The sequence below is a fragment of the Apteryx mantelli genome, chromosome 1 (genome assembly GCF_036417845.1).
Source record: "Apteryx mantelli isolate bAptMan1 chromosome 1, bAptMan1.hap1, whole genome shotgun sequence".
NCBI lineage: Eukaryota > Metazoa > Chordata > Aves > Apterygiformes > Apterygidae > Apteryx > Apteryx mantelli.
In genome coordinates, this window is record NC_089978.1 from 98,004,790 (window position 1) to 98,076,878 (window position 72,089).

Sequence of the window (72,089 nt, forward strand, 5' to 3'; positions counted from 1 at the left end):
TAAACCCTTAAACCTTGCAGGTATGCATGACGTGCTTCATAATTTATTCAACTTGGCCAGAAGCATGCATATGAAGTCAACCTACAATACAGGCCTCTGAAGTCCACAGATGTGCTGATCTAAATATATACTAGGCCACTCTGTCAAATGCCTTTCATGTAGAGTCCATCTGATGGACATCCATCAGATGTCCTGTACATCAAATGTTCATGTCCAAATAGCAATAGTGATTCATTAGCACCAGATGTACAAGTGAACAAGTACCCAAGAGAATCTGCATGAAACAGACTCGGTTCCACATTAACTTACTGGTACAGTAAGAAGCAGAGAAATCAGGAGACGGCAAACATCACATTTCCTTGGGTGGGAGGACTCTATTTCTAAAAGGTTCACAAGTTTGAAAGGGAGAGGAATGCATGGAACATTTTTTAGATTCCCAGCTTCTTTTGAATAATTAGTAACAAATGACTAAAATGATCCGAAAAGCCTACTTCAAATTTTCCAGCCTATCCAGAGTTATGCCTCCCATCTCCTTTAGAATCTGTTTCCTGCTTTGATCTGTCAAAAGACAGATGCAGCAAACAGAGCGGATTAAGACCCATTTGCTTTCCCAGGTTTCAGAGGAAATACGCATTCTTCCAATAAGCTAACTGAAGCCAAGCTATATCCTAGTGCTTCATAGCTGATACCCTGGATATAAGTCAAATTAAGTGACAACTGTAAAAAAACTGTTTACTTTGGGAAGAAGCAGAGCAGCAGTAGAGGTAAATATCAAAGTGAATATCATTTCCAGCTAAAATGGACTGCAAGAGCAGCCTTCAGTTCATTTAAAGTACATTGTACTCACACTACAAAGTATTAGCACTTGCAACGTACTCAAACAAAAACCTCAACACTTCATTTTACCATCTGCTGAAGTCTGAAATGTCCTCCATGGATTACTGGGTGTAAAACAATTAAGCATCACATCATTGTGAAGTCTGCATTTGCAATAGTTATCTGTTTACTACAGCTGTATCAATGAGTTTAAGCATGACTACACATTTGGGAAAAATAACACACATACATTTACTTAGCATACAAATATCACAAATATCTTGGCAAATACCTCTACCCCATGCCTGTATGTTAAAAAATGAGACTCTTATTCTCTAATGTATACAAAGGCCAGACTCAAAGTTGATTTTTGCCTTTAATGAGCTCATGATTCTTTGTTATTTAATACTCTGTAAAAAGGCATTACAGATTTATAGATTATTGCAGTGACTTCAAAGGAACAATTTCAGCCTCATGGCTGACCATACAATATCATATACATTATGTAGTCATTGATACTATATACTACAGCATGAAGAAAATACTTTTGAAATAAACAACATTCAATTGAAAAAAACATAGAAATGGAGCTTTCCTTCTTATAATATGGTTACTTATCTATATTCCAAGAATGACATTTTAAAAATGCTAGATCTTGAATGGTCATAGATAAAAAGAGTCATGATGAAGATGAAACAGTTTGCCCAGAAATGCTATAATGAGCACACTGCACAGTTTTTCAGCAAATCCTAGTTTTGCCAAGCTTCAAAAGGCAAAAGCCTAAAATGTAAAAGCTTTCAAACTGTCTAGCTAGTCCATTCGTCTTGCTCCGCAGGGCCCAGTGACCCACGCTGCTTTAAGACAGTGTGTCACTGCAACTGTTCTTTGCTGACGTCACAGCCATCAGGAAGAGACAATTCAGGTCCCTAAGATGCAAGGCCTAACAAAAAGCCTCCAACAAATCCACTGGACACCACGATGTTCTGTTTGATAAATTCTGTTGACTGAGAAGAAAAAAAAAAGCTTGTAAAAAACCCTGAGTCTACTGCATCTGACTGTAACATTCAATACTTTTATCACAATTGTCTGGAAACAGGAATACCAAAACTATGGGGGGGGGGGGGGGGGAAGGGGGGAAAAGCAATGTGTTTAAAAACATGCAAAGTTAAGAGTCTGAGGCAACTGCTGGAGCCAGTGGAGAGCAAACCAACTTTCAGCCATCTTTAACAATACAGTTAACATAGGAATTGTCACAGCAATTCCATGTCAATACCATTCTTTTTGATTAAAAAAAAAAAAAGTACTACATACTCCTTTGGCAAAAAAACCTCAAACTAAAAATGAAATCATTACCATCATTTCAATTTCAAACACATGAAAAAAACTGCAAAAAGTACTAGATTTTGGAAGACTAGGGCATTGGAAAAAAATACACTTCAGTTCTTTATGAGTCAGCTTCCTAATAACTTAGTCCAACAAAAAAATGCTTCTATATGACAACTTTTGTCTATATTTCATAAAGTAGTAACACAGGATATAACACCTGTTACATCAAACGTGCACCTCTACCATAATGTGGCAGACATTTTGTAAATCCTTTACTTCAAACACTTTAGATTACATACTAGTACAAAATTAGAAGAAAAAAGTAGGGTAACTTGAAAAAAAATTCCATCCTGTCCCACCCATTTCTGCAGGGAAATAGAAAAGAACAGGTTAAGGTATCTGGGGTACCAAAGAAGTTAGAAAACCATCTCTCCCAAGTCTCTGCTTCAAATTCATTTTAAAGTATGCTAATATTTTGAAATATAACTTAAGATAATTCTCAGCAACCTAACTGTAACTCCATACAGATTAAATCAGAGATACTGAACTATTAACTTCAGAACATTAGTTTAGTCTGCAGCATACTTCAGTTGAGGCTTCAGAGTAACAGAGAAAGAAACTTAGATAGTCTGTATGCCATGTGAAAAGTATGTAAAAACAGGCCAAACATTTGGCCATCCTTACATTTTTTTAATGATGAAAAGAATGTCCTCAAATGACAGAATGAAATGGCCTCAGTGACCCTTGGATCAGTATCACAGAGTCGCCCTTTTCAACCTAGTATGTAACTGACAGATTCTGAAGAGAGACATTCTTCTAACTGTATAAAAATGAGGTAAAAAAAAATTATAAGTATACAATTCTAGTTACAAAGGGATTATAGCTTCTTTCAAAAAGAGAGGTCAATCTTCTCTAGTCAAGTAGTTTTGTGATTAGCAAACTAAGAAGATCTGGTTTTTAATCTTTGTAGCAAATATATTTTAACCACAACACTCTTAACCTTTTACCCCATCATGAGCTTACTGGCTTTCTCACTAGTCAAGAGTCTGTAAAAACTAACTGGCAAAGCCAACTGTGGTCTCTAAACCGTATACTGTACAGATCAGTTGTGACAGTGCAGTAACTTTGAAATTTGCATGTGATCCAGTAGAAGTCAACAAAATACAAAGTTAAATGAACAAAAGTGAGTACAAACTGATAAACAGTCAATATTATGGAAATTTCCATGCAGCTTTAAAGCCACATAGTATCATGGCAAATGCACCCAACTTTAGATCCTTTTTCTGAAAGGAAGAGCAGGAAGGGCAGGAATATAATCAACCAGAGGCAGAATAAGAAAAAAAATGCCACAGATGGAAGTTAATTTGGGAACTTCAGTACAGCAAATAGGCAGTGGGCTGTTCTTGAGAAAAATCTAGCTTTTAATAAAATATACAGTCAGCAGACTATTTCTGATGCTCTCCCATTGTAATCAGAATTATGGTTCCTAAGTTTTGCACGGCATGTTGCAGCTAATCATCACCTGCAGTGGAAGGTTAGAAACCTTAGCTGGTAGAAAACAGTTTATCAGCTCAGACTTACCTCTTCAATTAGAGTATTGATTTCAGGGGCTGCCTTATTTGCACGCTTTTTAAGCTGTTTTTTTGCTTTGTTTACATCTTTTTCAACTCTCTTCCAGTCAACTTGTACATATCCACTATGACTAGCAATCTAGAAAAATAAAGAGTGTTTAACACAATTGTAGTTAACATTTTAAGAGTCAAAATACAGTATCTTAGCGCCTACCAAATTTCTTAAAATGTTTATTTTTTGTATTAGATGTACATGAAAAGACAGAGTGCTCCAATTACAACTACAATGGGCACTATGCTTCAAGCACTAAAGTCTTCCACAGTAACAGCAATTATAATTAGAACAAGCAATGATTAAGTTCAGTAGACTTATTAATTTCATCACTTCTCTACTTTGTATTTTATAGAAGGAATAAATATTTTTATTTAAAGCTTAAGTATTTACTGTTACTTTACTTATAGAAAGTGGAAAGAGAAAAGCACATTAATAGGACAGCTATGAAAAAAATTTGTTTCATTTTATCTTCTTTCAGGATCATGGAATTCTAAGTTGCGACAGGACATTCCAGGCTTATCAGAACCTTCCACAGAAATACTGAAAACTATTATTTTGTCTTTTATCATTTAAACTGTCCAACAAATAAAGTAGTTGATACAACACAGTTCTCATATTTTCTACAAAACAAAGCTGGTAAGTAGAAAAATAACATGACCTATTTAGAGTGCAACTCCTGTAATATTAGCAAAATGGATATGTTTTGGAGATTGTTCATACCCATTTAAACTCAAACTCCCAAATGCTTCAACAACATCCATGAGACTTTTGGTACGTTTAATCCATCATCCCAACACTTTGCCTTATTTGTTTCCAGGATCAAATCTTAGTAAGACAAGTAAGATATCATGTTACTTGACCCATGTGGTCAGTCTCACCAGTTGCCTTAAGACAACTCACAAAAGAAACACATGCTTAAGTGTTTCTAAGATCTGGGCTTACAAAAAATATTCAAGGCAATTTATTGCAACTTCAGAGAATGGGTGAAAACAAACAATTCATTACATGGAAAAGACTGCAGAAATTTAACAGAGGAACATAAAAACTGTAAGTATAACTGGTAATTTTAATTGCTAGCACAAATAAATATAGATCATTAACTTTACAGGTACGTAATTTTTATACAAAAAAAATCAGAGTTTATGAAGAGTGAGCTTTCTCAGATCATTCTTAAGGTTTGGCAAATTCATGTAATTTATGTAAGAACATTCTATGTAAGTGGTACAACTCGTAAATAAAATTCACAGCTAATCAAGTTTTGTGGAACAGATCTTTAAGTATACAATTTAATAGGTTTGGCATAAAAGGAAATGTTTCACATCACTTAAAGGCACTGAATGTGAATTTTCATATAGTTCCTTTTATTAAAAAACTAAAGTTAGACTAGCTAATTTATTTGGTATCAGTCACAATAATTAAGCAACATATTTCACCATAAACTAGAATTCCATAATCCTTAAAGAAACTAAAATGAAACAAGTGTCAGACAAATTTTGTCTGAATTTGAAACACAGTTCCTGAAAGACCAGATGTGTGAGAAGTTACAGGTCAGTTTCTATCTTTGCACAAGATTTAAAAACAAAATTTGATGGAAAATAAAAACTGCATTAGATAAATGCAAAATGAACTTATTAAATATTATAAGCTCCTTTGCTTCCTACCTCAAGATGCAATAAATTCATTGACCTTTCCTGTCTAATGCAAACCCATTAGTGTATGCAGGCACTGGTGGTAGGTGGAGATAGACAAGTAAGGAGTTTTTGTGCAGAATGACAACATGAAGCAAGTTTTAAAGCTGTACTGGTTACATATCCAGTCACTGAATGACATACTAGGAGAAAAATGTTACATGTTGGAGTAATATTTATTTTATGAATTTAACGAGACTAACACACAAGTTTCAGAAAGGCCTGAGTGTTGAATTGGTGTCTTCTAACTCACAAGACTGAAATCTAAATATGGACATTTATACCAAGTTCAATACAATGTAAAAAATGCTAATATATTTGATTGCTTGAAAATTGTAATAATAATAAAATATAACCAAATAAACTTGAAAAGAAACATTTCACTAAGACTAGTCTAATTTACCTGGAAATGTTTCAGTTATCCATATAGTGCAAGGATGAGGCAGAAGTTAATTAAGCTCTGTTTAGCCCTCCAACAGTTACAACTTATAGTTGTAGCAAAACTCCAGTTTACAAAACAAAAGCTACGCTACATTTCTCCATGAACTTAGTAGCCAAAATTTTAAGTCCTGCTTTTGAGTTGTTGTATACGTGTACAAAATAAGCAATAAAGGACAATGTTTTGAATATGCAATATATAATGGAGAAAAAAAAACCCTGTACTTCACTGCAGTGATAGTCAGAACCAATGACACATCAACTTTGGCCACAGTCCTACTAAATACACAACTTCGTATATAAGCACAGAAACAGTTCCACCAAAGTCAAATGTCAGTGAGACAAAACCTGCAATTTTTACTCTCCAATAAAACATAAAAAAACCTCTTACCTTACATTTAAGGTTGCTTACAACAGTAAATTCACATAAATAAAAATCCTTAAAATTCATTAATATTTTTAAACCTAGCTCCTACAATAACAAAGAAACTGGAATAATAATATTCCATTATCCTTTCCACACTTATATATTCTTGAAGAGTCATATAGGTCACATTATATATCACATATCCCATTAATAAACTATTTTGGCTCAAGAGGTCTATGAACTGTTGAAAATGTATTTTTTTAATTGCAGGGTTTTTTAAAAAAAATTATCAATGCAGGATTACTAAAAATATTTGTATCTTTCTCTACAGTAATCAAAGAAAACAGAGAACCTAAAGGGAAGACATCAGTCTGGGACTGATACTAGAAAGGCATACAAATACATTACTATTATTAAACATCGTTAAGAGAATGCAAAAAGTGTATACAGTTAGAAGGGACAAAAGAGTTTTAATTTCCTCAAAAGCAAAATCTCTCCCACACTAAAACAGCCCAGAAAAGCACTGAAGCTACATGAGCACTCACTGTGTTCAGCTGCTTAAACATCATACAGAAGCAAGGTATACTTCTAAGTATCTTCTGGTATTTAAATAAGCAGCAATCTCCACCTCACTAGACCAGTTGGCAAAACAAGATCTCACAAACCTCTAACTTCAATGTACAAAGAAGGGACTAAGAAATGATATTATTTGCTAATTTATTTATTTTTAAGAGTTAAACTCTGGAGGCTCTATCCTCAGCCATCATACAGCTCCACTGTAATCTGTGAAACTACTCCAGTTTACAAAAGCAGAGAACCAATGCCCCTCCATGTCAAGTAAAAGCCTGCCAGAAGTAGGGCATTTCTTTAAAAGGCAAGCTTCCAACTATCATTTGTTTCGGCTATTCCACTGAATGCTCCCTCAAAGTCTGCACACATCTGTCAAGTGGGATATTCAACACAAAAATGAATATGACCCTCTTTTTTCTTATTAACCTCCCCACCAAAGCTTGTTGCTCTCTCCCCGCTTCACTGAGATGCCACACCATCATCATGACATGGTATCAGTTACCAACAAACCCCTGTACAATATATAGCCAAGGATATCTTAGTGTTTATTTTGTTTCCTGTATTGTTTTCAAAGTTTTTTAAGTTAGAAAATAATTTAATGAAGAGTTGAACTGAATGTAACTATTGTACATTAAATGGAATGAGGCAAAATATACTAGCGAAAGCACAAATAGCTAAACAAAAAATAATTTTATGATTAAATAATAGTTAACAAAATGGAAAAAGCTGCAATTTGTCTGCTGACTGAGGAACAAAAAGCAATGAAACCATCATCAAGGAGACAGGAGTTTAAAAACACAGAGAGAACAGGCACTGACTAAACGATTGTTTTAAAGTAATTCATTATAGCAGAACCACATTGAGTCCATACCTCACTAGTCTTAGGATCTCACTAGACTGTGTGCTATAAACCAAAAGTTATACAAGGATTTAGGTTAATATTTACTTTGAGAAATGAATTATATTTTCTTTAATATATTATGGGTATTGGCCTTATACCAGCATGTTAGAAAAATTATGTCTCTTTCAATAAAAAAGGATACTTGGTTAATCAAATTAAGCTATTGAAAACATTCAGCACATAAGATGGGATAACAAAATCTTGATTTAGAAAAACAATGCAAATCCCTTAATACAATTTTTATTCTCTTCATACTGAGACTATTTTTACTTAATCTGTACTAAGATTGAAATTTTCTAGATCGTTTACGAGAATCTGAGAAATCTTTTTGCTCTTTGTACAAACTGACACTCCAAAATACATTGCTTCTAATTTCCTACTAGATTTCTTGAAACAAAGTCATTGCACGCTGAAGAAAAATGTACTTTTTAAATTTCAGGTCTGCAACCTTTTATTGACTGGGTTTTACCCAAGAATCTTGCCTTCTGTAGTCCTATTTCTTGTTTTAGCAAGTAACTACAATATCAATATAGCAAAAAAGAATACAAATGAAATCTTCAACTTCAGAGAAATCTACAGATAAAAAGGAGGTTCTAGTCACACTGAAATGGTCCTCTGCCCACTCGGGGGAGCGTCAGATGTATTCATAAGGAAACTAAAATCACAACATGTGATCTTCAAATGAAAAAATTAAAGACTACAGAAATGCAATTACACTGTACAATTTATGACTCAGCTTTAAAATGCAAAACATTTTGAATTAAAATGAAAGACCAAGGCATCTACTTCATTCCCTTTCAACAGAATCTGATCTTACTCAATCACAGATATAGACAACTCAATCAAAATATGCAACTCCTTTTTCCTCTTAGATAATACTCCTTTTCAGATATACTGTAAATGAGACCAACTAAGAAAACAGATACTCATAAACACATGGCAAATTATTTTATGTAAAGGAAAGCTCCACAAACTTCACAGCTCAGCAAACAGATACTGCATAAATAATGTGTTTTAAGCAATTCCTGTTCTCCACTGTCTATAGGTCTTAGTTTTAAACTTTTCAGCTTCCTGTGGTCAAAGGCACTGCTGAAAGATCTTGCAGGCAATATTCTGCCTACTGCCAATAGATTGCAGGCCACTGTTCTGCACGGTCTTCAGTGATTTACTAGGTCATATTTAGATGAGAATTTTCATTAAAAGAATTTTTAAGGCCATTAGCATGTTATACAGGAAGACAGATTCTGATCTTAAAGCCTCCTAGATGAAAAGCATTTAAATACTAAAGCATGATGAGTTCTTTCAAGACCCACTGGCTAGATATATAAAGATTTAAATCTTCATGATCCAGAAATATACATGTGCTTAAGAACTCCAGGGTACTCAGTCAAATTGATTCATATGCTGGCATAGTGCATTTTGCCAAAATTTACATTCGCATGATTCTAAACCACTGCAAATTCAAAACCCTTGTAATATTATCCCTATGTTTAGATACAAGCCCAATAATTAGTGATTTCCAAGAGATTTAAAGAGGTCATCAATGCACAAAAGGGTAGTGGAAAGAAAACTACTACTCCAAAGCCTCATATCAAAACGATTCCTCTTTGACTCTTTACATTCGTGCTGCTTTGAATAATTCAGAGTAAAATAGGCTTAATACCTGTTGAAAACAACTCAAACCAAACAGTTCCAAGAACATACATTCTCACAAATAACTGCTGCAGTTCAGTTATGTTTAACAAGGGTTCTGGAGGTCTTAAGAAATTTCTGCAGAGAAGATAATCATGAAGGAAGTAAGAGTACACACAACTGTGATATTGTGATTCATTACACAGCAGCACAAAGAGGTACTATACAAACCGTCCTGATCAATGGTTGGCTGTAATAGCCATTACCATCAAGGGAACAAGTAAAAGTGGGACAGGTTTTTCAGAAACATCCAGGGTCATGTTGACAAGGATTAAAAAAAAAAAACTAAAAACTTTAATGCCATCTCAAAAAAACTGGTATATTTTTTGAATGAACCTAAGTAGGCACCGCTACTTCCTCCAGAATGATTTGAGGAAAAACGACAAGCCCACAGATACTAAGACATGGAAAATGCCAGTAAAGGAATTACAAATTACTTGGCGACCTACAGAAAGATATGTAAAATTCTCCTGCACTTAAAGCCTCTTAATCTAATCTAGTTTGAGAGCTTTTTGGAAATGCACACTCCCCTAACCACAATATTTGATGAAAAATGTAAATGGTCACATTAGATGACACCATTGCAAAATTTTAAGACTTGAAATTCAGTTGAACAGAGGAATGCAACAAAGGTATCAGAAGTCAGCAAAGGTTCAGAGGCTCAATGGATAAAGCTAGTAAAGACAGCACAGGGAGAAAGGGGAAGAGCATGGTTTCATAATGGGACCAAAGCAAGTCTTCCAAGTAACTGCCAAAGCAGCCTACTTCTCTTAAGGCACTGATAAAATTCTCAAACTATTTCAGATAAAAACAGACTAAATTCCTTGATCTTGCTAACCATAGATTTACAGGCAGTTCCTCTGTTCTGTCAATATCAAATCACATACAGTATCTCAGTTTCTGCACAAAGGTTTCTTTTGGCTTATTAGAAACTACTTAATAGACTTGAGTAGATTCTGATTTAGCACTGATTTTTGGAAGTGTTTCTTTTGCACACAGTATTCCAGCTGAAATGGTAAGGTTTCAACTGATAAGACTACAAAGATCAAATAGATAGGAAGCCTTCCTACTTTAGTTTTACTCAGCAGCTGAGTTTTTCCTATTGTTTAAATAAGTAACATTTTCCAACTTAAAAAGTGTGAAATTCTACATACTTGAAGCAGAAGAAAGCCACCACCTACTGCAGTTGCTGCAAGTTTTCCGACTTTCTGGAACAAAAATCCCGCACACCTTAGGAGAACAAAACAAACAAAAAACCCAGTCCAGTGATGTTGTCTGCTGAACAATGCCACACACCAGAATTCCCAATGATAACTATTACTACTAAGTTTTTGGTTTAATAAAGCAAGTGTTTCATTTCACATTAAAATTTTTAGATCATTAATACAAACAACGTTTAATAAATAACCTCTAACGCGAGATGACATGAATAACAGTTAGTAGTTCATGGCTGTCTGATGGCCCCTTTAAAGTAAGCTTGGGGGTTCCAGGCTCTGTCTATACATAAAAGCCATATGCTGTTATTAAATATACCAGAACCTTAATAAAGCACAATATAATAATATAAAAGTGCCAAAGTAATTGTAACTATTCCCAAGTGGAAGGGGAATGTCTTATACCACCATTTATAGTAACGACACAACCCACAATTTAACTATTTCAGGTAAAAAGAAGTTACATCCCTAACGAAAGAAGGGGGGGGGGGAAACCCTGTGTATGGACGTGGCCCTGGTCTATTTTTAACAGAAGAAGGCAATTATCAATTTAATTTCTTAGTAGTAGTCTCCCAACACTCCCACATCAAATAGAGGACAGCACAGATATTGATATCATAGAATAATCTGGGCAAGAAGGGACTTCGGGAGGTCATCTGGTCCAGTCTCCTGCCCAAAACAGGGCCAACTTCAAAGTCAGATCCAACCTCTAAGCTAAATCAGGTTGCTCAGGGTCCTACTCAGGCAAGTGTTGAGTATTTCCAAGGTTCACAGTTCAGTAATTTCTCTGGGCACCTGTTTTGGTGTCTGATCCCCACCCCCCCCACACACACATGCTCTGTGAATTTTTTTCTTCCTGTATATGAACATTGATATAAATAAATAAAATATACACACACACAGATACAGAAATATACAGTTTCCAGATCTTTCAATAAGCCACTTTTAGGGATGGCAGATTCCCATTATTTATTCCCTAGAAGTTTCTGAGTTTATGTATATGCATCTAACTTTCTAAAAATAATTTTAAGGCTACAAAAACAAGTAAAAAAAAAAAAATCAGACTGTAAGCTAAATATGCAGTCCTCAACGTTGTACTGAGCCTGTACATGAGTTTCACTTTTAGTCTGTTTCACTTTCTAGTTCTTGCATAATGCTATTTTAAAAGGTGTACTGCCATAATGTTTTGTGTTTTTCACTGAACTCAAAATTTTTGAAACAGTGGAATAGACAAATACCAGTCAAATACTTTTGACCTGATATAACTGACAAGACTGTGGCCATACTTAGCAATTTAGGTTTTCATTTTTACTCTCTACCTATCACCATGAACTATTTTAGGGTAACTCCATTGTGGATACATTGGGGTATCTCTCTTCAGCTAACAGGAGAGCAGAGCGTTAAGTTGTTTAAAATTGCTTCAGTTTAATCAAGAGAAACAAAGTGTCTCTATAAAATGGGTCTCTTAATTAAAAGTGTATTCTGCCACATATTTTTTTTTAATTTCTTTAAAAATTATAGAATTTCTATAAAATACATCCTGGCCACAGTATCATAACTATGTCTTTAAATCTATACTAGTAAAGAAATATGCTTTTCCATACAAACAAATGGAAAATTACTGCATGTAGTTTTTATTCCTTGAATTTTTATTGTTCCGACATTTATCACAATAACTGGTAGGAATTCTCTTTGATAATAGGTGTGTTTTACCAATACTACAAAAGACTTTAGAATGATGAGTCAGAGTAATGAGCTAAGAAATTGTTCACGTACAAATAGTCTTGATCAATAAAAAAGGAAATACTATTAGAGAAGAAAAAATACATCTGTGTTTCAAAAAGTCTTGGAAAGAGACCTTTTAAGAACAGTGAAACATCTGGCACAGCTATGAAAAGTGATGTTCTCTCACCAGCCAGTCACTCCGCCCATTACAATCTGCGTAGCTACAGAATATTTTTCTACAATTGGTCCCGAATTCCGGCCAAACACACGATTCCACCAGTGGTGACGCCTGGCGTATTCTGTTAAATCCAATACTTCATATGAATCATCATCACTTTCGTGCTCTTAAAAAACAAACAAACAAAAAAACAAAACAAAAAAACCCACTCAGTTATGCAGTAAACCAACAGCCTATATAAAAAACAAGCAGATTAACAAAACCATATTTGGTATTAGCTGTCCAATACAATGGCTTAAATTGCATCATATGGGCTACCTATGGTCCAGCAGTTAATCAAACAAAGCATTTTAGATTTTATGCCATGAGGCATTATAATCTTAACGCTGAGAAAGAGGAGACTGCAGGGAAGGTATAATCTATAAAATCCCTGAGTGGCACGAAAAAGGTGAATACGAACGTCCTATGTCTTCAGGTACAGCAGTTAAGAGGTATCAAATGAAACTTGTAGGTAGCCAGCTCAAAACAAAACAGTGTCTTTTTTTTCCCCCACCCAGAGAAATCCTGGTTAACCTATGGAACTGCTTGCTGCAGGATGCTGTAGATACCAATAACTGATGTGGACTCCAAATAAAAAAAGGACAAATTAAAGGAAAAAATAAAATCCACCAAAAGCTATTAGACACAAAGGCAACAAGGCAACAACTGTGGCTAGTGAGATCCTGAGCTGAAAAATCATTAGAAATATTCTAAGGAAGTATCACTACATGCTTACCCTGTAATCTTTCTTAGCTCATTCTGCAGCTGATGGCTGTCAGAGACAGGATGTTGGGCTTTGATCTGACACAGTACAGTTGCTCTTGTGGTCTTAAGCAACGTGAAACAAGTCTAACTTAAGAGAAAGCACATGTATCTTTTCTCCACAGACCAAAGTTTTGAAGTATTATAAAGACTGGAGCTATAAACATTTCATTATCAATTTTCAAACTTCCTAAAAGTAAGGGTAAAAGGACAGAGATTGCAAGACATACACACATAGGTATGAATACTGCCATTTTATTACCACCTAAGTGTTCTTTGGTACTAAAACATAAGTTCCCCAAAAAGCAATACCCATAATGCTATGAAGCTGTTTTTGTTCTTTCTTTTCAACTTTGAGGTATCAGGTGCAAATAGCTCACCTTCTGTAAATGGAGAAGAATATAAAACTGTGATTATTTTGTAGACCTTTAATCATGTTAATTCTGTCCCTAAACTATTATTATTCAACCCAAAACTTGCACAAGTATAATACGTTGTGTGGCCAATAGCAACACTTGAGTATTTTCTACTGATGTATAATAGCGTATATAATAATATCCAATAAATAGCTTCCTTGCATGACACTATTACGCTTGCCCACCATGCCAATATAATTGTACCTACGCAGAAAAAGTGTTTAACTGGACATACTATGCCTATGTATTATTGTACATAAATATTTAGGCCTCTATATGTTAAAGACGAGGGAGACTAGGGAAATCATTCCCAGTTTCCACAGTGAACCTCGAAAATTCAGTTCCGCGGCCTTCTGGACCTCAGGCTGAGCCCCCCGACGCCAGAGCCGGGCACCCACGAATTCCTGCCTCCTTACTGCTCTGAGGCTTCTCTCGGCACCGGGCTTTTAAGGCGCGAGGGGCTGAAGGTACGCCCTAGGCCCTCGCCCGGTGCTAGCGCCGCCGCCGAGAGGCGACTTCGGCAGCTCCACCCCGGGCCGCGACGCGCGGGAGAGGGGGTGCCGCGCACGCCGGGCTGCCGGCCGCGAGGCAGCCCCCGCCTAGGCACCGCGCATCGGCGAGGGGAGGCCGGGCGGCGCGGGCCAGCCACGGCGCCAGAGGCAGGGCCACCGCGCCCCCCCGCCCCTCCCCCGCCCCGGGCCGCGCGGCGGGGGGGGGGGGGGGCGGCGCCCGGGCTGGCCCCCCCTTCTTTCCCTCCCTCCCTCCCCCCACGGACCGCGGCGCGGGACCGGGATGCGGGCGAGAATGCCCCCGCGCCCCGAGGAGGTGAGGGGCAGTCGCCGTGCCTCCTCCGCTTCCCCCTACGGGGAAAGGAGGGGGCGCGTCGCCTCAGACGCGCCCGAGCCCACACAGAGCTCACTGACCTGAGGCGATGCGGGGCCGCCGCGCCGCCATGTTTGCTGGTGTTGACAGCGGAGCCGGGCCTGGAGCCGCGCCGCTCCGCCCCCAGACGGCCGCTCTGCGCAGCCAACGGCAGCTCCGCTCTATGCTCTCCCCCAGCCGCGGTGCCGCCCCCTCTGCGGCCGCGAAGTGACAGGGCGCATGCGCCCGCCATCCTTCCCCCTCCCCTGCCGGGAGCGCGAGGAGAGGCTGGGGGACTCTCCCCGAGCCGGCAGCGAGGCGGGTGGGGTGTGGGTGACGTCATGGGGTAGCGTGAGTTCCCCTCCCAGCGCCCCGGAGGATTGTGGGCGTTGTAGTTCTGCGGGGGCGGCGGGCGAGGGGGAGGCGCGGGGGAGGGCGGCCATTTGGGCATGGAGCCTGCCGGCGGTGGTGCGTCCCGGGGGACAGCCCTCACTGGGGGCCGGTGCCTTGGAGCTTGGTTTCCCTGCTTCCTCATCTTGCCAGTGCGCAGTTGCGTTGTACCCCTTCCTCCCTTTCCCCGTTTTTTAAAAATGGTGAGGTGGGTTTGACTCCATGGGGGAGGGGGGTAGTGATAATCCCGGCCTGGGGCTGTTGCGTTCAATTGTTCTTGTGGCCCTAGACAGCGAGCCAACCCAGTGCGGTAGGGTCTTGGCACCTCTGCAGTCCTTTATTTGTTGCTTTGACTAATAAATGAACCTAATATGGCAAATCGAAACCCAACCTTAGTGTCGTTTTTTTGGTGTTACTAGGTTTGCAGGCATTATCCCAAGGGCAGCATGACCCAGGAAGAAATAAGGCTAAAAGCAAGAGGCCTGCTGCAATAGTTAATTTTCTGTGATGCTGGCCCAGTTAATTAATGGCTCGGTTTTCTTGCTTATATAATGGAAATAAATCAGACACATTCACCTTGGTGATATGTTTAAGGCTGCAGATAACCAGTCTACGTAGTCTTAGAGCAATTTTTACAGTGGATTAGAAATAAAGTAACAGCAATAACCATTACTTTACAACTGGCCACGTACAGCTTTAGAGTTCTGTATGCAACATAGGCTTTTCAAAATATTTAGAGACAGTGACTGTATTGTGCTGTCATTGGCGCTGAGTAGCCCATAAAAAACAGTAACCAGAAAAGAAAACAAAATGCAGGTCCTCTTAAAGAGCAAAGCTTAAAATAAATGTGAGACATGAAACATTTTAAAAAATGAAATTCAGTATCCCTTGACCTCAGTTTATTCCACCCTTCAGTGCAAAGGTGGAGGCTATTGGTGTTGCTCTTTTGAGCTAAAAGACACACAATATTATTTTACTGCTTTCATTTTGTTTTTATTGTATGCAGTTCTGTGCAGTCTTTATACTCATAGTGCAGAGGTAGATGACATAGTGAGTATACCTTCAGGAGCTTTGTGACAGTATGAACATCAAGAAAGCAAGAGAGTTCAAGTATTACAAATAATAAAATAAAATTGGAAAATGATTATTTTAAAATGTTTATAGTCTCTCATTTGGACTGTCATGCTGCCAATACACAAGGCATTTTTTTCAGAAGGGGCAATTATAATGAAAAAAAAACACACTTTCCCATGTCACAGAGCTCTTCTTGTAGAGTGAGGCATATCTCTCAAAATGAGAACAAAGCATTTAAAATTCTAATTAACCCATTGATTACACCAGCCTTAGCAGACATGCAGCATTCTCTACATGCAGCTACTTCTTAAATCAGCCGTGAGATTGAAGTTAGCATAGGAGATAGTGGCTTGCTTAGTAACTGATTTTTATTACCAATATTGGACATATTGATAATCAGGTGATAGCATGCCAGACACAGCTAGATGGTATAGTTTTACTTGAATTCATAAGAACCCACAACCAGAAGTAAAAAAAAAAAAATCAAAGCTCCCCTGACTAAAAAGTGTGACTCAGTCGCTCAGTTCTCAAATCAAAAAGCCACAAAATGCCATTTGGTAGATGGGGGAACCATACATTCCAATTAAGATTTTCAATAAATCTGTCTCTGTATAGAACACAAATATCTCTAACAACTTACTCTGACAATCATCTAATATCTTTGGACTTTTCATGTTTAAGCCTACAAATCTTTTTTAGCATTCATTTACCCATCAGTCATGAAAAGCTTGTTGACTTTTATTCCTACGTGAATTAAAACCTTTTTTCTAACATTAGCAGGTTGTTGAAAGAAAAGAGTGTGGAGTATGTTATGTGGTCCTTATAATTAGCAATAGAAAGAGGCATGCCAACATCTAACAAAGCTGCCTTCCTGTGTCTTACCAAGAAGCCCAGACTAGACACAAGGCAACCCAGTTAAGTCTTCCACAGTATCCCTTAGAAAATGTTCATGTTGTCTAGATATTTCAGATCTTCCTGATTCTTGTCAGTCTGGATTTATGCCTAAGTGTATGCATGCAAGATGTGGTTCCTATAGCAGATATTCTCCAGGTAATGAAAAGGGAGAAGGTGCTTAGACTAATACAGTTAGATCTGTTGGCTAGCCATTTTCGGTTTCACAACTGTTGGTGCAGTTGCAAACCCTATAGCAGTTCGTAGGGCCAGCTTTCAGTGGCTCCATTTCTCTCTCTCAGAGAGATCCCAGAGGATAATTTTTTACTAGCATTTGCTCGTTTGCCTGAGTATGTCCCTGTGGAGTTCCTGCAACCTTTGCTTCTCTTCTTGTTCAGTGTGTAGGTGAGGCTGTTAGAAGAGATAACAAAGAGAAAGGATTTTCAGTATGGTCATTATAGCCAGCTTTAAACCTTGGTTTATAACTCAGTCAGTGCTTTGAAATTTGTTATCCATTACTTGACAGAGACAATCTTAAGTCTGTGCCAGAATTCCAAATCAGATGTCAGTAAGGTACAGGAGGCAACCAGAAGATTGTACTTGGATCAGATTTGCCTACTAATTGAGATGCATTTCTACTTTCTCTTGCTCAAATTCTTAATACAAGGTTTTCCTGTTTTTAAATGATCACGTAGCAGCAGTTCTCAGATGACTTTCCTGATGTCTATACGATTACATTCATTTCCCTTCAGAATGGAGGATTTATATGATCAATACTTTTTTAAGATCACTATTAGAAACTGCAATATGTTCCACACACAACTTCTGTTTGCATCCACTTGGAGACTGAAACTAGTCTAGAAGGCAGTGGCTTGTTTGGTCAATGGAATTTGTCCTAAGTATTGACATAACTTCTGATATGTGTATTGACAAACTGAGGCATACTGAATTTGGTCTGAGGAATAGGTGTTGTGTTGTTAGATTGATTCTCTCTGCATCTCATACACAATTAGCTCATACTGCTACTCTAAACCTAATGCCACTGTCATGAGGTTCATATGATTTTGGGGCTCACTCTCCTCATTGGTACAAACAGCTACATCTTCACTGTTCTCTCAGGGTATTGCTGAGATGATGCAAAAATAAAAAACAAGTGATCCCCCAAACCTTCAAACACCCATCTGACTCCAATCCTAACAGCTCCTTTGTGTTGCTGACCAGACCTCCAAGTTGGCACCTTGGGACATATATGCTTGAGATTTTAACCACCTTGTGTGGTTAATTATAAAAAACTATAGGCGACACACACTGCAGTCTGGGAGCCATCTTCACCAGGCCATATTTGTAAATGAAAAACTCACTCTCAGTAGATGTAACCTAGTAAATACAGTTTGAATAACCTGACAGTAAACATTGGAAGGAGTGGTTTGTTCCTTTCCAAAAACTTGACTGGATTTGCTGCTATTCAAAGCTTGATAGACCAGCAAATGGCAGATAAATGTCTTCTCAGTTATGGGAGTGAATTCAAGTCCTAAGTTCTGTGAGTTCCTGGCTGAGGGCTGTTGGGAGGACAGCAGCAGACTTTGACTCAAGAAGCTTGTTGCTCTTCTGCAACATCCTCCAAATTGTTTTTGGAGCAGGAGTGAAAGCTCCCATCAGGAGTTATACCAGCTCCTTCTTGTTTGGAAGAGAGGTACTAAAAACCAAAAACCAACCTGTGATACACTAGGAAGATGTTAAATGGAAGATCTGCCTCCCTGTACCAACTATGCTGGATATCTTTCTCTCTTGTGCCAACCCCACTGCCACTTTTCATGGCTTATTTGTAATGATAGTCTTCAACCTTCCTTTGTTGCTTTTCTTAACTTTGTAAAATATTATTTAACAATGAGAAATTTTTTGTTTTGTGATCATCGTGTAAATTCTGATGTTCCATTTTGTGGTTCCCCTGATTCTGTAACAATTTATTTCATTTTAATTTAAATATGTTTATTCAAATGAAATTTCTACTAGATCCTGCAATCTAGATTCTACAATTCATGTAGAAGGAGAGGAGGAAGGGGAGGAGAAAGGGATGTTTATTGTCTAGATTAACCAGCAATAGTTTAAATACTGTCCTGCTGAAGGATGACACAAATATGTACAAAAAGTGAAACCTTAATTTAGTGTGCTGTGAGAGGTTTTTAAACTGATAAGAACCAAATGTATCTCCAAAGCAACATGCACAAGATCTGCATTTTAATTATTAAACAAAAGCAATGATTAGTGGCAGGTAAGGCTGTAGCAGGGTACATTCCCACGACCCTAGCCCTGAAAAGTAAGGAAATTAAAAAAAAAGTTAAGGGGAAAGATCGATCTTTCCACTTTCATGTTATTTACAGCATTGTTAATAAAGCAAGCTGATTATCCTTTAAGCTTTTGATCTCATCTCCGATCTGTTATTAGATTTGTACTCTAACACAAAGCCATAACCATGACTTCATGCTATTCTATAACTTCTGTCAATGCATTTGGACTGTCTGTATCTCATACATGTAGGAAATGCTGAGATCATGACTAGAGGGAATCTAAATTTTACCATAGAGCATGACTGGTGAAGTTGAGCTAGTTACTGCTTTAGGGTATCTCTGGGAGGTAACTAATACTTAAATGGTAGGAGTGGACTGTAGAGGCAGATGACTGCTGTGACTCGTGAAGGTTAATCTTGCAGAGTCAAAATCCTTAATAAAGATTGGAGTGTTGAGCTAAATTTGAGGCTTCCTGTGATAACCTGGGCAAATAAGGGAGCAGGGGGAAACTGAACCGTCTCCAGAAAGTCAAAAGGCACAGAAAGGATACCTCTACTGCGACCTGGGTCTCAACAAGGCACACTTGTCACATTCTTGTTTAAATATGTGTGTGTTTAATAAAATATTTTTCTCTTATATATAGATGCAAAGTGTTTTTTTCTTGCTATTTTAATAAAGGGTTCTGTTAAGCTTGTGCTCTTAATTTGTAGTTTTATATTGAGTAAAATTAAAAGGTTTTTTAACTTTCTGGAGGTAAACTTTGGTCTGCTGTTTATTGATATTATGAAATTTAAGAAAAGGGCACTGACTGTAGTATTATATTATTTTAGAGAAATTATTCAAGCAGCTATTAGCTCTGATCATGCATATAGTTATTTATTTTATCTTTTTTTTTTTGTCCTTCAACGACAAATATTGATTCCCTCATTAGGTCTTTTAAGTATTCAGTAGCTACCTAGCGTTGTCACTTGAGTACTCAGATAAACCCAATGAGCAGTGTAGGAACATGGATTAATAGAGGACCTTTCTGGCAATCTGTTTTGCAAAGAAAATTTAAGGGGTTACATTTTTAGAGAAGCTATGATGATAAATCAAACCACACATATCACTTACATAGTTAACAGATGTTCCTATTATGTTTCTGTAGTGTAAGTGCACATAAACAATTCAGAGAAAAATAAAACTGTTTTGTATAGCTTGTTAAACAGCTAACAGTAATAGCATAATAGCTGGGCAGGGCAGATATAGAAACCGTACACAATGGATAATTTGAAGACCCTCCAGAAACACCATCTGAGAGGCAAAGAACCCAAAGAATTTCAGAATTTTCTGTTCTTGAAGCACTGGGCCAGCAAAAGGTTAAAAATCCTAAACTGAAGGGAAATGTGGTAATAATATTCCTTTTTTTTGTAAAAATGAAAAACAATACAGAACTCTAATGAGTAAACACTAGACAATATACAAAGAGAAAAGATAATTCATATGAGTCATTGCTGCCAAGAAAAAACCTTTAATCAGATACAACTCTGCTAGTCACAGTGAATATTCACTGAAACACCTGGCTGCTCACACCTCACCTCAAGCTTATGCAGACCTTTTCTAAAGCTTCTTATGTGGCTCCTATTTTTGGCTGAAATAAAACTAAATAAACTTCCTCCAGATAACTGAAAACATGTACATGCCAACACAGTCAAACTTGAGACTCCCAGAGTACAGGACTGCTGCCAACTGCCCCATTCCCTGTAGCTGTGTCTCCTTCCTATATGCAGATTTCAAAATAACATTTTTCTGGCCAGAAGACTAGTGTACTTTTACAGTCCTGAGATTAGGAGAACTGGATTTGTTTTTTAAGGGTAATTTTCTTGCAGAGATTGAGGCCCCTGGCAACTGGGGAGCCAGACTGACAAATCAGAGATGCATTCCCTATTATACTCATATACAGTAACGGTACTTTAACAACAAGACTTTTCTTAACATCACAAAAGAAATGTCAAATACATAAAATTAAAACAATTTCTTTATAACACATTACTTCTTGAGAAATTCCCCAAAGGATCAGACTGCCACTTAGTTACCTTTCAAAGCTCAATAATAATTAAGTATATTATATCACAGTATTGTTTCCAGTAACAGTGTTAATTTTTTCAGGTTTTAAATACTCAAATCTTGATTTCTGATCTAAAAAGTAACACATACCAACAAAAAAAAGCGCTATTGCTTCTGATAAAACTGTTTAAAGCTGGATACTGTTTATCTTTTTCCCTTGCTTTTCATTAATGTGTGTTTCAGTGGAAATATTCCACCCACCATGACTCATCAACACCGTTCATCTTCAGGACTTATGGTCTCTTCAAGGACTTGACATGGGATTTTGCAGAAACAAGGAGAGTGAGAGTTGTGCCCTGTAAATGAGACCAAGCACAGCTACTCTGTGCTTTCAGTAAATGGTGGGACAGAGGCAGTGCTGCCTGCTGAAGCTACTTGGGACGTATTTGGGAGTTAAACTTCTGTAGCAACAGCAATGTTGAGTTTGATTAAACCTGAAAATGGCATGGCTGGTGATTAGAGAAGGAAACCTAGTTTCTTGTCCTGTCATTAACTCATGGCATGACAACAAACAAGGCACTCAGGCTCTATCTACACAGGTTTTTTTGCCATACATTTCCCGGCACTTCTGCCATCTGCCCAGTTCTACAGACTACAACAATGGTGAGAACATTATTTAGCAAGAGCTCCAGGCAAGCCATCAGTGTTTTGATGATGTTTTCAATCAGTCTAGTCTATAGTTAACCAGAGGAAGATGACAAGCTTGAGAGATTTGCTTGGTCCATTTTCAAAGTGGAATCAAAATTACTATGTGGAGTTTTCTAGTTTATTTTTCTATTCACACAACATATATGTACTTGGAAGAGAGCAAACAAAAACAGTAGACCTACACACAGGCAGAAACCTTCTTTGGTAGAAACTGCAAGTTTATCCTCTGATACTGGGGATACACACAAACTCTGTGTATTTGCCAGGCTGAAAACCTCATTTTGAATGAGGAGCTTGTTTACTCTCTCTTCTTCTCACACACTTCAGGTTTGGCTGAAGTTTCTATGGGGAGCTGTATGGAAGCCATGCTGGCCACTGCTGGCAGCCAAACATCTTATTAGCGCTCAGCCCCAGGGAGAAGTACCTGTGCTGTGAGGACATAGATCATGCAGTAGGACAGATCTGTTTGTCATCTGACAGAGCAAATGGTTTTGCACAAGCAGCTGTTGGCCGTGGTCGCCAGGCTATGCATAAAAGAGGCAGTAAGCAGAGAGACAGACTTCACCATCCAAAGGAGAAGGGGAGTCTTTCCAAGCTCTGTAAAGTGCCCAGCAGATGCTCAAAATGGTGAGAATATTGAAGCTATGAAAATGTATAGGCATTTTGTGCATATGTGTGTGTGTGTTTGTCTATATTACCTGTGTGAGGTAAGATCAAGAGTGACTTATGGTTGGAAACCTTCCTGTGTCCATTTACCTCAACTGTCATATCCCTAAAGAAGAGGTCATTTTTAGGACTGCCTCCAACATGGGGCTCCCAGACAGTATGGGTGCTTATGTTGCCAGGGTATTTTTGGTGTCAGTGTTAAGCTCCAGAGGCCTAGATAGGCATGCTTTGGGGCTCCACTTCTTTGAAAATGACACTAACTAGATAATGTGCACCACAGAGCTATGCCAAGCTGGCTAGAGCCAGAGAAAAGTGACAGGGGCCCATGAATCTCAAAATAATTAAAACCTATGTGCAGCAGTGTCTAGCAGAGGGAACTACACCAGGGATGCACATCACCCACTTAAGACACTATCATGATCAGCCTTGCTGTCGGAATACATTTTTTAAACCTTTGTCTCCTATTTGCTCCATGCAGTCACCTTGTCTACATTGGGGAGCCACTCTGGGGCTCCTGCTGCAGCTGTCAGGGATGGTGCTGAGCACAAATAATTAAGTACAAATAATGGAAGCTCCTGTTCAGCTGGGATCTCACCCTGGAGTTACCTCCAAGGAAGCGAAACCAGGAAGGATGTTCTGATAGTGATCACTAGTGTAGACATGCTTTATCTTTTCTTGTTTACTCCTGATGTATCACTGAAGTTAAAGAGTAAACTAGTGAGAATCCAACAGTGGATCAATAAGATGGGCATCTGTAGTACAATATTATTGAAATACAACTTTGCAGCATAATAGCTGTAAAATTTGCTCTACAATGTTCAGTGGTATTCATGTTTTTTGGTACAAACCAATTATTTGTATTTTGCATATTTTATGTGTATTCTATAACCCATAGGCAGTTTCTGAATTTAATTTGCGATTTTTTTTTTGATTGATCAGGACCAGTAAGTAATCTTTAGAAAATCTGTTTGTTCTGTTTGTTCCTGTCTTCTTCCTAAATGTGTTTGATGAGTGGGTGATTTGTTTGTGCTGTCATTACGAAAACCATATGTTAATGTGGTCTTACGGAGGAGTGTTTTTATTATTTTAAGAGTTCAACTAAGGATGTTTCCAAAGGAGTCTTAATTGCTCTTCTAAGTACAAAGGCTGAACAATGACTGGGTTACAAATAATGCCAAAAATCTGTTCAGTTCAGTCTAATTATTTCAAAGACTAAAATCTGTTTTTCAAAAATGTCTTCTTTCCACAGTCTGAATTTCTTAACACACTAAGAAAATTATGTTTACTCAAGTTCTCTCTGGAATTATATTTCAAGTGCCTAGAACTAGGGAAAGTATCCACATTTTCATGTAAATGTCAGCTTACCCCAAAATCTTAAGGCTCTTTGCTATTCATGTCAAATGCATTGCACCACAGCGTAACGTATCAGTTAGAACTGATCCTGTACACACTTTTGAACATGAGTAATTTACCTCAGTGAAAAGGCTTTCTGAGAAAAGTGTCTCTGGTCACATTCTTGCAGTCACCTAGGTGTGTGTGTATTAATCAAACCAGTGCTGCGTTTTGTGGTGGATATTTGTGATGTCCACGAATATTGAAGCCAGCAAAGTTTGAAGTGGACTAAGATTTTTCACTTGTGCTCCATTTGGCTCCTCTCCATTAAGGGCCTAGGACCAGTCTCTTAGCTGCCAATGTAGTGAAACATATGCTTTACAGCATTTGGTTAAAAGGGTTGGTTTTAAGTCAAATTCCAGTGCTTTTTCTCTCTTGCGATGAGCTCAGTGTAAGACCCCATGCAGAATAACTGTGGAGTACACGGGGGGCTTTCGTGATCCTTTCCATGGCTGTGGTCAGAACTGGAGGGGATTTTCTGCTCGGGGATGAGCAGCTGCACTGATGCCAGCTGGGGAGTGTTTGTGGAGCTTAGGTTTGGCATTGTAGGTGCGCAGGACACAACTGCTTTAGGTTAGGTTTTGACACAGATGGCATCAATTTACTCCAGAAATACGAGAGACCCATTGACATCTGTGGGACTACATGCAATGTAAGGAATGCACAATGAGTGTAATGGTGACAGAGTTGGTCCCTAAACTGGCTGGTCTCTAAAGGACTGAATATTATGCTGGCAGAAGGAAAATCACTGAAAGTGCTTCGCTGCTCAATAAACCTGCTAAAGAGGGAGTACGTGGTAGAGATTCAGCAATATATTTTATATAAAAAATATTAGATAGACACTATTCTTCTGTGCTGCAGAGGTAAAGAAAATGAAGACGAAAAGAGGAAAATAGCTGTGCACCTGGCCAATGCCTTGAAAAGGACAGACTTTTCAGAATAATTTTCAGAAAAAAAGAATTTCAAACATCCCTGTTGCAAAGCCTCCTACAGAGTCTTTGCAAAGAACCTTTTAGAGGAGAACTTTAAACAAAGCAGTGCAATAGTGTGGCAACATTTTGTGAACAGCAATATTGCAAATAAATGCTACACATTTATATCTGCATGTTAGCCAAAATAAGGTACTAATGAAGCTGCTGTCATATTGGTTGTGATTAGAAATGGACAGGGTAAAAAATAAAGTAGAAAATAATAATTCTGCAGTGAGAGACAACATAGTGTCATACTAGTGTCATACTAATGCACTTTGAAAGCAGTTATATATAAAATAACTTGTTTATATTTTATATAAAACATATTTTATATAAAATGTCATATTATAAATAATTCATAAAATAAATATGTGTGTTTATATATTGTGTGTATATATATATAATCTCTATATATGTAAAACCTACATAATTAGATTATAGGTGAAATGAACAATTAATTTTTCTCCATAATCCAGCAAGAGTATAGAGGAAGTTGGTCTAATAGTCAAAGCCTGGGATTTGGGTTCAGGTCCTATTTTGTCTCAGACCTCCTATACGATGTTAGGTGAGAGTCTCTATGCCCTATCTGCAAGGTATCTCACAAAGAAGTTAAGAGGATAAATAATTTAAAGAATGAAAAATTCAGGTCCGTAGTGATCAGGACTAGCTAGATATGTTAGATGGGCCAAATAATACTAATGTGTAATTTTTTTCTGAAAGATTCTTATAAAAGGTGATTTCATGCTCCCTGTTCCCTGGCCTTCACAAATATCCATTGCTGATTTTTGACCTTTGGGATTTCATATAATCTTAGAACAAGCTTTTAAAAGTGATGTGAGTCAATAATCCATTGATGTTGACTGAGGAAATGGGTAGTTGTAACCCCAGTTTTGCATTCGTATTGACAAAAGTTCTTTACAGTCATGAGCAATAGACTTAAAAATGAGTTAGGCCGTGTTAGGATATCCTCACACTATCACCACAGGGCACTGTGGACATCTAACTAGAAACATGTCTTCAGAGGACCAAAGTCCAATGTCTAAATTCTCTGTATCATCACTGAAGATAAGAGGTGCTCCCAGGGAGATGAGTCAGGGTACCCTGGACATAGCTCCACAAGGCTGCGCTTTCAGCAGGGAAGCCAGCCTACGTGGTCTCTGCCCCTCTGGAGCAGCAGCTTGCTCCAGACCCTTCACTGGGGTTTCCTGCCCCCTCCCTCATAAACCAACACTTTCACAGCCTGGACTCTTCCAATGTACTCTCCCTGGTTTGCAAGTCAAAACCAACCCAAATTACTCTTCTTCATAAACTATGCTGAAGAATACTCCTTTTTTTTTTTTTTTTTTTAAGAGTACAATGAATAATAGAGTCCCTTGAGTTTATCCTGAACCTAATAACAAATAAATGTCCTATGGAGACTGTATGTTACAAACACAAGGACAGGCAGAGATGGAGTCTGAAGTGGGGGCTGAAAAGCTATGACAAGTTCAGAGGACAGAGGAGAACATTTGTGATACTCTGTGGTGCTAATAAGGGGCAACAGTCCCTTTCTTTACCAAACCTGCACCTGGGGTGAATCAGAGCCCTGGCTTTGGTTAGCTCCATGCATTCAAATAAACAGTCCCCCTTACCTGGCTAATATGCAGGACTTAGGTATTGATTCGCAAATGAGGCCATTTTCTAATGAGGCTGAAGAGTAGTTTAGTGACATTTTCCTGGAAGCTACAGCTATATGATTCTAGTGATTGTGGTCCTACTGAAATCAAGGGGAATTCTGCCATGAACCAAAAAGAGACCAGATTTTTATTCTTACCACTTTCTATGCAAGCTCCCTAATACTACTCAGGTAGAGATCTCCTCCTGCAAGTAAGGGGCAAGTTCTCTCTTTTTTTTCACCAGGCCAATTTTACATCCCTTCCTTATTTGGCTTGGTATGATATACTTTCAGTGCTGGCTCCAGATGCACAAAATATTGAAGTGATTACAATGTTGTTTTTTATATTTGTTAATCAAATCAAATCACAGAAAAGTCTCCCTTAGTTGGCTGTGTCATAGCAAAAAGACAAGCAACCAAAAAACCTCCCAATGTTAAGTTTGTTGCAGGATATTTTCCTGTTGAATATTCTGAATGTTTTCTTTCTGTGTTGTACTAGCAAGCACAGCCAATTGGAGACATTGCTGAGCATTGTTAGTCTAAAGCACTGGATCACTCCCTTGTCAAAACTAAGTTGCATTTCCTGCAGACTATGCTTCCAGTCTGAAAAGCAGGGATTGTAACAATTTTGGTATAAAGCTATCCCTAAGTCTGCTGCATGACACTCTGTGTCCATTTTTGATGGAAGCCAGGATGATGGACAGGATGGTGGCCTCTCCAAAGCTGAATTGCAACTAAACCCTAGGGCAAACCTTTATTTAAGCTTCTATATGGAAATTTACCCACTAGTTTTCTTTGGGGGGGGGGGGGGAAATCTAAATATTGGTCTGGCCTGAAAATTGCTGTGCCTACTCTAAAAGCAAAGGGAAAGTAATTCTGCAAAGCTACAAGAAAAAAAAAAATTTAATTCACAAATCATTTTCCTAATTTAAATTGTTAATTTTTATCTAACATTTTCCTTACTCCAAAAACACATTGGATCCAGTTACATTTCCTTTGAAAATCATAAAGTGACCATAACTGAAAGTCAATAAAAAGAACTAAATATATATATATAATTAATATATATATACATATATATATATTCTTTTCCTCTTTGTGCCTGTCCATGCCTCCTCAAATGTCCAAGGAGCAGGATTGGATGCTACTGTTGCAAGAATTTGGGGACAGGAGCAAATGGTGCAAGGCTCCATCAGGCAGTCTATTTTGGCATAGAAAGGATATTTCAGAAGGAAGAACTTCTTAGCTAGGGCTGTATGCAGATGGGTTGTGACTCTGGTGAAATACTTGGCACGAGCTTGAGCTAACTGAACAAGCAGCAGATAAAGCCCTCCAACTGTGCTTGCTCTATGCAATTACATACCTGCACCAAATGGATTAAAAAGCCCTGAAATGCACAAGATAATAAAGGGAAAAGAAAATATGCACCTACAGTCAGTGTTACAGAGAAGGTAGCAGTTGCTAAGGATTCTTTGGGCTAAGGCAAGATTGGAACATATCAGGAGACTGAAGAACATAACCTATTTATCAAGGAGAATAATTTTAAGACACATCTGAGATTTTGGTTTCTTGTCACTGGCAAGAAGATAATATCCAACTGTCCCTGTAGTGTCTGTTTTGAAGGAAAGGAGAGAAAAGCAAGTTTCTCCTTAGCTCAGAAACAGAGGAAATGCCATTATAGTCCACAGAGGCACAAGTATACATAAAACTGATAAAATCTGTTAATATTCTGACACTAAATGGTCTTACACCTTGCTCTGTCACTTATAAATGTGCAAAGCAGATAGGAAATGCTTCCAAATCATCATGGTAGTGTTTATCCATTCTTTGCAAAGTTGCATGTGGCTACAGATTATGCAGGACAGAGGAGATAGGGCCTGCTATTAGCAGGATCCATTCATTGCCCTGTAATGAATTTTTATTAGTTTATAATGAAATGTGAGTTATTAGTCACAGCTCAATTACATTTATAAACGCATTGCTGTACTTTAATGGGTGTGTGTAAGTTTGTCTGTTTTTAATTAGCCAGCAAATGCCAAGTTAGGATACTGAGATCAAAGAGTTCAAATTTGCCCGTCAATGAAGTACTGTATTGCTGCCCCACCATACAAAGGCAGACTGGGAATGAGCATACAGCAGTGAAGCAGCAAATAGCAGAGTTCCTTGGTTGGCGAGCAGTAAGTCTGGCGATTTGAGAGGCCAGAAAATCTGACAACAAATGGAGCCCCATTCTCCCTCATTTTTTACTCTTTCTCAACTTGAAATTCACCATGCTTGTTTCCCGTGATTCCCAACCTTGACCATTCTGTCAAATTTTTGTGGCGGGATAAGTGAAACTGTGTTTCATCCTTGCCAACTGGGGGGTGCTACTTCGGATTCAGACATCTTTCTTGTCTTCTCAGCTGACTCAGATTTATTTCAGGGATCTCTTTCTTTTTCATCTGTAATACAGGATAGCCCAGTTTAGTTTTAGCTTTGCCTACTGGGAATGTCAAATGAGGATAAAATTAAACTGTGGGTAGACAAAACATAATGATGTTTCTACAGTGAAATGTAAAACATATTAAAATCAACTCATTCATTAGCGCTCATATTGTGAACTTATTAGATGCTCTTAGTTAACATAAATCTTTTAAGAGTTCCTAGTTTAATGTTTAGTGCTGCAAACAGCTGTTTTCTGTTTACAAAATAAATGCCATCTTTCACAGAAAAAAAAAGGATATGAATTTTTATTTCTTTTCAACAAAGTCCGTAAACAGTCCTTTGGTATATTACACATACAACAGTGACACATTCTGTTCTGATTAACTGTGTTCTCTAAAAGGCAGTCTTGTAAAAACACTGTTCTAACATATAGTATCATGCCTTTTTGCCCCTGTATATTAATTTATGCTGACATGAAAATAATTTCAATAGTATTTTGTAAAATCTCTTCAAATTCTTATCCTAACTCATACTGAGGTTTCTGTGCTGCGCCGGGGTCTGTATCTAGCTCTGGACTATGCAACAAAAGTTCCTCAAAAAATAACAATATTGAAATAAGGAATGAAAGCATATCATTGACTTTGGAGAGAGGCAGAGGGGCAGCATTTCACATGGTATTATGCAGACATGGGTAAAACATACGAGCAATTTCCATTCAGGGGATTGCTCAATACAGTTAATAGATTTAATCACAGTTTGAATAGATTGCGGATTGTCTAACACAGTTATGTAAAAAAGGTCTGTCATGCAGAAATTGAAGAGTGTGAACTTTTGCTCTCAGAAGGCTCCTCCAGTGGCCCTGCAGTCCTCTGTTCTCTCTTTGACCATTTCAGATGTACAGAGCACTTAGAATAAGACACCCTCAAACACAACCCTCCTTCCCCTCCATTTCTGTGGGGTCTTGTCTAGTTCTTTTCTAAAACACAAATTACTCTAGCTACTCAGATCTCTGTTACCCAGAAGTCTTTACCCTTTTCTTTATGCAGAATTCCTAAGGCCCGTCCTTTGGGGCAGGGGTGAGGGGTTCCCTCCTTCCTGGGTCAAGCAGCCTGGCACACCTCTTCCCCCTTCCATGAGCTGCACTGAATCCTATTCCCCCTTTTTGGTTCCAGATTTGCACAGCCCCCACGCACCAGGCAGAGGCCTGAACATGCACCTACTTGCTGTAAAGGCTCTCTTGTTTGGCCTGTGCTTTTTCTGACCAGCCGCAATTGTTATTCAATAGTCCCTCTGTTCCTATTACTGGTTTTAAATACTGACATAAGCACCAGTAAAGGGAGATTTTAAAAACAAATAGATTGTAATTCACACAAAGTGATCTCTATTCAAGGAAACTTTCCATGTGTCCCCATAGAAGGTCACCTGATTAAGGACTGTACGATCAGGCATGAGGCTGCGTCACAGTGGTTGCCTGTGAGCACCGTGATGGAGAGCTGGTTGGGAAATAAAGAACAAGACCCTACAGCCTGCAGCTCCAATGAGGCCAAAAGACCTCCTGGCCAGATTGACATTTAGAACTACTCAGCCATAAACAGAAACATGACAATTTCTTTTAAAAAGTAGTAAAATTAAAAACCTAAATTGTGTCTGCTCTTCGGGAGGAAAAATTAAAATAGGCAGCAAAGTACAGTAGAAGAGCAAAAAAAAGGAATATGAGGGGGAACATGATATAATCCAAGGAGGCAAGCGCTTTCAAACACTTCAGCTGGGCACTCAGGAAAGGCGCATGTTGAAAGGTGACTGTTCCATTATGCATGCTGGCACAAAATAAATCAGAAGAAAGGCAAAAAGCTGTAAACAACTGCACTGAGCTGGAAGATTTTTGCAGTTTCTTATTCATTATTGTAAAAGATACATACCTGTTTCTCTAAATATAGAGGAACATACTGTAGAAATCACTACAAAGCACTCTCGATTACCCGGGTATAAAAGAAGGCAAATTACGTTCCACTTTTTATTGCAATTGCCATTTATTATATCATACCCTGCACTAATTTTTGTAATGTATTACACAATACGTTACTGTTACATCAAGTCAATAGTACTGTGGAAGTATAAATGAGGGAAGATCTCATCCGTGGTGACAAGTCAACTGCCATGAACTATTATTGTGAAATCAGAAAAAGTATACCACACATAAAATTGAGGTAGTCTATCTTTTATGATGACAGGCAAAGAAAATAACTGTAGATAGATCCTATAGAAGGCTAGGGTAATAATTACATATTACACTGCAGTTAGGCTGTTTATGTCTGAAATCCTAAGTACAATTCTATCTGGCTTTAAGTCATGTTTTATAGCAGCTTTTGATAGAACGTGCTATTGTAAAAAACATTGTGGTTTTTAAATGATTAAATTTTAAGTTATCATATATTTTCTATGTTAAGTTCGATATATTTTTATTTGGAAGAGAAGCATTCTTTTCAGCACTGTGAGCAGTATATCATTTTATGTCATAGTCATCCTAGGGTAACCTCTACACTAATAGGATTTGAATTAACAACAGGGCAAAATATTTTTCACTCATAACCTCCTGGCAGACAAACAGATCAACAACATTGGATTATTTGGCTCTATCATAATTCCTCATGTAAAATAACTACTTCATATTTGATGCAAGAATAACAAGACTAATCCTGACTTTTCTAGAAGGCATCCATTTGCTAAACCCACCTTCAACTTATTGCAAATGAAAATGCCATCTGTAAAGGTCTGTGATTTTTTAGGACATTTCATTACAGTGGTTAGGCACCTCCTGAAGCAACAAGTTATTGGCTCCTGATTTGGAGGAGTTGATTCAATGTGCTGCAAACTGACATGAAATGGAGGAATTGAAGAGAAAGGAAGGCAGCTTACAACTGGTTTTAGCTTTGGTATGAAAAATGAGCAGAATAAAACTGAGAGAGACATCAAAAGGGAGCTTTTTATAGAAAACACACTATAGAGCTGAAATTTTGCTCCAGCCTCCCTATTCACTCTCAGAATTCTTGTCAGCAGCAATACTCACTGACATCAAATTTTGTGTGCTTCTTGGTCCCTTCTTGAGGACTGGGTGACCTCAAACTAAGGTACCCACTTCCACACCCTGAAAACAACCTAAAACATTACTATTGCCCCTTGTTGTTTGCTTTCCCTATACAAAGGTGTAGACATACCCCATAGACCCTGAAGTAATAAATAGAATATGATTATGAATGGGACAATGTCTAATTAATAGTGTTATCATTTCTTGCTGTAGGTAAAGGAGCAAGCCTGACCTCCAGAAAGTTCCTGCCTCCAGCTCTGGATTTCCAGAGATTCAAAATCTTGTAGCAAGTATCTCTGTATGTCTGTATGTTAAAAACCTATTATTTATTATTTTTAATTATTATTATTTATTAGTTATCCTACTACATCCAACCAATGCAGAATTAATCATTATTTTTTCCATGTCTTTTCTTGCCTAGTTTCAAATGTTCCAAGCAACAACTTACACTACCTGATAAATCTTGGTAACTAAGTGTTTATGAATACTTAACCTGGATTTTATATTTTTAAATTTCATCTAATTTTTTAGTCTTGTTTAACAAGTTGCACTCTGGTCCTCTTCTCGATGTTGTAGGGCTTCTTCAGCTTGTATACTTCAGTTGTATATCAATCCTGAATATTCAAATCTGCTTTAAAAGAACACAGAAGCATCTGGCAAATTTTAGGAATGGGATAACCAAGGAGGACAATAAACATGCTCAATATTCCCTTTTTTTGGTGACAGTTATAAGCTCCGAAACTGTAAACACATAAATTCAAACCTTGGGATCCAAACCTTAAGGAACTTACTAACTTCACAAGAGACTGTTAATTAGGATAATCAGTAACAGTTTCATCTGTTTGTTTTTTCATATTTTGCTGTTTAAATCAGAACTTCTAATCTCCAAGTTTTCTATTCTTTTGTAAATCTCCTTAATATTTTTCTGATAGTGAGGTGGAACTGAAATCAGTTTTTCAAATGTGATCACAAAAGTCTTGTGAAAAGAAGGCAATACATACTGCTCTCTTAAGTAGTATCTCTGCTCTTCAAAATTTCTTTGGTCTTTTGCTGTATATACCTGCCTACTGCTATTGCTAGGTTTTATTCCGCATTTCTGTCTTTTAAGGTTGTCTCTCCTCTGCAGCAGCTGTGTTCTTGGTCATATTGCCTTAGCAGCACTCGGTTGCACTTGGCCGAGAGAACTGTTATTTGTTATTCACAATTCTGCATTTGTAAACTCAAATGCAGATTTTGCATTATTACATTCCTCTCTGGTGTCTGTATGTTAGTATTCATGCTAACTAATAATAATCAGCTTTCTTCCTTCTAAATGAGTAAGATACCAAATAAGATAGAACTGTGCTCCATGTCCCCCAGCGGTCCTTCCAACCTAAGACATTTCTCATGATCTTTTCTTTAGGGCAGTGTCTGCATTCCAGGTAATCTTAACTTCATCAATATAAAACTGAATGACACTGTGTCAAATGTCCCACTGAAGTCCCAGTTATATTTTATCTGCCATGTTTGTTTCATTGACAATCCTGCAATTCCCTATTCAGAAATCATGTAACTGGCAAGGTCTACTGAGAGTTTTTCAATGTTTTTTTTTTTATTCTTTTGAAATAATTACAAAACTAGCTATGCAAAGGATAGATAACTGGGAATACAAAATTGTATGCAAAACTATTTATCAATTAAAGAAATAAGCCATGAAAATTCCATAGAAAGACACCATGGAGACAGTTGGATTAAAAAAAGGAACAAACATTTCAACTACAAAATGATCTTTGAGAGAAATACAGTTTGGGATTCCTGGCATTTACTGTAAAGAGAAAACACCAAAGAGTCTATTTATACAAAAGGAAGGAAACAATAGAAAAGTTATTAGAATTCTTGAATTAAAAATTTTCAGGAACATTGGAAGCTGGATTCTGGCCTTCACCCTACAATGTCTGTTTTTTATCACTTAGTTGAGATAACAGAAAGGACTTACTCTGTTTTAGCTACATAAGATATATGCAGTTGGAACCATTATTAGTTTATGTTTGGCTGAAAGTAACAGAGATTTTGAAACCTAAGAAAGCAAATTAAGGAGATAAATTTCAAATATATACATGACTATTGTGAATTATCATGGGAATATTTGAGGAGAAAAACAAGCTTTTTTGTCCCTAGTCACTACAGTAGGAAGCTACTTACCTTTTGCAAAGTTCATTAATTGTTTTTCCTTATTTGGTTTTCTTGATTTTAGAAAAATAGACATGGCATAAAAAAATTAAAAAGGCACATGAACAAAAACGTGAGACTATCTATTCTACTAGATGTTGTAGCAAAAGAACAAGAAATAATTTTAAAGAGGATACTATAAATTTTTAATATATTAGCAAGCCTGACAACAAACAAAAATTGGATAAAACATTAAAAGAGTGTACATCATTGACTAAATAATAATAAAAATGCTTGTGGATTTTAAATTATTTTCATACACTGTACTTTATGATGTACAAATATGTTAGGCCTGTTAATGATCCTCAACCTTGCTTGAAAGCCTCTGCACTGCAATGCTGCTTTAAATAGCCATCCAGCCTGATAACAACTACTTTTAGCTCATCCTAGTATTCTCCCTACATCCTGCTCAGTCTTTTGTGCTTTAAACATGATTTTCTTCAGCATCTTCCAGCTGTATTTAAATTGGAAAAAAGTAATAATCTGCCTTTACATCTTATCCACAAGACTCAACCTGTTTGTATTGTTTTCTTGAAATAAAATACTTTAGCAGCACTGCATTTTGTGTTCTTGCTTCTTATCATACTGAATTTAAGTATCTTGTGGATGCTGATTCACAGCTTGGAGTCCATACTATGTTAACAACAGCTGATACCACTCGCCTTAGGAATTATCACAAGATGAATAATTTTTTCTTTCCTGCAGTATTCTTCAGGCGGATCAGCAAGCTGATCTTGCTTCCTGCACAGCCATGTGATTGCTAGGCCAGCATCAAGGATGCAGTCAGAAATGTGGCCAAAAGTAGAAGCAAGAGCATGACTTCTGCTTCTGGCAATAGCACAGTTTTACATCAGCTTCAGCTGGCAGCAACATTGTTCCCCTGTTCTCTGAGAGCTGACTTCTGATCCCACTGAAGTGAATGGAAAATGTTTCACTGATTTCAGTACAGTAGAATTGGTCTCTAATCTAGAGATAATTAATATGGAAAAAAAAATTCAAAGGGCATAAAGATAAATGCAAAAAATATCCAGGTCAGTTTTGATGTACCACTCTGATGCAAAGATAGATCTCTAATAAAATATTTAACCTCTTGGTATATCTGTTTGGAAAAATCTACAGTACCACCTGAATTTGTAAAATTCAAAGTCTGTGCAGATGCTACCACTATCCGAACTGTGATATAGCAATGTAAACATTATTTATCATTTTATTTGCAATGTATGGTTACAGGATACTTCCAAATAACTGTTTTCTATACATTGCATTGCACGTTATCTAATGTCACAAGTGTGTGGCCCCCAAATATTTTTTTTACAAGTTGCCACATGGAGAAGGTAACTCATGCTGTTTAGATACTAATGGCTGATGTGTGCTTTGTATGCGAGAAAATCTGATTTATGAAATTTGAGATAGAAAAGGGTTTACTGCAAATAAATCTTGACCACATCCATAATAAATTTCAAAAAGTTCAAACTGCTTACTTTTAAATTGGCTATGATTTTGTGAAAAATTTTTTAGTTAAAAAAACTAATTATTTTATTATTATTATTTGCATAGAATATTTTAATATGCTGGATACTTGATTGCCAAAAAAGGCTGATAATCTAAGTCTGATGCAAAAGATTGTGAATGAAATGCACTAGTAAGGAGAAAAAGAGAGGAAGGCTAAAGACTGCAGCTCTTCAGTCTGGTAACTCAAATACCATATGCACATCTTGTCAACTCAGATGAAGTATTTTAAAACATATTAATTATGAGCTAGAGAAACAATTGCTAAAGTTTGTGTAAGTTGTCCTCAATTGACTTCAGTGAAGCCATGCTGATTTACATTAGAAATGATATTTAAAAAAAAACCTACTATTTTAAAAATTACTGTTATTCCACAGGTTTAAGTAGGAACTTTTTTGATTTAAAAGTTTCCATGAAAAAGATATCAGAATAAAATAAACACAAATAAAATATCCTTTTTATTTTCTCCCTGCTTTTGCTCTTCTTGTACCTTTTCCTTTCCTCCTTTCACCCTCAGTCGTCTCCTTCCCCCTTTTCTGTTTTGCCTTACAAAAATGAAGAGGAAGAAATAGAGAAGAACAAATAAGGAGGATAAATAAAGATGAATATGGAAACAGTTTTTCATTTTGTAGTTTTGCTGAAGATAAATGAAAATGATAAAGCAAGAAAGTTTCATAATAATTTCTGATAGTTTTTTTTTAACTAAAAATGATAATGGAATAAAAGGTTGACATAGATGTGGTAAGCTGCAACAACCTAAGATCATGTCTTATACATTTTATTTTGTAATTTCCAGTGGGTGACTCAGAACACATGAAGCTCAGGGTGAATTTGATCAACTGAAGCTAATGGCTCAGCATATCTGAAAAGGAAAAACATCTCATACATCAGGAGTAGCACTGAAGAAAAGATTCTGGGAGAAGCAGATTAATGGAGCAGTGCTACTGGCATTAACCACCCAGGGAAAGATATGTTCCAGTGAGACTCAGTTGACTATATGAGACAGGAGCAGAGTTAAGAACTTCATAGCTGAGATTGCCAATGTCCTAAACATTTTTCTTGAAGTGCTGAATAATCTTTGAAGTTGTCAGTTTTCCTATGTGACCAGGCTTTGCTTATTCTTGCAAAATCATGGCTTCTGTTGTCATCATTGCCAGCAACGGCAATAACAATTAGTAAATTTGCTACCCTAGTTAATTTTATGATACCATGCATGAAAAAATACCTTATTTTCTTTACAACAAGCCAAAATTATTGCTTAACTTTTATGTGTAAATCAATATGGGGCACAAACTAGGTCAGATTAAAGTCATGTAGTGGCCTCAGACTGATACCATCTAACAGCAACATGCAAGCTGACAAAACCTGGGCTTTCGTCCTCTGAGCACTTTGAAAATGATTACTACCATCATTACACATAACACTCAGACATCTCTTCACAGAAACAGACTACTTTTTAATACACAAAGAAAAATGAAAAATGTCAGTGAAGCAAAATTGGAAGATGTAAAACCAACAGCTGTGAAAGCTCTACAGAGCTTTGCATCCTGCCAGGAAACACCTCTGCCCAAAGACGGTGCAGTTCTTCCAGACATAGAAGAACAGTGCAAAGAGCTTCTCTAGCTTTTCTAAAATTAAACCAAGAAAAAAAAAACAAACAAACCAAAAAGCATTATGTGTAGGACCCTTTATGCCCCACTAGCATCTTCTGTAGGGAATATGATTTTAAGCATTCCTTTCCTTTTCTCTGTGTATTACATCCTTCAGTGGGACATTCCTAATGCTTCCTAAATATATTTCAAACATACCATTGCTTTCAGGTTCACATTCTTCTCTGATGATTTCTGGGCCAGTCTTTCCTTTCCTATGGTTTTGTTGCCAGAGAATGAGCCATGTTCAAAAGCTAAGTACTTCCCCTGCAAAAATGCCAAGTAACTTTTCTAGCATCCAGAAGGGTATTTCACTGCATAAGTGTATTATTTTCCCAATAAATTACTCTGGAAGTTATCATTTCTCTCCCTGAATGATATAACTGTTACTGACAGATTATCTGACAGCCTAGATGTCAAAATATTTTTCTTTAGTGTGTACTTGCAAATGTTAGAGCTGACAGTCAGGATTTTGAGCTTGTATTAAGTTTGCTTGATTTCAGAAAAATAACTGATTTTCAAATATTACATTCAGTTGCTTCCTGAATGAAGATTAACTTGAAATAAACCGGGGGGGGGGGAGGGGATGGGGACACAGGAAGATTTATGGATGTTCTCCACCTCTTTCTAGACCCAAACCCTTTTCATTAAAAAGTAAGACTCCCTATGGATAGGAGCAAAGAACAGTGGACTGTAGACAGGTCAAGTGGCAATGAAGCATCTGTCCTGGAAAGATTATATAATTTCTCCTTCTGCTTAGAAAAAGGGCAGGACATGCTTTGCATCGATTTTAATGTGACAAAGAGGAAACCCTGAGGAACACACCTGTAGAACATGCATATTTTCCCCTAAAAGAAAGATAGATTTGGGATAGAAAGCCAAAGGCAGAGAGAAGAACCAGAACTATGCAGTGATTTCCATCCGAAGACTGTGGAAAAAAGCCAAGAAAGGACATAAGAAAAAGTGCCAATGGTGAGCATAAGAATAGGTTCAGTTGAAAAGTCTTTTAGAATACTCATAACTGTATGTGCAAAATAAACAATGAAATCTTTAAGGTGCCAGTCTGGGATACAGGTAGCTTATTATCTGGATCCGCCCTTTTCTTGCATCTAAGGGAAAGAGAGACTCACCCAAGAAACAGTTGGAAGACTATTCTATCTTGGCTTTCTTTTACTGTAAAAAGAGTTGCTGTTGGTTTGTATAAGAATTGGGCCCTAAACTATCAGGCCACTAGGGCATGCACAAATTCATATAAAAACCTAAAGATAGCGTTGACAAAAAGACTTTCAGAAATTCCTCATATGGTGCCAGGCCTTCCTTTCTACATTAACTGTTACAGTTATTTCCTATCTATTCTCAGGAACTTGAAAATATGCTGTACCAGTGGTACCCAAACTTGTTGCTATGGCAAAACTCATAGCTGAACTTCATGCTGTGGTGGGTTTTCTGAAGTATGTACTTCACAGTTATCTGCATGTGTGAATAAACCCAATGTGACTCCAATTTTTGAACCTATGTTGTGTAGCAAGATGAGGAAAATGAGGAAAGACAACAATCAGAACAGTCTATTGCAAGAACTATTCATCCAGCCTATTATTATTCCCTGGCTGTATCTCAGAAAACAGGGTGGCTGAGAGTAGGCCAAATAAATTGTTCCGGTAGGTCTCATTCTCCTCCTGGGGAGAGGGTCATAGATTTTTCTGAAAAGAAGTCATGAAGAAATATAACAGGAAGCCTTTAATGATCTACTTAAGAAATAAGACAAAACATTGTTGAATATCTCTTTACAACTAAATATCTTTTGTAATTGTTGGACTCTATCCTAATTAGCTTTGATATATCAGAGAACTGCTTTGTGAGCTGTTTGGTTAAAACGTGTTGTTCTGTTCTATTTACTTTCAGATGTTCTATGGATAACATTATTAGGGTTACCTTTTTGCTCATTCAATATACTATTTGTGTGTGTGTGTGCGTGCGTGTGTGTGCATGTGTGTCTGTCTGTCTGTCTGTCTAGTGGAACTTGGTGCAATCTCTTAATAAACTGTTTGACTTTTAAGATGAGATTTATCTCATTCTACTTCAGCACTCATGCATCCACTGATTTCCCAGAAGTTGTATTTGGTTCATTAGAGCATGAATGTATTTGAATCCACATCTCTCTTTTCTAAAACCTTTTAAGTCTTGAGTATCTTACTATGAATTCTCCAACTGTGAGTATATTCTAAGCTTTTCAGATTCCATGTCTTCACTAAAAAGTCCAAAATGTTGACCTTTTCAGCTTGAATCTCTCAGTTCTTTGCAATTAATGTCAAGATCCAAAATGCTAAACCTCATTCACAGCAAGAAGTTATTTATAGCATTGTACAGTTTAGATTAAACAAAACTTTGCTGAAATTGGAGGATGTAGCAATGCTATGTATTCAGGATAAAAGCGAGAAACAGTTGTACTTTTTGGAGTAACTGAAATGAAAGATATATCATATAAGGCATAGACCACATGGCAAACCAGAAGCTGATAAATGCAGACAAGAGTTGTCTTGCTAGGTCCTAAACGACAACATAATGAGTTGGGTATTTTCTGGAGTAGGTATGTGTATCTCTGAGCATAAGTCATTACAAAGTTGAAATCACCCAGAAAAGCAATGGGAGTACGTTTCTGGAAAATACTTGGAACAGAAACTGCTTCAGTTTCCTTCTATATTCCAAAACTATTCAGTTCTTTCTGCAGTCAAAAAAATATGCCTCTAGATTCCTGGTAAAGAAACAAATATGTGTTTGTGAAGAAACAGCAAGTTTGACAAATTTAATCTACTGAAGAAAACTATCTGCAAGACTATGGATACAACTGTTTACATCAGAAGAGGTAACAATGTTGTGGAAAAAATAATCAGAAATTTCCATAAGCAGAACTTTGTTTCTCTCTCAAAAAGTTAACCAATTTCTACACATTCTAACAAATATCCCTGTACACTTTTGTTTCCTCAATATATGTTTGGTTTCATTAAATCTTACTGAGCTAAATCATATATATTTCTCATCAATATAAATTTGGCCAATCTGCAAAATCTGAAATATTCTCTCTCATGCAATTTTACTAGTTATGCAGAAGTCATTAGCTGGTATTATTCTTCCATTTTAAATACCCACAGGCATAACTCTAATTTCACATACAACAGTTAAGCTTCTAATATGAACAATTATATGTTCATGGTGAAAAACGATTTCTGAACAGTAATGCAGAGCAGAAATCACAGCCCACTTACTAAGGCCGCAAAGAAAGCAGACAGCAGTTATGAGTTTAATTTTTAAACTTATGATGTTTATTGTATATATAATGTTAGTTTATGCACCTTCTCCGATTGACACCTTAGGATGATTCCTACAGCTTTGAATAAGCATCATGGAAACATTTCAAAGCTGGGCTTAAGAAGAAGTGATTAATTTAATAAGATAATCTTTACATTTCTGAACTTAAAAATTAAAATATATTAGGAGACCCAAGTCCTTTCCTGAAAGTTTCTGTAAATAATGACACAATTTGTAAAAGATAGTGCATGGAAAAAAGAGGTGTATGAACAGTAATTTAACGAGAAGATCCTTGTAACAGAGTATTCTTTAGAATGGAAGACTAGTGTGGGTTATTTTCCTATATAATGTACAACTGGATCATTTGGTAGATGCTGTTTCCTGTTTAGCCTGCCTAACTATGCAGAGCTGTGTTCCATTTTGACTACGCTCCATTAGAAAAGAGCTGCATGCACAGGTAACAGCATTCAAAAGTGTTATCTTGAAAGAAGAGTGGTTCCTGCTTGTGTGTGGCTCAGGGCTTTGGATTCATAGCAACAGCTGCTCCATCAGTACGGGAACAGTACAAAAATAGAGCTCATGATAAAGAGCAATAGCAATTTGTCCAACTCTCCTGATTTACACATGCAATCTAACTGGCAACCACATTAACAATTATTTAAAGGTAGCAAGGAGTTAGTAGTAGGTCATTTCAATGGCTCCTATGCTTTTAGAGGTTCCAGGTGTATGTAATTTTTAATTTTTATTCCTGTGATAGGAATCTCCAGTCAACCTGTTAACCTCATAAGATGTGATCATCTTACTGTTCTATGCATCAGTGAACCAGCTCCTGAGGTACCACTTATGAACAGGTTGGACCTCCTTACAAAAGAATCTCAGAATTCTTCTATGGCAGCAGTCAGCAACAATGTAAGGTTTATTAACAGGAAAAATTTTGACGGAATTCAATATGCTACCCAATAATGCAATCCCTATATCTGTTGTAGCATTTAATTTCATATTGAAATTGTATTAGTCCTAAATATTTTTCAATGTGCTACAGAACAATCTATTATATGTGAATAACTACCATAAAAGTTATCTGAAAGTGGCTTTCACATACTCCTGAATTTTTTTTTAACTCAGGTTGCTTCAATGACTTAGCCTCAGTTTCCAGCATGGTACCATATACAGTTAGAGTAAGTTGTCACTGAAGGATGGCAAGAGCAAACTACAGCACAGGGTTGGTAACAATTGAGAAGGGAACTTCTGAAGACTAGGTTGCTCTTAAAGAACAAATGCCATGTGACTGTACCTTCTGAAACATCATCTTGTTGGTTCCACAGCTGTAAAACGTTTGACAAAGTGCTGTCATAGTCATAGGTTTGACTAATATTGTAACAAAAGCTGTTGATAACATCTGATAATTTCTGCTTTTAGCCAGATACTTTGTGATTTTAAGAGAACATGCATGTTTTACAGAAGTAGTGAAAAACTGGCAGCAATGGAAAAAAGAAAAAAAGAGTGGGAATGACTGACTAATCAAGATGATTAGGCAATGAGTGACAATCAGCCACAGAAAAGGACTCTATTCAACCAGTGGTCAAATCCACCTCATGCAATTGGTTCCCTCCCCTCCCGCTTGCACCCAGTTCTCTAGCTGCTTCCACGATTTCCATTTCCTGTATGCTGACAAACCAACTGTGTGCATGGCTGTATTCTGAGGCAAAAACCTCCAACAGGGAGATAAAAATTGCAATCATTTTGCTTGTTTCTTCCCCTCCAGATCACTGACAGTTAGCATTTACATTGCAAAATTAATAAACCTGAAGAGAAACACATTTGAAAATCACAAGTTCGTTCATAAAAGACACTTAACAGCAGGCACGTAAGAATTTTTCATTAATGATGCATGTTGCATGCAACTATGCTTTGGGGGGGGATGGGACTGTAAAGAGTGCAGGATGGCTACTTTCATCATGGGCTGATGTAACAAATCACTCAGCAACACTGAATCTGCAAGAAAACCCAATTTGGGCCCAATTTCCTGAATAAGGAAGTTCTGATAATCATTCAAATTTTACAAGCTTATCTGAATCGATCCATTAAAAATGGGACTTGATCCTGCCAGTGCTGAGCAAAAAATCTCTTCAGATGGTATTCTATAATTTGCAGGATCAAGTCCTGAGTGTGGTAAGATTATTCATTAGAAATAATCTAAAATAATAAATTACTCTTCATTAGTTCTAAAAATGGGATTATTCAATGATGGCGACTGCATCCGCATTGAAGAGATATGTAATAAAAGCATAGACAATCTCATATGCAATCACTTATTAAAAAAAAAATAGTGACATGATTGGTGACAATGGTATTTAAATTTTGTAACAAAATATTTGTCCACCTTTTCCTATGGGAAACAAGTACAACATGAGCAGCACTAATACAAACTTCTCCAGATTAACTGTCCCTGTCACCTTTGTATAGACTACCCATGAGAAGAAAAGGACAGCTCAGTTTCCATGTACGTTCAAAGATTCTGTATTTATTGACAATAGTGCCAATTATATTGATGCTTTTGTGATGTAGATGCTTACCTGTTGAGACACTAGCCTAGTAAAGTCCTAAACTTAGATGCTTACATGCACTCAAATTTAATGGGGCCTGCAGATTTTTTTTTTTTTTAATTAGGGGAGAAATATTAAAGAGGGACTTTCTTCCCATTTCAATACACTAAGAAGCCAGTGACCAAACAAATGTTAATTGTGTTGTACAAAGATTTAAATCCACAGCTTAAGGTAAAGATTTGTGTATTTACAATTGGTAGAAAAAGTACTGATTTAAACATTTAAGTTTAACAAGGCTTTGGAAATACTGCCCATTTCTAGGGAAGCAGTCCTTCACTGTCTCCCTTCCCCCAAAGAAGCTATCCTCGTACTGGTGCACAATGGTAATTTTCTTCCCATCACTTATCTTTCAATTTGGGAATATATATCTACAGAAAAAACACTGTTTTAATTTCCCTTACAAAAATAGATAATCATCAGCCTGACTTACAAACAACAACAACCACCACCACCAGAGAAGATCTGCTCACAAACTGACTTTTTGTATTACTGATTTATGTACTAGCAAGTACACAACTGCAAACATTCAAACAGAAGATAAACCATATCTGGAGAAAGTTTAAATGGGAAATTCTCCAGACTCTTCCTAAACTAGCAATTTTCTATTTTTTTTGTTTGTTTGTTTTCTTTTACACAAGTATCTCTGCTCAAGGGAAATGCAGCTAGCGGGAGAGGTAGAATACCAGAAGGCAGTGAGAGACTTTGGTTTTATGACTTAATGTATGTCAAGCTCATGTTAGAAGCAACTTATTTTCCTCGTTTCCTCTGAAAATTTCAGTTCTTTCAGGGGCCTGATCCAATTCTTACTGATACGTTGAAGAGAGAGTAGAGTGCAAACCACTAGAGAGCTTCTCAGTAGAATCCATCTCTCTATAGTAGCAATTTTATGAAAAAAGACTCAAATTTCAGTTTGACATTTTATTATAAGATTTCTCTTACTTCATATTTCAGTCACCTATGATGACTAAATTTACATGCTTCAGGAATGACACTGCTCATTATTTAGAGTCCTATGCATCAAATTGATGGGATACCACCCTATTTTGATAAAATTCTGAAATAAGAGGAGACATTTAAACTGCTTTTAATTAAAGAAAAAAGTTGCATGGCCTGCAGCAAGTCTTCGAATTTAAGCATTGTGTTTTATTCTACTCGAAATACCCTCTGACTTACTGCTTGCTCTAAGGGAATCCTGAATTGTGTTTAGACAAGGGTGGAGAACAGTCATTGTCTCTGTTGAATTTGTGTACAATGGAGCTGCTTGAGCCTTAACTCCCCACAAGACATACCCAATATGTCACAGGGCTCTTGCTTCTATCTGCACCTTTATAACCTTTGTCTGTACATGACTACATGATTTAATATGTACAATTACATGTCTAAATTAACAGATTTTTAAAAGTAGCCGCATAGGCAGATGTAGTTAGAAATGGATAGGATACATTCAGACAATAAAACCAACCAAAATAGCTTTTAAATTTGGTTATTAAAGATTTTACTGGTTTAGATGTCCATAAGAATGTTAACAAAAAACACCACGAACAACAGTTGAGGCTTTAGAAAACAATGTATTTCTTAGATACTTTCAAGAAAGATTTGCCAATTAAAGCACTAAATTCAATCTCAGTAAAAGCATCTGACATATTCTCTGCTTTAGAAGGAAAACAAAAAAATATCAGGTAATAATATATCTTGGATAATATTGCATTCTGTTCCAGGATTTACAAAAGTAAACACAATATCCAGTCATCTAGTTTACTGAGTATCATGAACAGCTCCTTTCAAGTGTTTAGACAGAGATGCTTAACTCTGCTTCAGAGTTGATTTTTAAAATGATATTATTTACTTGTTTTTACTTACAAGCTGAAAAACCGGCAAGCTACAAAGCTTTAGCCCAGCATCTTATATTAATACATGCATAAATATCTAGCCATTGAAACAAGTTTTTTCCTTCAAAGCATTTGCCAAATTCTATAAAATTAAAGAGAACACACTGCAATTGTCAATCTGAAGATGAAAACAATATTATTAATATAAACGCAGTATTTCTATTACCAGCTTTTGGAAAGTTATATAAAATTCCCGAGTAGTCTTGAAGGCAAGCATCCCACTTTCTTTGTGCTGTTTTTGAAGAGCAGAGTTACTTGCTCATCATCATCTTTTGTCAAAAAGGTGACTTTTTTGGAAGATGGTACGCCACACCCAGATCCAGTCCCTAGATGGGGTGTGGATACCTACCTTCTGAAATCATTTGCATAAATGAAAGCCTGCTCATGTTTGGAACACATACTAATGGTCATGGCCAAAACTTCCTGGAAAAAAAACAATTGACAGAAGCACCAAAAAGGAATCACTTCCAGAAAAAGTTTAATTTTTCATATTTCTCCAACTCTTTGCAGAAGTTGTCAAGTACTATAAACTTAAGAGATCTATAGAGTGCAAAAAGTATGATACAGTGGTAGCTGACCTAACAAGCACTACTTCTACTGGTATTACTAAAGCAAATAGCTAAGACTTTTTATGCTAGCATGCAAGAAATCAGTCCCTCTTACACAGAAAATCAAGAAAACACCTAACAAAATTGATTTCTGAATTTTATGAAACAGCTCAAAATACAGTTAAGTATGTTATGTATATGAATTCATGGTTTTCCATGGTTACATAGAACTGTTAGCCTATCATTTATTCTTTTAAATAAGAAACAATTACTTTGAAGTTTCTACTGCTCAATGGAGACTTGTATAATTTCTACTGACACATAGCACAGTGATGGAATTACAGCTTAATTGATAACTACACTTCTCAGGAGTATGAATTACCACCTAAATTTCAGAAGAATTCAATTAAGTCTTTCAGATACTGCCCAGGTTTTAAAAAACAAGCTGACCAAGCAGAGGAGGGGGCAAAAGACAAAAATGACTATATGATTCAAGCAGTAAGACAGCAGTACTAAGTAAGGTTTATAACCAAAGCATTTAGTAATTACTAGTCTTTAAACACCTCCATAAAGAAACAATACTTTTATGGTAACACTGCATTTCCTAGATTAGCTCACTTACTCCCATAAAATGCTTAGTGAGAGTCTAATAGAGACTAACTACCCGAAGGTAGTAAAATATTTCCAAAAGTCTTTCCAATAGTCTTTATTTCTATGTTGATGAACAACTCACTTTTCAAACAAACATTTTCTAGTTTCAGTCATTACTTCTACAGATGTATGTCTTCTTATAAATAAGTATTTGACTTTGTGTGTTTTGGAAGAAAACAAACAAACTGGTTTTAGATCAGTTTCTCCAAATTTCTGGACCACAAGCTGCTATCAAATGTCAAAATATACCATGGATCATCACACACCACTCTCATCAGACCTTCAATGAAGGCACTACAGGAAATGGACAAAGTTGTAGATCATTTCATTGCGGACTCCTGGACAAAGCGGAAGCCACTGCTGAATTACAAAAATGAAGTGCTGCTGGTTCTTTTGTTCCCATTTAAGAAGAAACTTGGTCGCTTACTCCTAGCGGTTTAGTCTGCCTTACTTTATCTTGGAATAGAGTCAACAGCAGCTAAGGAAGAGGATGCCAAAACAACTACTAATGAATATGGTAGAGTAAATAAAGGGACTTTTTTCCCCCTGCTGACCTATCATCAAGTTGTATTAGTTTATGCTGCTTTCTCTCATATGCCCAGTAGTCACATATTTCAGGCAGTTTGATTAAAACCTGGCAAGGTGGCAATAATATAAGGGTTGAATGTATATTTTACTTTCAGCTTTGTAAGACACAAAATGGCATCTTGTGGTTTTTTGGGGTTAGGGATTTTTTTCCTCCTTTTTTTTTCCAGTATGTATACCTTGTCCTATAAATTCAAGATTGTATGATTGTTATCTTTTGTCACACAGTTCTCATGGGTGACAGCAAAAGGAACTGACCTATTAGAGATCTTTTAAGCTGTTACAAACATAGTGGGGACTCCTTACCTGCATATGCAAGTTTTTTTTTTTTTTTTTAATAGCTATGTCAGTAGAGACATGGGCATCCTGTGCTACTTCATACTCCTGTGACAGTAAAAGGAGTGAGGCAGCTGCTACCCCCATTTCCCTAGCAGCTCAGAGCCTACAGCTGTGAAGAACTTCAAAAAGCAGGAATGGAAGAACTGTTTGAACTAATATGCCTAAAATAACTTGAAGAACCATAGTTTTTCCAGGGGCTGAAAGCATGAATCTTGCTGTAAGTGACTAGCAAGTATCATCAGCTATAAGAGCATAAAGTTTCAACTGTATCTAGCAGAAACTGAAATATTGCCCATTCAAACTTGGTACCTGATTTGAAAGTTGCATCAAATATGTTAATAATCATCAGTATGATGTTGTTAGTCACTATTCTTAGAAGCAAGCATGAATCTGAAGTTACCAGAGAATGTACCCTGATGATGAGGTCAGATGACAGGAGAGAAGAAGTTCATAGAAACATTCTGTGACTCAGAAAATCTTCATGGAAGAAGTCTGGCTTTTCAGCACACTTGATATGACTATAAAAGTGTTGCAGAGAACCTCTACCCTTCTGGGAGGCAAGAGCTCTGGGGACACAGAAAATAAAGTCAGATTTGTCCAGCAAAGAATGAGTCTGAGAAAATGCCTCAGTGGTAGCTGATTTATCCAAGAACCACCCTATGACTATGTCAAGAGAAAACAGGGAGAGTGATTCCTCCACCAGTTCAGCTCCACCTACTAAAGTACCTGCCAATGGAAAAAAATTTTTTAGTGTGATGGTATATAGACCATTCAGTTCAAGAAGAGGTTCTCTTCATTTTAGAAGTTCAAAGGCAAGTATAAAGGCGGCCTTTTGGCAACTCCATGCCCTGAGTTGTCAGAAAATAAGGTATGACTAAATTTAACCACAGTGTATTGCTGTCAGGTAACCCTCCTGAGTTTAAATCCAGAGCTGCCTTTTTTAAGAAGATGTATACATCAGAATCTTTTAATATTCAAGAGTCTATTTGGTTCTCCTAATTCTCTATATGAGCAATCCAAAACCTTTTACATTTTGAGGACTAAGTCTTTTTTTGAAGGAATAAATCTCTGCAGAATAAATATTCTGAATTTGCAGGGTGCCAGTCTTCATCAGTCACATCTGCTGCTCGGTCTTGTCCTTGATCATGTCATAAGAAGAAGAGATTGGGCCTCATGCCTTCAACCTTCAGGAAACTTACAGCAGGGAGCTTCATGCTTTGCTAGAAACAGAAGTCCACCCCTAGACAGTGTTTACTGTAGAAAACAAGCCTCTGATCAGAGCTTCTATCAAGAGATTTACAATGAACTTCTGCAGTGAACATTCCCAATAGACTACCACACTCTGGCTCATAAAAAACCTGGTAAGATCACCACCATCTCTGAAAACGTCCTCACCAAATGCAAGCTAAGCATTTGGCTGCTGAAGTTGAGGACTGTGAAAAGCAATTTTGATGACAAGTCTTATACAAACAGAAGAAAGTGTTTTAAAAAAAAAAAAAAAGCAGCTCTAGGACAGGTAACCCTCCCCTATTCCAAGCAGCACAGAATTATTTTCCTGAGTTTGAGTTTCCATCTATGAGCTCAAGATAGTTCCATTTGCTAATGAACCTGGATGCTTGATATACCACAACTAGCTTTGTTATCAAAGGAGAGGACAGCTTCAGTCCCAGTGTTGATGCTAATTCTTTTGTCCATGTCAAGTTCTTTGCAGTGATCTTAAGAGTTACTTTCCAGCTCAACAAGACATCAGGTGATGCAAATTTATTTATAAGGAGAATTGTGAAATTCACTTCTACTGTTTCTAACCTTACCTTTTAAGAAGTGGAGCATTAACCTTGCATCTTAGTTTCAAGCTGCAGAGAATGACAAGCATGCCAAATACCTTTTTGGAATACAGTGTTCTCTCTGGCAAACTAGTCTAACTGTACACATTAACCATGTTAGGTCTCTGAACAGATTGGTGAAATATTGCAGCATGACAGAGCAACATTTGACACAGCATATAGAAATACTCAAAAAAACCCCCCTCTGAATAGAAGTTGAATGGGGGTGAAAATATTGGGAAAGGGGGGGATCCAAAGAGCTCTGTTCAGTGTAAGAATTTTACCAGTCCACAGCTTTGGAACTGAAGGTAACAAAGTGGTTCTGAAGATTCTCAGATGACTCTGGAATTTAAACCAAACTAAAACCTAATAAGCTAGCTAACACTTGATAAATATAAGGACAACAGAGCAGAGTTTCTTTCTTTCTTCTTAAGAATTTAAGGACACGCTCCTTCTGAGTTCAGCTTTCAGGGCTTATCTAAGAGAGATGGAGGTCAACCTCACACTTGTTTGAAAATCTCTCTTTTGGCACAGGTGAGAATCAGTGCATGCATCTCCCCCAAATACGATTTGACTATCTGCAAGCTCTGGCAAGCAGCGTTAGTTTCAGTATACATTTTCAAGCTTTTCTTGCTATTATTAAAGAAGTTGAGCTTTGGATACATTTTGCAGAATTGAACATAGGCCTTTATGGCATCTCCTAAATCATCCAAATAGTTCAAATATGAGGGGGGGAGGGAAGGGGGAGCAGAGTATAGGAATATAATTTGGGTGTTGTGATGTCAAGTGAATGAATGTTAAACTGAAAGCCTAAGTTACTACCAACACTGAGATACTACTAATCCTGAGATACTGAGACTCAGAATGCTCCTCTGAACTCTACTGAACAGCTTTGCTTTGTCATTTAGGAATTCTCTCTCCTTGTACTGAGAAAAAGTTTCATCTACTAACCTTTCTGCCGATTTACACTTAAATGAAGGTACTAAAAAGTGGGAACATAAGGCCTCACGGTCCAGATCCTCAGAAATAAGCTGTGCTGAAATACCTAACTTCTGGCACATTACCAATCGGTAAAATCCTTAGCACTGAGTTAGGCACCTACGAAAGTGCTGCTGAGAAACTACCTGAGCAAAGAGGTGTGAATACAGATGAATTTAGATGTTAACTCTATAAATATTTGCACTAACACACTATGGCCCATCTTCATCAGTAACGTTGTGTTTGCCTGGACTCTGAATTCAAGTAAAATAATGCTTTCAACACAATCATGTCTCTTGTATTAATACTCTAACCAATTGGCTAACAGCTATTTCACAAATACACACTACCTTGGTAAACTTTTTTTTTGTGCTATCTGTATTTGCATCAGAAAGCACAACTATATGACAAGATTTTACTCTTAAGAGGAGTGAGGACATAGATGATGAAGTCTTCAATAATGCAAAAGCCAAGACTCAAGTTTTGACCAGAACTCCAATCAGTAAGGTAGAAGGCAGCATGAGCTTTGTGCACTTCTGGTGCTGATGGTGTCTACAGCACTGCGCAGAGACACAGAAAACATTTGTGGAGCCATTTGGAAAACATCATTGGCAAATAAATTTTGGATGTAACACCTATAGAAACAGACACATGCTTCAATCTCATGAGTACATTTCATGGTAGTAATTAAAAAAAGAGAAGAACCAGCAAGAAGCATGCTTGTGACTAAACATCTCTTGCATAGTTTGGCCTTTAACTTCTTTAACCTCATTCCCAAAGGCAGTTAATAACTTCACTGATGCTTTACAGTGCCTAGCAGTCATAAACTAGGCTTCTCTCTGAGGGGAGGTAAACCGATGGGCAGAGAAGTCTGCTGAGTCATCAGGGTTTCAACTAGACATTGGAGAAACGTGCATTGCAGCAATATTAAAGATTGCTGCTGATCCATTTTCAGCAAAACGTGTATCAGCAGTGAGCTGTACCACAACACACCTGCAGGAAATTGCCCTCCTTGTAAGTAGCACAGCAGAAAAGAGATCTAATGATTTGCAGAAATCTTTCCTGGCTGTGCCTAACAATAAGTACAGGTGAGTTAATTGGGCTGGAAAAAGGAAACAAACTATTAAGTTCCTGGGTAAGCTGGGAAGGGACAAGGAACCAAAGACCCCCGAAGGTAAATTTAAACAACAAAGAAGTCTGTGGTAGGCTTGGCCTTATAAAGGACAGGAAGTAAGCAGCGCGCATAAAGCCCCTTTCCTCCCAATCAACTTTCAAAGAAATTTTTAAATTTACTTACGCATGAAACGTTCCGGAAAGCCCGACTCAGGTCCCTCGTGCTTTTCTAAGAGCCAGCCCCCCCCACCCCTGCCTACCGCTCCACGTCCCCGGGCTGCCACGGAGCCTTCTGAAACAAGGCGCGGCCGGGAGCAAAGGACCGCGGGGCCCCCTTCGCCGAGGGCTCCCCCTCCCTCACGCCCGCGGGCCGAGCCGGCGTCGCCAGAGCGCTCCCGCGCGGCGCCCCGAACCCTTCCCGCCGCGGCGCCCGCCCTGCCCCCACGCCACGTGACCGCCGCGGGGCGCGCGCCGGCGGGCGCCGCTCCACCTGTCACCGGCTCCCCGGGAGGGGGGGAAGAGGGACGCCCGCCCCTCCCCCTTCCCCGCGAGACTTCGGCGCCGCACCCCTCGAGGCCCGCCACGCGCTCGGCCGTTGGCGGGACGGCAGCTGCCCGCGCGGGCAGGCCACCGGCCGCTGCCCCGCGGCTGACGCGCGCGCCCGCGGGAAGCGGCGGCAGGAGAGTCCCTGCCCCGCTGCGAGCGGAGGGCAGAAGCCGCAGAGTGGACACTGGCGCCTCTGCGTCCCCCGCGCCTCCCCCTCCTCCGCGGCCGGAAGAGCTCAACCGCCGGGCCACAGGGGCTACCCTAGGTTCGGGCAAGGTGGCCGTTCCTCTCCTGCCGCCGCCCTTCCACGCGGGCGTCACCCGCCACCCAACCGCCCTCTCAAGCGGCTGCTTCTCCTCCTCCATCTCCCACCCCCAGCGCGCGGAGTCCAAGCCAGCATCGCCCCCACTCCCCGCGCGGGGGAAGCCATTATTAGCCGGTTGTGCCAAGAGAGCCACGCCCCACGCCAAAAGCTAGTGCAGGCGAGAGCAGCCTCTTCACCAACTACTGCTGCACGGCCCCCACCCCGGAGGCGTTAGCAAGGCCCAGGCCCAACTTCCTCAGCGAGCTCCACTCCCCCAGCGCAGAGCCCCCGTTACGCAACTCCACCGACAGTGCAACCTCGCTTCCCCCCCCCCCCCCCCAAAAAAAAAAACACCCGACGCTCCCGAAAATTTCCCCCCCACCCTTTCGTCCTCCGGTTTTTAAAGGCGCATGCCAAACCTGCTGGTTATGGGTAATCACAAAGCTCATCTGACTGACGGGCCACCTGACCTCTCAGAAGCCGCGGATCCCTGAAGACTCGCCCCCTCCCCCGACCCTCGGCCAATGGGATGAGGCCGCTGAGGGAGGCGGGCACGAAGTGCCAACCAAGCTGAAGCGCAGCGGTGGAAGAGCGCTATGACTGACGTAAGTCAACAAAGGTCACGTGCAGCGGCCTGGAGGCGGCGATTGGCTGCATGGGCCCGGGCGGGCGAGTGGGGAGGGGGGGGTCACGGTGGCGGCGTGGGGTTCGCTGTGTGACACAATTACAACAACTTTGGGCAGCTGCTGGGGAAGTTTGTACAGGCAGCAAACACACCCCGCGCGGGAGGGCGGGCGTGGCCCCTGTCACCCCGGCTCCGCGCACCCCCTCGTCGCCGGGGCGAGCGGCGCCGCAGCGATGTAAACACGGCTCCGCCGCCGCTACCGCCATCCGCCGCCGCAGCAGCCGCCTCCTCCTCCCCCCCCTCCCCCGAGTCTCCAGCGCTGGGGCTCCCTCCCCCCTCCCTCCTCCTCCTCCGAGCAGCGGGGCTTCCCCCCGCCTCCCTCCCTCTCCCCTCCCTCCCTCCCTCCCTCCCCCTCCCTGCCGGCTGTTGTTGTTGTAATAAAAGTTGTGGGGTGTGTGTGTGTGTGTCGGGCACCCCGCCCCGCCCGGCGCTGGGGGGTGTTGGGGGCGCGCGGGGGGGGGTTGCGATCGTGAGTTAATTACGCTGCGTTTCCATGAAATCGTGCGGAGTGTCGCTCGCCGCTGCCGCCGCCTCTGCTGCTCCTTTCGGTGATGAGGAAAAGAAAATGGCGGCGGGGAAAGCGAGCGGCCAGAGCGAGGAGGACTTCGCCAGCTTGACAGCCGAGGAGAGAGAAGCCCTATCCGGCCTCGACAGGTACCCGCTCCCCACTCCGCCCCGGCCGCCTCCGTGTCCCGGCTCGGCCTGCGCTCCCTCCTTGTCCCCCCCTCCCCTGCCCGCGGCTCCCCGCTCGGGAGTGCGTGTGTGCCCGTGTGCGGGCTGCCGGCCCCGCCGCCGCGCTCTGCCCTTGCCCGCCGGGAGCGAGCGAGCCTGCCTGCCCGTGCGGGGGACTGACTCTCGCTAACGCTGTGCCTTGTGCCTCTCTCCCCTCCCTCCCGCCCGCTCCCCTTCTGCAGCCGACTCTTCGGATTTCTGAGGCTTCATGAAGATGGCGCCAGAACGAAGGCCTTGCTGTTAAAGGTAAGAGAGAGGATGGATGTGGAGAGCGGCTTGGGGGGGGGAGAGGTTGAGGGTGGAAGGGGGGGAGGGGAGGGAGCCGGCCCAGCCCAGCCACCCCCCTCCCTCCGTTCCCCCGAGTCCACACGGTGAGTGTGTGCGAGTGTGTGTGTGTGTATCTGGGTGCGAGTGTGTGTGCGCGCGCGCGCGGGGCACCGCCACATCCACACGCACACATCCCCGCCGCACACGCCAGGGCGCTGCGCCTCGCCCCTTGCCGAGCTCTCCCCCATGCGTCTCTTCCTCCCTTGCCCCTTTCCCCCCCCTCCCCCGGCTCGGCGCAGTTAGAGCGGTCCCCCGCACGGCGCGGAGAGAGGGAGGGAGCCGAGCGGGGCCGGGTGTGGGACAAGAGGAGCGCGGCCTGGCGGGCTCCTCTCCGGACACTTTCTGGGGCTCGTCCAGCCCCGGGACGGGAAAGTGCCTGCGCATCAGGGCCGGAGTCTCGGGCCGGGAGCAAACGCCAAGCGGCGCGGCGCGGGGGGGGAGGGGGCGCGGGGGAGAGAGGGAGGGAGCGGGCGCGGGAGAGAGGGAGGCAGAGAGGGAGGGAGGCGGGGGGGAGGGGGCGCGCGAGGCGCTGCTGACGTTGGCCTCTCCCCGGACCCTCCCTCGTGATTTTCGCCCCGCGCGGCGGGGGCCGGCGGCGGCGCGCGCCCTGCCCGGCGGCCGTTGCGCCTCCCGCCTCGCCTCGCCGCGGCGCAGCGCGGCCCGGCGCGGCGGGGCGGGGCGGGGGAGAAGTTGCCCCGAAGTTGGGAGCGGGGGGCGGCGGGGCGAGGCCCGGGCCGGGCCGGCCGTGGCGGCAGGGGTGCTGCGTGGCTCGCGGAGTCAGTCGCCAAGTGATTTGTTTACTCCGCCGGTGCGGCCGCCGCCAACGTGCGAGTCGCTGGCCGAGTGCGTGTGCTGCTCGCGGGGCCCCCCGCCATCCCCGCTGCCGGGCCGCTTGACAGGGAGCGGGACAGCCCGCAGGCTGCTGGAGCCTGCCTGTCCTTTTTGGAGAGATGTTTGTTTCTGCGAAAAGTTGTTGGCCCTGTCATTTAGTTAAGTAATGGCTGCTCCTGTCGGCCCAAGATGGCCGGACAGGGAGGAGAAAGGGGGCGGGGGGGGGGAGGTAAACACGAAACAAATACGGGGAACGAATGTGCACGTCGCCTGGAGCGTGAAGCCCCCGGTGAATGTTGAGGGAAAACTCTCCTGCGCGTTGCAAGTTCTTCCTGGGTGCTTTCCGACTGCAGGCAGGGCGTTTGCAGAGCTGGTGTCATTCTTATCAACCTGTAGCACGTTCGGCTGCCCATCTATAAGCTGTTGACAAAGGCTCTGCAGGCTGAGTATCTGCCGGTCGTATCTAAAGACTAAACGTGAAGAAAACATGCGTGTAACAGAATAATTCAAGCTATTAAAATATCACACGGTTGAAGCAGCGGACTGTGTTCTTCGGTTTCCTGCTTTCTGACTCGTTCCTGTCAGTAGCTTTGCATTTGACACTTTGCTCATCCTATTGTTGTGACCATGCCGTATGTTAGTATTTTCATATGAAGATTTTTTTTCTGTTGCTGTTCTTGGCTGGTCTGAAGACCTAACTCTAAAGTGTGTTGAAATCAGTAGACTAGGCCTTTACTTGTGTTTGGATGTTTATTTCAGGCATGATTGAAAAAGCTGAATGTCAGGACGTGGGGGGTGGGGAGAGGGATGGAAGGAAAAGCATGTACACTTTTCTTTGTGCTTATATTTGACAAAATCTTGTCATTTCATCTTGATTTTCAGTTATTTATAAAAATATTGCTTCGGATAAATCAAAAAGGTGTAGGAGTGACACGTCAGACCAGTAAAATAATATACGTAAACTGTTAGTGGACTAGAATTAATGTCTACTCTGTGGATGCTGTTGATGCTACTAAAAATACTATAGAGAGTGGTATTCAGCTTTGGGATGGGGCTTAGGGATGCCAGTTGGAAAATAAAAACATCATATATAATTAGATTGTCTGTCACAGAACATCGCTAGATTAAGTTTTATTTTGCATACTCTAAGTAATGCAGGCAATTCAGCATGTCGGTTGAGTTTTGAGTCCTTTCATGCATTTTCTTTTTTATGCTGGTTGATTAAAGTTTTAGAATTTACAGACAGTGTGTGTACCATGACAGAAGTTGTGGGGCATTTTGATATTTCTGAAGTATATTTCTAGAAATAATGTTTTGTGTGTTCTTATTACATCAATATATAAATTCACACAGCAAATATAAAAAAGGCAAGTATTTTGATATTTCACCTCATTTTTCTGACTGTTTTGGACATTTGAAAATGCATGCTAACTTGTGAAGCATGTTCTTGGTAAAACTTGTCACTGAGAAAAGTAGATTATTAAGGAAGTGGAGAGATTAAAATGTTACTGTTCAGTACAGAGATATTTCAAAGGAATTTCTTTGCTTGAAACAGGTTCAGTTTTGTTTGTGCTTTTTACCTTTGGGGAATGTGCACATGTTTCAATTACTGTTATCAGTAAGTAGGATTTTTTTTTTAAGATGTTTGTTTCTTAAACAGAATTTCTTTATTTTGTGTGTGAAGCCTCATAGGTTCTGTAAAATCTACATTGCAGGGGAAGGTTTAGAGTAGTTAATCTACTAGAACATTTTAATCCCATGTAACAGTCATTTTTATTGTAGAAAGTGTGGCCATATATATGTGCATTTACTGCACAGGTGTTGGAGTGATAGTAATGAAATCTTTCCTTTTGTGCATGGAGCAACAACAGCTAACAAAGACCCTAGGCTCCATAATTATGAAATCCTAATTGAGTGATTTAAAAACCTACACGCCATTATAAAATTATGTGAGATTTATGTGCAAGTATAGCATGTAAGGAAAGCCATTGAGTCATGTTTCTGCAGGAATCCTTCACAAAGGCAAAAATGTGTTGGTGCTCCCCTTAATGCCAAGAATAGTACCTTCTCTGTTGAACCCTTTAAAAGGAGAGTGCAGCATCTCTTCTGTGTGCGCCTGACAGTGTTCCCTAGTTACCTGCGCTTAAGGTGGTAGGAGCAGTTTACACATCTTTGGAGACTGAGCATGGGGGAGGTGAAATTCTGGGTTGCAAGTGTTGAGGGAACTGCTCCTTTATGCTTCCAAGTACTTGTGCAGCAACAGGATTGTATTGTGGGCATTTGACGTTATGAGGGACTGCTTAGCTTTTCCTGGGCTTCACTCAGCAGGAGGCAGTGCGTTGGCTCCAGCTCTATCAGGCCGACCAGGAGATTTCACGTAGCCTTAGCAGTGGGAACTCTGGGTCAGTGAAGCCACACCCTGACAGAGTCAAATAATAAGAAATCTGGGTTCTCTTTCAGGGATAGATGAACTGTCGTGTCTGGAACTTTAATATAGTTGTGGCTTTTATTCATGCTCCAGATCTGGACTGGAGTCCACCTTTCTGGTACTTTTGCTTTGTAGGATGTGTGACTGTAGTACTGTGAGCTAAATTGGAGCTGGGTGTAACAAATCAAAAGAGCAGATATGACATCAGATCTATACAATATTTATGAAGTGGAGCTATAGACTAAAGGTCAGGAATATTGTATTGTTGATCCATGCATTGGATGCATGATAAGCCAGACAAAATCAAAACTTTCTCTAATGATGTACATGTGTGATAAAGGAATAGAATTTTCTGTTGTCCAAAATGTGTGTGTGTGTGTGTTTTTTGTTTTTTTTTTTTCCCCCCACAAATGAAGCCTGAAAATCATAGTTTGCAATGTATGTTTGTTTTTAAAATATTTGCAGCTAGTGTGGTTTTGTGGGGGGAGGAGAGGGAAATTAGGAGAGATCCCTTTCAAGCTGGTTGAAACGCTGAAAATATAATGCAGCTAACTAACCTCGTGCAGTTGAGAGTGCTCGCTGTAGTGCTCTTGTAGTTGACAAAAACATTAATGTGAGGGAGCAACCCCCCCCCCCCCCCAACCCCCTGGTATCTTGATGTCTCTTTCTCCCAGGAAGATGTTTGTTCTCCCAGGAAATGAAGCTTAAAGATTGCACAGGGAGGGGAAGCATATTTCATGTTGGAAGTGAATTGCAAAGAAAGTTTTTCTCTTTCTCTTTTTTTTTCTTCTTTTTTTCCTTATGATACTTCCAGTGTTTAGCCAAAGTTGATTTTTTTTTTTCTTCCAGTGACAAACCTTCATTTAATAAGCTATAGTGTATATATAGTAGATTTGGATTTTCTACGTATGCACATTGATATAGCTTATATAATTTATTGGATTTAAGATGTATGGTAATTTCTGTTCATTGAGTTTAATCAGTTTGTAATATCCTACAGACAAAAAATGAAACATGTTTGTATTTAAAAGTATTGATGGTTGAAGTCTATTGATCCAAAGAAATTGATTGAGTAGAAAGAGATTGATGAAGTAGTTCCATGTACTATACAGTTTTTTTTGGTGTCTGTATTACCTTTTGTGGTTCTGCAGCCCTTTAGTTTTTCAGCTGTGTTTTTAAAAATGATACCTTTTGTGCAAAGGCCACGCATGTTGACAAAAATGACAAATTGATCATTTGTGCTTTTATTAAGCATAAAAAATAAGTGCATAGTGACAATATTCTCTCATCTTTCTTGTAGTTGTAGGTGTTACTTGTTTAAAAATAGCTCTGGACAAGTGAATTAGTATATATTGACTTTGTCCGTTTAGTGTTGACATTAATGTTAATTTTCTATTAATCTATAATTAAACATCCTTAGTTTTAATTATAACAGACTGTTTGAAAAATAATTATGAAGGAAAACATTTTAGTAGATTAGTCTAGATGTAGTAAAGGTATTTTTTAATATTTTTGAAAACATTTTGGGTTAATTTGTTTACATCAAAACAAAGAAATATTGCTTTAAAAACTAATTACAATGTTTGCCTAATACAGTGGCGGTGCTAGGAATTGGAAAACAGGGAATTGGTACCACAAGACATTTGTAAAGCATTTCAGGAAGTGGGCAGCCTCTCTAATTTCTGTAAATTTATGTCTGAGCTGTTCCTTTATAGTTTTTTTTTTTTAACACATTCTGCATATCTTGTTTGTTTATTTTCTAGCATACTTTCCATTAATGTGGAACAAGTTCAAATTGGTTAACATTTTGGAAATTGTGATATGGGTGGAACTGGTATTCTAACCCTTTTTGAAGGTGTCTGGAAGTTGAAAGTTTCGAAGTAAAAATTTTAACTATTGATAGGATAATTGGGACTAGTGTATGGATTTTCTAAATTTTTGTATACAGTTTGTGTTTTATGCTAATAGAGTAGGGTTTTTTAGGATCCGATGAAGGTAATGATTGAGCACATTGTAATGCTCATGGTTGTACCATATTTATATTTTAAAAATAAAATATTTTTATTTAAAAACATGCTATATGGTATTTCTCTATTTTGGTACTAAAGACTGGGCTATTTTCTTATGATGTTTGTAGTATTAATACTTCATCTGGTATTATAAATTACTTTTTTTTTAATGAGCATTATACACTACTTCTAACACAAGCATTAGATATTCAGAATGTCTTAACACTTTCAAAACTAACATTTAAGGCATATTTTTCTGAAATAGTGTATTTTATTGTTTAAAACTTACATTCTTGAAATATTCTTGAATGTTTTGAATGTTTCTTAAGTTTAAAGTGTAATATTGTTACTACTTCTTGAGGGCAAGGAAATGAATGCTGTTATAAATTTTTACAGTTTTCATTTTAATAGATTAGCAAAAAGGTAAGGAGGAACCAAATCTCTTCAAACAACACAAATTTGTAGAAGTGTAAAGATTGCAAGACAACTAGCATAATGGTATTTGCATTTCAGTAAGCTTTATGTCAGCTATTAAGAGACTATTAATAGGAAATATAGTACAAGATTTTTCTTTGTTTTAGTAGCTTTTCATGTTTCTTATGGAATAAGCGTTGTTACATGTTGTAGCTTTTAAGAACTAGTCTACAGAGTCTGTGGAGGCTGAAGTGATCCATTTTTCTAAGTGATACGTATGCATAGATTAAGATAATTCATGCTATACTGACTTCACAATCAAATAGACACGGCAGGCAGCAATTTGGGATGTAGAAGAAAGAGAAGTATTACTGTATTTTAACAGCTGAGGAACTGAGGTTCTGATAAATAGTTTTTGAAGGCTATAAGGAAAACCTGCAGCAAGGATGGAAGAGGTTTTTGTTTCTTCAATTCTATTCCAATAATTTAACCACTGTGATCCTTCCATTGATCCTTTGGGGGATCATGATACTAGTGGATTCCAGCTTTACAAACTCTTAAAACTCTTAGGTACAGTGTCTAAAGAACAAACAGACAATCTCAAGCTTCTGTCCATCCATAACATTCAGGTGTGCTTTCTGCTTGTGAAAGGCATGGCTTTCTGACTCTTGCCAGCCTTTATATCTGTCTATTCACTCTAGTGGGTTGAGTGGACATGTTAATTATAGAGGCAAGACTATCTGCAAGTGTTGTTGTCATCTAAAGTGTTGAAAGCATCATCTAAAAGCTATACCATATGTTTTATATGTATGATTTTAGAAAACAGTAGATGTTGAATACTTGGACAGCTTTGTGCTTTTAGAATCATTTGTTTTAATTACGTTAGTCCAATGGTATGAAGATTAAGGGGAACCATTAAAAATATTTACAGCTGTAAAGTGATTTTATAGTGATTAATATTTATCACAAGACTTCTCAGTGCCAAAATTATATGCCATAATCCACTGTCATTCTTTATCCTGTTGAGAATTAGGCAATATAACATTCTGTGGAGAAGCTAAGCTTTAGTTTCCAGCCTTACAGATTCATGATTTAGGCTTCACATTGATCAGTGGTTAGTGAACAAATACTGCTGTTCCTGCTCCTCAGTTGATATGATTTTGGGGTGATGAGAGGGATTTTATAATATTTTCAACAGATTGAAATGGGAAGAAGTGTTTATTTGTGAAAATTGTTTGTGAAAATTAAAAGTTGTATAAAAACTAGTTACTGTTGTAAAGGGGTTAGCTCAACTTCTGTAGAAATGAAATAAGCAGGAGTTGTGAGATTTTTAGAGGTGAATGCATTGTTTAGCTAGGTGACAGGTTTTAGTGTTTGTTCAGGTAATACCAGAAGCTAATCCACGCTCACTCTGAATACAATAGAGGGATATGTATACATCTTTCAGCCTTTTAATTTCAGACCTGTATCTTGTGTTTCACATCTACAACTTATGTAAGTTACTTTTTGTTTTAAGTCTCTCTTCTTGATGAGGTTCTTCTGCAGCTATGGTGTCTGAAGTGTAACATTTGAATACTCTATCTAAATAATTAAAAACTGAAGTGATACTCGCTGAACTTCAGAATACCAGTGGTTTTGAACTAGTTTGTTTTCTTGGTGCTATTACAGAGACCTGTTGACTATCTTTGTTACAAATGTATAACAATGTTAATCCTGTTCACTGACAGAATACTCTCTGTAGTTTAAAAAACAAAAAACAAAAAACAAAGTGTGTTGTCCTGTATGCAGCCTGACAGAAGGCTGCCAGGATTTTGTATAGGTGTATTTGAGAGCACAATCTTGGTAGCTTACAGAACATTATTTTCATTATGAAGAAAGAAAGGATCTATTCTTGCTGTAGTCTAATCTGAGTTTATCAGCCTAGAGAAGTTGTTTAAGAGAAAAGAGTTAAATACTTTATTATGTATGTTTTTGATTTACAGATAGGCACAATAAAAAATAGCCTTAATAGTTGTACACGTTGTCCTCTTGAATTGTACAATTTAAGGACTTAGACAAAGTCAGTTTTCAAGAATAGTTCTTTTGATACTGTAAATAGTAATGTGTCCCATTTAATAAAATTTGCTTGTGGACCTAATATACCCTATTGAATGGTACATGTTTCAAATCGGCTACAGTGTGTCAAGCCAGATTTTGCAGTGGACTTTTTTTTATTGGATACTATTTTTTGTATCTAAAGAGTGATAGGAAAGTATACTGTTTGGGAGTTAAATAATATTCTTTCACAGATAATTTCACTTCAGAGTATAAGAGGATGCATGGATTACAGTCAGAACTGTTTTGACTAGATAGCTTCCTTTATGGTTCTTGCATTTGCTACCTAGTGTTCACAGAAGAAACTTATTTAATTTAGATGCAGCATTAAGAGCTCACTTATAGTTTTGTAGGGGGAGTGACTAAGAGTGTGTTATGAATTACAACCAGAACACTGTATATCTACATTTGGATTTCCTTTGTGGTAAGTTGTTAAATGAATTGTTGTTTGTTAAAATGGCTTTAAGTCAGTCCCATTTCCTTTTCTCGCAGTAGTGTTTTGAGGACTCTGATTCACTTTTCAGTATAGATTTATTATTAAATTCTAAAGCAGATCAAATTGTGAATATGCTTTTCATTAGATTTCTTCTGGCATTTTGTGAATTTTACAATTCTGAACGATTTCAGAATACCATTTTTAATTTTAGTCAAAGGATCCAGTATAATGACATCTCATATAGAGCCGGTAGGTCTTTTTTGTAGTTCTGTGTTCCTTCCATCAGAGTTGCCACTTTGACTTTTTATTTAAGCACTATTTTTACCATCTTGTATGATTTGAAAATTAACTTGTCCTGGAGTTTAGAGTAGAATGATGAACTGAAATTGTGACTTTAGTTTTATGTGGTGTTTTTTTCTTTCTCTAGGTGACAGAGTTTTCTTAACTACTGTTTGTGTGTTCTTATCCCTGTGTTACTTCTCATGTGTGCTGGTGTAACTGCTTTTGGGCCTGCATGATGAATCAGGCTGGAAAATTGATCAGCTTAAAAATAAGCTAGTAAAAAATGGGGAACTCACTGGTTTTAAGTAGCCAATAGTTTATAGTGCAGACTCAAAAAAGGCAGTACCTACCAGTGCTGTAAGGGAGATGGATTTGAGAGGCTAGGGTGGGTCTTGCTTAGTGTGACAGTTTCTGAAAGGGATATGTGTAAATACCACTGCTGAAGCAGAAAGGATTACTCACTGATTTTCTTAGGAGGCTAGGGAATGGTATGTGTTTTGGAAGCAATGTAGATGGGATTATGTTGCTTTTGGAGACGAAGGAAGGGGTGAAGTGGCCTAGCTTCATTACCTTCTCTGAGGAAAGACCTAGCATTTTGTGAAGTTAGGCTGCCCCTAGGAGACCTAGCATAGGTACAAATCTGAACATAAGTGCAGTAGCAAGGAGTGCCAGAATATCTGTTGAGAGGAGTGTAGAAGAAAACTAAATCTTTTTGGTGAAGCTGGTTTATGCCACTGTAGATATGGCTCTGAACGGAGAAAAATACTGAGGGATCTAGGTTGAGTGCTTCATGAATAGCTTAAGAAGAGTTATATCTTTTAAGTTTTGAATATAGCAGTGCCTCTGCTTTCTCTCATTTTTGAAACAAAAGTAGGGCATGGGAGAGGAAGCAACCCCTTAGACAGTGGGGTCAATGCATCTGTTAATGCCTATCTGTTACTGCTGTCCCTCCTCCAAAAAGGGCAAGAGCAAAGAAATCCTGTGCTGCTGCTCTTCAAGGTGAAAAAGAAGGCCAAGAAGGAAACTGTCACGTGTTTGTTCTCGTGTCGTGTTTTGTTGCCGTTGGATTTGAAGGATAAAGAAAGCTGAGCAAGTATAGAAGATGTAGGTGGATATGTTAAAGGGCAAGAAATAGTTTTAAGTATGGAGTTGAGAGCCTCTGTGAAGGAGAATGATGCTGATGTAGAAAATGTTAATGCAGCAAAGTGTAGAAGGGAGTACAAGATAAAGTGGGAGGATAAGAAAAATGGAAAACATCCATTACAGAACATTTAAAACATAACATAAGCAATCTGATAGGAAAGGAAAAGTGGAATGATACTATGAAGAATAAAGTATAAAAACTGAATATGTTAGTTGGTAAACTTCAATAGTACTTCTGGGCATGTTATAAATGTAGTAATTAAGGGTAGGTGATGCACACTGTATATCTCAAAATCTGGTGCTTTGTTAGTTTTCTGTGTGGTGCATAGAAATGTGTTGTTATTCATGTATTTTTCCTCTCTCTTAATAGGCCTAAGTCTCTAGATTTTAATGATTGGAAGTTTTTTCAAGTCCATCTTTGACTTTGATTTTATTAATACTTGAACATTGTAAATTTTCGAAGATGAAAGAGAGACTGTCATTGATGGACTACCTGATCTCAAGTGTTACCCGTTGAAAAGATTTACAAATTAGACTTAAAGGTTTTTTGTGCTTCTTTATTGAGCATCTGGAAATTTTATAAATTATTTCTCAATTTTTTTTAAAGAGGAATGAGTTTTTGTTTGTCCCTTAAATCAAAGGGAAGGGTGAATATAGCTTTTACTTTTTATACTTTCTGAAAAAAATACCTAATTAGAAACTGTTGTTAAGCTAGTTGTGAATCAAAACAGTACATACTCATCTATACTTTGCTTAAGTGGTGATGAAATCCAAAAAAATTTATGAAAACAAAACCCTCAACATTAGAAGGTAGGGAGGAGATGCGTATCTGCACCAGCGTCCTCTGGCCTCATTTAGAAAATCCTCAAATATACCTTCAGTGTAGGAGCACATGTAATGTAAATAATGAGTTAAGATTTTTGAATTGTGATGATAGGCTTTCTTAACTGTAGTTACTGAGTGGAGATAATGAATAGTTGGAGTGGATTTAACGCCTTTCAGTTGTACGTAGGGAGGATTTAGAGGCACGCTCATACCGGCGCTCAGTGTTGCTGCTTAAATAAGATGAGGTCACAGAGACCATTGGAGTCCATGCTAAGTAATAAATAGAATATGGTCACATTTTCAGCCTTACAAAGGCCCTGTTAACTTAGCAAGTTCATATGTTAAAACATCTCTTAGTTTTGACAGTTTTCTGGGATTAGTTATATGCTGTCCATCTTTGTTTTCTTGGTATAAGTTTTGTCTATTCTTAGTCTCAATATAAGGCATTTTTGACTTTATTTGATATAAATAATTTGAAAAAAGTATTAATGCTTCAAAGAGATCTGGAAATCAGATATGTGTTGTGATAAAGAAAATGGAAAGCAAAGCTAAAGTTGCACTGTAATAATAGAAATCTGTTGTAGGGGGGAGATGGATGTAGTTGGGACAGTTGGAGGGACTGTGGAAGGATGTGCAAGGATTCCTTAGGTAACTGTGCATGATAGAGATATGACTGTTGCCTAGGGCTGTAATGCCTGATCTTGAAGATTGTCTTGAGTTTATCAGAGAATATAGATATATTCAAAACTGTATGAGGAAAAATCTAGAATTGGAATATTGCAATCTATCTGTTCTCTTTCAGTAAAAATGTTGTAATTTTAGTACTATTTTTCTTTATTAGCTGATTTTTCTTCCCCATGGCAGCTTGTTTTTTTTGCTTTTGAATGGTAGGATGTTTTCCTGTAATGCCAGTGGCAAACTTTGAGCTTGTTTTGCATTGTGGCCAAAAATCTGAGAACAATGATGACGCCATTATATCCAGTGAGAAAGGATTCTTTTGTACTGCTCACTTTTAATTGCTAATTAAGCCAAGTCCTTGATAGTTTGAAAGAATGGAATAGTTTATGTCCTCTTTAGACCAGTATTTGCTACTCAGTTGCAGAGGATGATGGAATGGTTGATTCTTATTATGATTTCTAGATGAAAACAAACTTCCTGAGAAAGTGAAAATGGGTAGAACAGTCATTTTGCACAAGAAGCTCTCAGGATTCAGATGCATATATGGAGACTATTTTTTAAAACTGAGGAGCAGCTCAGGAATTCTGTGCTTCTTATGAAGGCTTAGCAGCTGCCCCGCCCCAAAGTTTTCTTTGGGTTTTGGCTGACTGCTCTGGTTCAATTTCTGTATTTAGTGATAAAAGTGACACTTTAGATTGTCTGGACAAGCAGCAGAGATTTTTCTAGGGAAAGCTTTTTGATATTTGGAGATTACAGTAATTTTGTTATTATTTTCATTTTTTGTAATGAGGCTAGAGTGAAACTTTTTAAATAGTGAAGCCCTGGTTCCAGTGCAGTAGAACTTACTTATTTTGAAGATTCTCCAGCACAGGTAGGTTGGAATTTTCCAACACCAGGAAACTGTATCTCAAGTAGAGGGGGTAAACGGATATGCTGACTTATCAACTGAAACGGGAAAACAAAGTCCAATTACAGGTCATTTCGTATCTTTTTCTTCAGGGGTTTCTAACTTCCAGAATCAAAACTCAAAATTGGAACAAATTGATTCCAAGCAATTCATTAATGACCAGCTTCAGGTCTCTCTGACTTCAGACAACAGGAAAGGAGAAAGAGCACACCCTTCTGCTCTGATGACCTTTTTTTTTTTTTTCCCCCTAACTTTCCCAATCGTTTGAGAATCTTTCCAGATTTGTCAAGTCATTGCTGAAATCTGTTAACTCATGTGTTCTTATAAGTAGATAAGAACTAGTAGTAGATGAGATCTTTTGCCTAGGACTGTTTGCCCACTTCTTAAAAGAAAAACAAAAAAAACCTCCCCCACAAAAAACTCCCAAAAAACCATCATTGCTGACGAATAGTAGGTATCAATAGCTGTAAATATTGGTACTTAAGTCTTAGAGTGAGTATCCTGTCTAATTCCCATAATTTCTTGGTGGTTATGTTAACACTTGAGCCCTATTTGGACTATGCTGGCATTTTCTCTCTCTCTCTCAGCAATTCCTAATGTAAGAGGAAACAGTGTATGCTGACAGAAGTTTTTCTGTTGGTATAATTGTGCTGCTACGTGCAATGTCAAAATCAAAACCAGTTTGAGCTCTCTATTGGTATTCTAGTTAGAGGGTTGAACCAATGCATTTGACTTTTTCTTACCTTGGTGTATGTGCAGACAGAGCTTGGTAGAGTAGGGCTGACTTTTGTAGAGTGGGGATGCTGTCTGTAGCTGTGGCCTTCATATGGTGTTGTGATACTGCTTGTATTAACTTTGACTTTTAACAGGTATCTTCCATGTTTCTAAGGAACGAAAGTGACAGATCAGGTCCTAAGTAATGTACTTTAGAGATCAGGACAATGTGATATCTCTATCAGTCATCTCAAATGACCAGTGAAAAGTACATAATGTTGTACTGTACAATGACTGCACAGAATTCAGCTCTGTTTATGATAAAATATTCTCTAGAGGGAAACTATTCTGAAATGTTAGCTTTTAAGGAAACATTTTCAGAGCTTTTTTTTTTAAAAAAAAAAACTATAATAAAAGGTTTGTCACAAATTAGGTGATTGCCAGTTACTGTATCTAAAATTGCTACACCAGGACTGTGGTCTGAAACTGTGTGTAAAAGAAGGTGTGTGTTTTAGTATATGTTGTATTGCATTCTTTTGAAACTCTTCTAAAATATATAACTTTTTATTTTCTAGAAACGATTCAGAAGTATACTTCACATTTTTAAGTTTTAAAAAGAATTATATTTCTAAGTTTAAAAAAGGGAAGAACAGATTATAGAAATATAATAGAGCTGCAGTGGCAGAGTTAAGTTTGTGAGTCCATTTATGTTTTTTCACATTTTGTAATATGTGAAGGATTCAGTTTAAAGAAGAAGCTTTAAATGTAATTTTGCTTTCTGGAATTTGAATTTAAAAAAACCCTTGTTGTTTGTAAATACTTTCCTCTGGTGAAACTGCTGTATCAACTTGCATTTTAATTATAAGCTTGTATGTTTTTTCATGTTTTTTTTAACTTGATTGGACAAACGTTAGAAAATGTACTTTGTGGATTAGACCTTCAGTGAGAGGGGAATGACCAGTGCTACTTAGATGGCTGGTGGAAGAACATCTGTAAACAACAGATACTTTCTTAAGGTGACATAACATTTATGTAAATTTGTATTATTCAGTAAATTGGTAATTCATTTAAATAAAAGAAATTCTAGACAGTAAAGAAATGAACAGATACTAAATGATTAGGGCAAGTACCGTGGTATTGCCTCTGCTTTCACAGTCAGATAAGGGGATTAAAGTGTTGCTTCTGAATTAGTTTGACTGTTAGCATAAAGCCGGGTTGTATTACTCATTGAAATACACATTAAAAATGAAGTGTTGAGTTTTCTTCCTTTACATATCTTGAAATCTTGGCATTTGATTATCCCTTTGGTTGGACCTCTTGCCTTGCATGCAGAGTTTACAGATAGTTTTCTTAGCTTTGGAGAAGGGATACCTTGGGAAACTATTGCACAGCAGTGTTTTAGTGGATTGAGGTGAAGTGGGCATGAATTTCTCTGAGAGAAGTTTCCATTGCCAAATGACATTTAGTGCAGAAAAGTGTCTATCAAGTTGCAGTTAAGTGTCTATATGAAACTGAAGCTCTGTATTAGTCGTCTTTTTTTTTTTTTTTGACTATCTAGAAACAGAGCTAGATGCTCCATTGCTTGTGTAATGTTGGCATCCTAACCTGTCTAGTAAGTTAGCAGATTCATTTTCTCATGTGTTCCCCCTCCCTTCTTGGAATTGTAGTTTTGTTTATCTTAAATTTTACGTGTAACTAGCTCTCTGTCGCATAGTATCATCATATATGAGAGGTGTGAGTCATAGGCTTGCATGTGGTCATAAGTGGGTGTGAGGGAGGGGGACACATCCTCATTAACTTTAGAAAATTTCTTTTCAAACAATGTTTATTTTCACTATTACTAGTTAAATTCTCCACCTTTCCTTAAGTCTACTGCTGTGCCTTGCAACTAATACAGCAAGTAAATTTGTAAAAAGGACCTAATTGATTGTGATAATAACCACTTTTAATATATATTTTAGAATGATCCTCAAAATTGTTTTCCCTTGGATGCTATTGTATAAGTATTTAGTGTTTTATTTCCATGCTTGTAGCCTGCAGATGATCTCTGGGAAAATGATGTAGTGTCAGCTACATTTCTGTGTGGGCAGTATGTAAAAGCCCTGCATTTTTGCCCATACTGTGATATCTAAGGTCTTGGGGGTCTGAGTTGTTTCCGTGTCTTCAGTGAGTGAGATCCTGAGCTCACATCCTTCTAAGCATATCTGAACCCTTATGAAAGCTTTAGAGGTGTGGCTACCCAGAACTATCAAGTGAGCCAATCTCACTGTCATGTGAACCTTTGCCATATGTAGCAGCTATAGGCGTTGAAAGTAGCATTGCATTTAATTTCTGGAATAAAAAGATGACAAACAATGTGTGGTTTGAACTGAAAGGGGGAAAAAAGGGCAGATGGACACAGCACATGGGAAGGAGTGAGATTTCCAACACAAGAAAGAGCAAGTAGCCAAGTGTGTTTCTGCAGGTGCCTGAACAAGGCAGGGAAGGCATGTCAGGTGTGTGATGGGGTCAGATTCAGTGTGTAGCTTGGGCTACGTAATTGAAGCAGGAAGTTGCATGCTAGTCTTCTCTCATGTGCTTAAAACTACGATAACTAGCAGAAGGGGGACATGCTGAGATTTTGGGAAGTAGACTATGTTTGGGACTTAAATGTCCCCATTACTTGTTCACTCTGAATGCAGGCCTGTGAAATATGAGAGGTTTACTTCCATCGGGCTTTATGACAGAGAAACATAGGCAGGTCACAGGACAGGGAAGGTTTGTAATGCTTATCCTGGATTAAGAAATATACCTTTCAGTGGCATGTTTTTGATCATGAGACTGCACTGAATTGCAGACCTCCTATTGTAGTACAGCAGTATGAGATTTTGCCTCACCCGCAACTCTGTATGTCAGATGCAAACTGACCTGTTGCATCTGACATGTGAGGTCATGCAGTAGGTGAGTGCCGGTGTTTGTAAATGAGTCCTGGAAATGAATGAGATAAAGGTCTAGCTGCTTTTTTTTGGCGGGGGGGGGGGGCAGGGAGGAGAGGGAAGGGAGGAGGATTTTTGCATAGAAACTTATAAGTTCCTTTCAACTATAGCAGAGTTTTCAAGAGTGGGGAGGGATGTTTGAGAATAGCACAGTATCCTTTAGCTAGTCACAGCTTTGTCATATGCAGTCCCTCAGGAATACAGCTACTCCAGTTGTCGTAATTAGAAAAATAATTCTTTCTTTTGCTCCACCCCTGCCCTGCAAATTCAATGTTGGCAGCAAAAAAGTTTGGTTTATGCAGTTAACTTTATCCTGTGATGCCTTGTGCCCTTCCAGACTGGGTTTAGCAAGACTTCTATAACCAGGAAATGAAACTGTAGTACCCACAGACATAACTTTAACTCTGACCTCCATGGGTGACACCCCCTCCTTTTGAAGTCTGTAATGTGTTCATTTTGCCACTGTCTGCCATTGAAGAGGAGCTGCCTGTGGCATCCCTCTCATTCAGTTCATAGTCTGCTTTCTAGGAAGACTGTCAGCTCTGCTTTTTTCTAAACCTTTTTTTTTTTCCCCCTCTGTGCCTGGTGGTCTACCTCTGTACACCAGCCTTGAGACTTGCATGCCATCCTTGTCTTATGTGACTGCTGATGCTCAGAATGGCCTAAGTGTCCCTGAGCCTTGCTCCTGTCTGTTCAATAAATTGTAGTGGTTTTCTTGAGGAACACAAGTGTTTTTTCATTTAGTTATGTTAGCAGTTGAGCTCACGCCATCTCTGAAGGGAAAGTCTTCTTGCATTGGATCAGTGCTAACATAATAGTTCATACATTTTTGCTTAATACTTCAACTGTAGAGTGCAGCTACCCCAATGCAGCTAGAGTGCTAGTAGCTGCTTCCCAGTGACTGTTGTCAGATTCTGGCAGACAGCACTATGATTACATGTATTTTCTGCTTTTAGGAGTTTATTTAGTTGCTTTAAACCTTCTGGAAGAGCTCCCTCAAGATTCCAGTTAACAAACTATGTGTTAAATTTTATTGACAATGGTCTTCTCACTTAGTATTTTTATATTTAGTATGTCCCTCTTAAAACCTGTTTCGCTAACTTAGAGCTACGGTTCCTATTTAATAGGTATATTGCATTTTCTGATGAACTTTATGCAAAATAGTGATAGTGAAAGCTGTAACTTTCACTATAGATAGTAATATTTCTTTAAGCAGTGATAGCTTTTTTGATAGTGAAAGCAAGTAGTAGCATTAGTATATCAGCACCAGCTGCACTGAAAATAGCACTTCTCAAGATTTAAAATACTGTGCCAGTGATCTGCCACAGAGAGCACAAAGATTCAGACTTGGGTTGATGAAAATGGGTAATAAGTTTTTTCAGATTCAGGACTGAGTCCTGAATAAAAATCAAAAGCAAGAACCAACTGTAACAGTGCATTCTACTGGATTCATTTCTTCTTTTTCAGTTGCTTCTGGTCTTGTTGACAACGTTTCTATTTTGGAGAGAAAGGTTGGCAGTCTCTTTTAGAGAGCTAAGAACATTTTGAAATAATAGGTGACAGTGGCTGTTCATATCTATTTTGGAAAGAAAAGTAAATAAGTTAGAAATCTAAAAACAAGATGGATTGCACAGCAGAAAGCAAACTGGATGCTCCTACCAATTTGAATGGGGACAGGGGAAAGGTGCTTAGAAAAATGGCACACCTGCATGGAACACTGTGTGTTTAGAAAACTTGAGAAAGTAGCTTAGCCTTATAAAACTTTTAAAAATACTCTTTCTAATGTAACTGCCATGGTTCTTGAATGCCTGCTTTCCTTGTAGCATATTACTGATAGTTCTTGGGGTCACAGAGCTGTTTGTTCATTGGGTGCTATGCTATGGGTGGCAATGCATATTTGACATCAGACATTCTAAGTTTTTTATAAAGTGCAATCCAGTCTCATTTCTGTTCCCATTTTTTGGGTACCTGCTTAAATGGGTTGTTAACTTAAGAGAATAGAAAGTTAAGAATAGCAGTTCAGTTTTCTGCTTCAAAAACAAATTTAATGTTTTACATAGAGTTTTGGAAGCATATCACAAAATGTAGGATTGCTGAGGTTTGTGAATACTCTTACTCTTTCATCCTCCTTTTTCTGGGGGTTGTTAAACTAAAACTTCACTTCAGATTTAGGGGAAATCATTTGTTCAAAAGTGAGTTTTAGGAAGCTACATTTGTGTAAAGGAAAGCTAATTTGTATGAGGATGGGAAACTTCAATTTGTTACATTAGGTGAGATTGACATATCCACAGTGTTAGTACCTCTCTTGTTAGAGTAATGATGAAACTTCATACAAAATGTAATCTGA

At 38.6% G+C, this 72,089-nt stretch overlaps 2 protein-coding genes across 11 annotated transcripts in view; one reads left to right on the forward strand and one right to left on the reverse strand.

Moving 5' to 3' along the window:
* Nucleotides 1-1,173: 1,173 nt before the first annotated feature.
* On the reverse strand, nucleotides 1,174-14,915 carry FUNDC1 (FUN14 domain containing 1). Of its 2 annotated transcripts, XR_001292443.2 has the most exons (6): nucleotides 14,682-14,915; nucleotides 12,551-12,707; nucleotides 10,579-10,654; nucleotides 3,724-3,852; nucleotides 2,827-2,962; nucleotides 1,739-1,820 (listed from the first exon to the last, which is right to left on the reverse strand). XR_001292443.2 is itself a non-coding variant. In XM_013941682.2 (5 exons), the coding sequence occupies exons 1-5, from the start codon at nucleotides 14,710-14,712 to the stop codon at nucleotides 1,743-1,745; spliced, it is 471 nt and encodes a 156-aa protein (XP_013797136.1). In that variant the 5' UTR covers nucleotides 14,713-14,822; the 3' UTR covers nucleotides 1,174-1,742. The 2 variants fall into 2 exon arrangements, 1 of the variants encoding a protein (XP_013797136.1); XM_013941682.2 differs by lacking the exon at nucleotides 2,827-2,962 and having other exon boundaries at nucleotides 1,174-1,820; nucleotides 14,682-14,822.
* Nucleotides 14,916-53,404: 38,489 nt separating this feature from the next.
* Nucleotides 53,405-72,089, forward strand: part of KDM6A (lysine demethylase 6A) — a 159,349-nt gene continuing 140,664 nt past the window's right edge. For all 9 annotated transcript variants that reach the window (XM_067297937.1, XM_067297947.1, XM_067297965.1 and 6 more), the window contains exons 1-2: nucleotides 53,405-53,601; nucleotides 53,862-53,925. In XM_067297937.1, the coding sequence (XP_067154038.1) occupies nucleotides 53,441-53,601; nucleotides 53,862-53,925 (225 nt within the window). In that variant the 5' untranslated portion in view covers nucleotides 53,405-53,440. The remainder of the gene's footprint in view (nucleotides 53,602-53,861; nucleotides 53,926-72,089) is intronic.

Bases quoted from the DNA above. Each gene is read 5' to 3' on its own strand.
- FUNDC1 (XM_013941682.2), bottom strand. From the start codon at position 14,712: ATGGCGGCGCGGCGGCCCCGCATCGCCTCAG. The intron at 10,655-12,550 runs GTGAGAGAACAT...TGTTCTCCTAAG, and splicing joins ATGGGCGGAGTGACTGGCTG to GTGTGCGGGATTTTTGTTCC. The intron at 3,853-10,578 runs GTATGTAGAATT...TTATTTTTCTAG, and splicing joins GTGGCTTTCTTCTGCTTCAA to ATTGCTAGTCATAGTGGATA.